Source organism: Chrysemys picta, chromosome 5 (genome assembly GCF_011386835.1).
Source record: "Chrysemys picta bellii isolate R12L10 chromosome 5, ASM1138683v2, whole genome shotgun sequence".
Taxonomy (NCBI): Eukaryota; Metazoa; Chordata; order Testudines; family Emydidae; genus Chrysemys; species Chrysemys picta.
Window position 1 is genome coordinate 35,127,185 of NC_088795.1, and position 72,089 is coordinate 35,199,273.

The 72,089-nt window shown below is 40.5% G+C and overlaps 1 protein-coding gene across 4 annotated transcripts; it reads right to left on the bottom strand.

Moving 5' to 3' along the window:
• Positions 1 to 8,545: 8,545 nt before the first annotated feature.
• On the bottom strand, positions 8,546 to 28,191 carry PITX2 (paired like homeodomain 2). Of its 4 annotated transcripts, none has more exons than XM_024106851.3 (5): positions 27,274 to 28,191; positions 23,523 to 23,578; positions 22,971 to 23,108; positions 11,998 to 12,203; positions 8,546 to 9,875 (listed from the first exon to the last, which is right to left on the bottom strand). In XM_024106851.3, the coding sequence occupies exons 2-5, from the start codon at positions 23,566 to 23,568 to the stop codon at positions 9,312 to 9,314; spliced, it is 954 nt and encodes a 317-aa protein (XP_023962619.1). In that variant the 5' UTR covers positions 23,569 to 23,578; positions 27,274 to 28,191; the 3' UTR covers positions 8,546 to 9,311. The 4 variants fall into 4 exon arrangements, with proteins under 4 accessions (XP_023962619.1, XP_023962618.1, XP_023962621.1 ...); XM_024106850.3 differs by having other exon boundaries at positions 22,971 to 23,111; XM_024106853.3 differs by lacking the exon at positions 22,971 to 23,108.
• Between the last annotated feature and the right edge of the window lie 43,898 nt (positions 28,192 to 72,089).

The following is a 72,089-nucleotide window of genomic DNA, read 5'->3' on the forward strand; positions in this document are numbered from 1 at the left end:
AGCTACACTGCTCCTGGAATCAAAAGCATGGTCTACAGCAGGCACCTTTTGCAATGATTTCCCTTTACTAACAATGATCCAGCTCCATCAGCCCTAGCAAGATTGGGAGTTCTAGCACAGAGAGGACCACCAAATTTTTTGGTCCCTTGTTGATTCCAATCAGTGCTTAAAACAGTGGCCAGTATACACTAGGGATCCCAAAAGTGATGCAACCAGTAATGCTGAACTTTAGCAAGGGTGAGTAGACAAGTCTCGGGAGAATAAGGCCATTGTGGAATTCCTAGAGAGGAACAACTGAAACAGAGGGAGGCAAAAACGGCTAGAAGGATTTCTTTTTTTTTTTTAAGGACAGAACACTTGAAGATGTTGGACACTATGAGTGAAATCTTCACCTCACTGAAATCATTGGGAGTATTGTCATAGCCTGTAATGGCGACAGTATTACACCCCTTAAGTCCTCAGGCAGTTTTCTGATGTACTCGTGTTGATGTCATGTGTCTATGCCATGGCAGCATGGGATAGAAGAAGCTTGAAAGGGTCTGGTTGCTTTTTTAAAACAAAAACAAGGGAGAGGGTCAAAATAAAAATCTTCTAACAGGAGTCTTGCTCCTTCCTTAGCTATGGAGAGACGCTGCCTCTCGGCAAAGAGTGTGGGTCACACGGGAGCGTGTTTTGCTTCTGATGATGTAACTCGGGTGTCTGCTAATGACTTATGTGTGGTTATCAGCCTGCGGCCTGGCTTATTGACCCGCCTAATAACCAACCGCGGGTGCAGCAAATGGGCCATACCTAGGTGTAGTGTGCATACAGAGAGAGTCAGCAGATTGCTACAAAGCACTGGGCGGGGGCTGCTCCCCCTGCCTGCGGCTCAGCAGCCCAGCATGGACCTGGAGGTGATAAATAAAGACACACGCTCCCGCTGCACCCTCCCCGTGAAAGGCAGGACCTTGCTTTTGCAGCACCCTGCTGCGCGCACCTCTGCTGGAAAAGCCGCATCCCGGGGAAGGTGCCCGTTTCGCCCAGGAACTTGGGCTCGGGCTCGGGCTCTGGCTGCCCGTGGAACAAGGAGCAGCAGTCGCCGGGCTCCCCTGGCCTTGCTTGAGTCACGCCCGGTGGTGGGAGGATCTGGCTGCGGGTAGTTGTCACTCAGGCCGCCGTTCTCCTGTGTGTCCGAACGGGTCGCGGCGCTCCGAAGGGGAAACGCAGCGATTACACAGCGGCGGTCAGGCCACGTGCGAGCGGCACGGAGCCCCGCGCAGCGTCCCGACGCCCCTTGGCAGCAGCGCCCTGCCCTCCGCAGCCCGCTGACCTCTCGGGTCCTGCGCGGTATCCCAGCCCCCGGGGCGGCGCTCTGCTCTGCTCCGCCACGAGTTGATGCGGGGCTCGCCGACAGAAACGCCTTCGGCGTCTTACAGCCCCGCGCACATTTGACAGCTCAACCCCTGTTCTCGGGGCGGCGATAGGAAAGGGCCCCTGGCATGGCCAGACACCGTTGCCAGTGAGCTTTGCGTGCATTTCCCGTGCAGGCACCAGAGCAGCGAGAAACCCCCTGGCTCCAGTCTCGCCCACCTGCGCCTCAAGGCAGAGTGGACTCGCTTTATTCTTCAGCTGGCACCCTAAGCAGGCAGCGTTTCCTTTCTCTTCCAGTCTCCCCTCTCTGCCTCTGTGCTCCGGGAATCCATATACTTTACCCTTCTCCTGCCTAAATATTCCCAAGTTTACACATGATATCTCCTGGGGCAGGGGTATTGAAACAATGTTTTATAATGGGGGTGCTGAAAACCATGTATTTGGTGTTTGTTATTACTGCTGCAAGCACCCCTAGTTCCAGCACCTCTGACTATGGGGAAAACCTTCCATCGAAGTCTTTTTTCTATCACGATCTGTTCTTTTGCTTTGGAGCTGAATGGAAGGCGCTCACCTCCTTGGAGTGAGATTATTTTAAAGCCCACCTTGGGGAAAACAAAGTTATTGTGGTATTTGGGGAAAAAATGACCTCCCATAGTCATTTAATAGCAGCAGGGGTTCTTGTTTTTCAGGAGGGGAACACAAATATTTTGTAGAAACAGAAGAAGTCAAGTCTAAAGGATTAAGTGCATACCAAGATTTATAGATTCACTTTACAGGACGTTTTACAAGAATCTGATAGATGATTCATTTTTATATGTTACATTTTACACCGCAATATAGCTGCAGTCTGTTAATGTTCAACAGGGTTGGGTTTGGGGAGTCTGTGTGTGAGACTTTGCATTAGACACAAACACACGGCTCAGGAAGTGATTAGATGTAGGTAGGACTAATTTTTATCCGTCTAAGCCTCTCTTTATTCGTTGCAGCTTTTCTGTGCAGTTTTATGATCGTCAGACAATAATGCAAAAGTTTATAAAAGGCCAGATCTAAACAGACTGTGCGGAGGAAAAAACCCGCACGGGTTACTTGCTTGCTGTCATGCCTCTACATTGTTTATTTGTTCACCACCCTGGGCTGTTGCAGGTTCCTTCCTGGAATCTGTGGGGAGGAGTGAAGAGGGCTCCGAGGGTGTATGTCTATGTGTGTGTGTGGGGGGGGGGTGAGGAGTGGAGGTATCTCTCTGGTTTCCCTGCAGAGCAGTGGAAGATGGCGAGGAAAGCAGTGCGCTGGCAATGAATGCCAGGACAGTAACCATAGAGCACAACACAGCAACTGGACTTCACGAGTGTATCCTACGGGTGTTCATTGCGCATAGCGCTTTGCAAGAGCTAAAAAATATAGGATGGAGAGAAAACATTATCTCTGTGCAATTACAGATGGAGTTTTGGTACTTTTTTCCCAAAATGGATATGCATATATAATATATATTTCTAGCTGTGCCTATAATATATATTTTATTTCTCTTTGTTTTATAGAATACATGATCTATATAGGGTATATCCTAGATATAATATTATGCATGCGCATAATTCTGATCTCAGTTACATCAATGTAAATCAGGAATAACTCCATTGACTTCCGTCTTCACAGCACTGGAGTCACTCCGGATTTACAGTGCTGTTATTAGCGCAGAACCTGGCCCATATATTTCGACCTTTCTGTCTATGGACACGGTAATAGTCCACATGTTCCACCTAGCTATGTCCCTGTGCTTTTTAAATACACCATTAGATAGTGCGGGTGGCAAGGAGGCCGCCGTCCGGTCATAAGGTTGAGGCTAAAGGAATATCTGCACTGAAGCAATAAGGTCTGTTTGGTGCCACCCCTCTGATGGAATTGATCAGGATTCTAATCCAGTGTTGTCAGGTAAACTGGCTGAGCTGTTGTGTACTTTAATGCACAGCATGTGGCGTTTCTTTCTTTTTTTCTCTCTCTTTCGGATAGGGGTCAGAAATGTCCATAATCCAATCTGCACGCCTTACACCTCAGCGAGCTCTAATATATGAAGAAAATCGACATCGCACCAGAAGCTCGGAGTGGCTAACAAGACACTGAACAGCAAAGCCAGCTCCGGCTGTAGCCAAATTCAGCTCAAACATTTCAGGGCGTTTATTTTGTAAAGACGCAGATAAACAGGACTCTTATCTGATAAAGCCCCTCAGCTGGCCTCTCATACTGTGGTTTTAGATCATGTTATTTTGTAAATGCACGTGATTTATTCCCGGTAGGTAACACGTCTCAATTAGATCACAGATCTCCTCTCCTCTCCTTCTCCCCCCCCCCCCCCATGTGATTTCAATAAATAAGATCGCAGCTTTATTTACATAAGATTGCTTTGTTCCTCAGGGCAGGCCCCCTCCAATCGCCTAAACCAGTCTTTGTTAGTGACTTGATTATATAAACCCGTCAATAGTTCTCATATTTTGTCAAATGTCTACAATAGTAAAGTGACCTGTACAAACGCTTGATATTTGCACACAAACGAGGACACCCAGAGTGAGAAAACGATCAAGCTACTCGGTCATTTTTATTTTAACACCGAGCGCTCAACTACTCCCACTCCAAAGTCCACAAGAACAGATCAGTTTAGGGGTAGAACTGAAAATAATAATTTTTAAAAATGAAAATGCAAAACTCAAAGTTACTGCTTCTTTTTGGTGTAATGAGGGTCCTATTCGCAGGGTGATTTACCAGTCGCGCAAAGGAGAAACTGCGATCATACAGAGAATTCGATTTGCGACATCAGATTTCCTACATAACAGAAGTACTCCAGGCAATACATATTGCGCAGTGAAAATGCAAGTTAGTGAGCCACACAAATTGGTAGTATTGCTGCGATTGTGTCATCAGTTGGCTGTTATTCAAGGGTTTGCGACTCGGCTAAGTATCCACAGTCATCTGGGGTGGAACTTGGTTCATCTGATACAAAATCTCAATCTTAAAGTCCTTTTCTTCGTTAAAAAAAAATGACCATGCCGCTATTAAATGATAGGGATGTGAAACAAATAAACAAATGAAAGAGAGTGGCGGTTGGAGATATTTGGAGAAATTCATTCAAAATGTTTTGATTTAGAAAACTAAGGTTTAGCAATCAATTAGTCCAGCATTTTATGGAGCTCTGAAGGCGTAAATCCTTCGTAGTTTATGGATTATTGACTGTTACGGTCTATTGGATGCGTAATATTCAGACCTACACATGCATAATATGCGTACCAAAGTAGGCATTTAGCAAGGTAAATTATATGCCCTTAAACTGCTTAGGTATTATTGAGAGTGTGATATGTAAAATCAGCCTGCACACTAGAGAACCGCAGAGATGCCTAGAAAAACACAGTGGGGAGGATTAAGGACAGTTTCAGTTTGAACTCTGAATGTTTTTGTTTTTGCTAGTTTGTCTGACACAAACACACTCACACACACGCGGATGAGTAGTTGCTTTGAATTATACACGCGAATTATATATACCACATTATTACAATTAATATACTTTAAAGTAATTTGGAGTGTATAGTCTTCATCACTAAAACATAACAATTTTATTGTTTTCCCCTTCCATTTATTTAAGGAAAGTTTGGGGTGAGTTTATGAATAAGTGTTTAAAATAAAGCAACATTGCTGTCCAAACACCGTAACGTACCCATTTTATATTCCCCCGTATAAAATTGCAAAGCTTCTCTTAGACATTCCTGTGCTGAGTAAATTTAAGATCAAATATCACCTATTTTCTAAAGAGTAATTTCCCCCCTGAAATACTGACGACGCTTTTAGTGGTGGTATCGCGTGTTTGTTTGTTTCTTATAATGAATAAATAACCAAATTGAGATTCAATTGTGTGGTTTTCCTTCTTTCTTATTTTATTTAACCCATTAAGCAATCCAAAATCAATTTTTAAATAAGATGCACAGCATACTCTGAATAAAAGAAGAGTGTAAATTATGTATGCAAAAGTAAAATAGACGCACATTTTATCCACTGAGTTACAAGGTAGTTACAAAGGTAGAAATGGGGGAAGGAGGGAGATCCTGTAATCATAAGACAAAGGGAAATAAAGCGCTGGCTATTTCTTAAAGAGACTTTGGATAAAAATGGATTGGTTCCCTTTTTTCTTGGTTTAAAAATATACATTTTTTTTAAATTAAGGTACTTTCATAAAAAGTGCCTCCAGCTAACCTGTTGTGGCATAAAATTGCATTTTGAATTACATTCACGTTTTGGGATTGGGTTCAGTTAAACTATCATCGCCAGACGCGTGGGACAAAGTTTCACAACATCTAAACCCATAACCACAGATAAATACTCGAAATCTTTCTCTTTTATTCAGGTATATTCCCACTCAGTGACTTTACTTACGTTGTGTGTTTAGATTAATGCGCCTTGCCATTTCTGAAGTCAATCAATAGCGAGTCTATATTCATAAATGTTTCAAAACACCAGATCTGATTACAGGCCACACTTCCCCCCCTCCTAATCCGCACACGAGAAGTGGAGTGAAAGGCTGGGTACACTGCAGAGTGAATCCCTGCTTTTGCGGGAAGTGGGGGAGGGATTAGGACTCCCATCCCATTGTGGATTGAGATGTGGATTGGGACCCAGACAGCATTGTTTGTTCACACTCAGAGTGCTTTGGGTCAGCCATTAGCGCTATAGTTTAGAGTCCTCAAAAGAGCAGCCACACAGCAGATAGTTACTTTATCATCTTTGGTTAAGAATTGGAATTTTAAGACTCTGGGTTCCCCCCCCCCCCCTTTCTCTCCGTTATTTTATTTTTTTTCATGTTCAAACTTCCGTCGCTAACAGGGAGAAGGAAAGCCAAAACATTTTGATTTACGACCTAATCAAAACATTATATCTTTGGTCAAGTGGCGCAGAGAAATGATGAGCCTCCGAGTTTCAACTGGGTGGGGAAAGAGGAGAAATTCAGAATACACTAGGGGTGATTTATGTTCTGTGTAAGTGGGCACGCTGATTTTTCATCGTTTTTAACAATTTAAGTAGCATAGTGAAAGCTCAGATCCAATATTTTGTGAGCGATTTTGTAAAAAGCAAAGGAATAATTGTAATAACTACAGCCACCGAAGGGAAATATTGGTAGGAAGAAGACAGAGAGGGGGTAAATATTTCAGCATTCTTCTCGGGGATTTCTAATAACATGCGACTGTCCTATGGAGCGAGCGTGGAAGAAAGTAAAGGCAGATAAGGATGGCTCTGAACTCGCCATGTTTTAGCACTTACATGGGAAACTATGAGCTCCAGTGCGACCCAGCTTTTTAAAAGGGTTGGGTTTCTAGCACTTTAACACGCAACTAGCCCCGAAATCATGAAGCGGGGAGCGGGGGGACACAACAACTCCCCCCTCGCACTCACCAGCATTTAAGTGTTGACATGGCGCAGCAAATCGATTGGAACCGGTTTGGCCTAGGGGGGAAAGTTGGGGTCCGGAGCGGCCCGTCTGTCTCTGGGCTCCAAAGAGGCGCCATCTGCTCCCCTCGCTCTGTCCCGGGAGCTGCCCTGGCCAGCCCCACGATGGTGGGAAACGGTCTCCTGCCCACCCCAGTCTCCCATGTTAGGAACCTTCGCCCGGGGACCAATTGATTCTGGCTTAATTAACACTAGGGCTAAACAGCTAGAAGTGGCCCCGCTCTTCCCCCCGCCCAACGCCCCCAAGACACACTAAGCGCCCTTATCCCGCTTGGGGGTGGGGGTCACTCTTAGCGGAATCCCATTCCCCCGGCTTCTTCCCCCCCAGCCGCTGGCACCAACTCCTCCCCAGGCCCGTTGAACTGTCAGGACGCTGCAGACTGAACAAATCCGTCTGGCTGCCCCTGCCTCTCACCCACCGCCAAGGAATACAAGGGGAAGGTGACCCGTTGTCCAAAGGGCTTTTTGTTTGCTCTCCCTCCGCCGCGTGATCCCTGCCTGCAGGTCTGGCCGCGACTCCTCCAAAAATAAAGAAAGAAAAGTTAATGTGCAGCGAGCGCCGATCATAAAGCAGGGGCATTATCTGAGATCTCTTTTTAAGTGGCAGCGATTCCGTGCAGAACAAAGGCGCAGTGTCTGCTCGGCCTATAGGTAAAGTTACAGCAGTTAAAACACACCCAGCTGCAAAGAAACTCACACACACACAGAGGTTCAGCTTCTCCAGGGACAGGCACTCGAGGACCTTCCAGTCTCAGGTCCGATCTAGCCTGTTTATCCCCCCTACACAGCAAACCGGCGATTTTTTTTCTGCAGTTTGTTCAGAGTTTTATATTTTAATTAATTCTTGATTTTTTTTTAACTCAAAAGCCCCATAAAAAAAGGTTCTCTCTCAACCTCCATCCCCCCCCCCTCCCTATTCCCCACAAGGCTCTTAACATTCGCACACATTCATTCCCAGTTCAGATCTCATCGGATGGGAGGGCCAAACTGTAATTCATCTTGATTTACTTCATTGTCCTGGAGATGGCAAACTATAATCCTGTATAATTTCACGAACAAGCAGGTTTAGAATTAATGGGTCAATATTATTTAAAACAAAACACAGAGAGCACGACCTTTTCTCTCAACTACATATTGCAGTACAAGGCTCAGGAAACTTCAGGCTAACCTCTCAACCTCTTGGGCTCTCAAAGGTTGCGGTTATTTGGAGTGGTCTTTGCTTCTGCTAATGTCTGAAAAGGAATTTGGAAATAGAAATGTAATATTACATGAAAGATCTCTCTACTTAAGAAAAAAGGGTGACTGTGGGATTTGAATAGGAGGTGTTTGTTTGTAAACTTTTTTTTAGTATTTAATAAAAGCTTCCTTCACAGCGGGAGCCATTCACTCTATACATGGATGCAGCAACTTTGTTTTTCGTTGGAAATGCTTGAGTCCACCAGTCTCAAATAATCCACGTTCTGCTGAGCTATTCATGGGAATAATGGAATCCTGTCTACTTTGCAGAAGTCAATCGTTCCAAGGCCAGAGTTTATTTAGCATGTAACTTTAGTGTAAGGATTTTTTGTGGGGAAATAACTGTAATTTATACGTATTACAGTAAAAATGACTGCACCGTGTTTCCAAAGAAGGGGATCCAGTGTCATCTATCAGTCAATCAGTGTGAAGTAGTTACCACTATGCAGTTAGTTCATAAAAAAAATTCCAGACAAAACTGTATGCTGTATATTTTACTCCCATGAAATAAAACACATTTTTCATGTTTGCTGAAAAGTAAAACAATAATATTGTACGAAATGTTATACACAGGGCATGTTTTACATTGCAATTTCAGAAACATCATTGCATCCACCAGAGATACTATTCTAAAACTGATATTCACACAATGTTTTTTAATAATAATATGTTAGAAACATACAGTGTCGCATTTAGTATATACATTCCCTTGCTCGCAAGCGAAAAATCCTAATCGCTTCTGTGTAACATGCTTTATTTTAAAGCCTAACCTTTAAAAACACTGTTGTGATATTACTAACAACTGCTTTTATAAAATTAATTTGACATTTCCATATATATACATCCTTTCAGTCATTTTTTATGTTAACAATGCTAAACTTAAAAAATAACAAGCTTATAGTAACATTAAAATGTCATATCATATCCAGTCAAACATTTGTCCATATATATATATATATGCATATGTAAATATATATATATATGTGTGTGTGTGTGTGTGTGTGTGTGTGTGTGTGTGTGTGTGTGTTCTTGTAACTGTTGGAAATACTCTTAGTGAAATATGTCAGAATCTGCAGGAGGTCCTTTGAAAACAAAGGGACTATCTTATTTCAGTGGTTTCATTTTCTCTTTGTTTTCTTTCTTTCTTTCGTTCTCTTTCTCTATAGTGCCCATTACTTTCTAGTATAATTTTCAGTCTTTGTGGGAAGGGGGAGGGATTCCCATTCAGTATTTTATACTTTAATATCTCACACGGGTCTGTCCACAGCGTATTGGCATGCGCTCAGGTTGGAAGCTGGGTTCTGAACACTGGCGTATCCAAAGCTGGAGTGCTGCTTGGCTTTAAGTCTCAGACTAGCCAAGCTAGAGTTACATGTGTCCCTATAAACATAAGGAGGTGTTGGAGGAGCATAAGGACAGGCTGGCGTTGGCACTGCAGAATTCAGAGAGGGATTGCTCAAGTTGTTCAAGTTATTCAGGCTGTTGAGGCTGGAACCAGGGACCCCAGTGACTGCAGAGGGCACCATGCTTGAAGACATACTCATGGATGAAATGGAATTTGGAGGGGAGAACATGCTCTGAGAAGACAGAGGGTTGACATTCATAGAGTTGAAGAAAGGAAAGCTTTTGGTGGAAAGGGAGGCAGAGGTCAGGCCTTTGGCTGCCCAGTTGTTGTAAGAATAGCCGGGGTACATATCATCGTAGGGCTGCATTAGACCGTTAAATTGTGGACCAAAGCCATTTTTGCAAAGCTCAGCCTGCTGGTTTCTTTCTCTCTTTCTCCATTTGGCTCTGCGGTTCTTGAACCAAACCTTTAAAATAAATAAATAAATAAATAAACAAACAAATAAAAGGTCAGGCGCGGTTTAATTATGCAAAAACTAAAATCACAGCACTTTGCTAACGGTGAAGGTAATACAAAAGATATCACGTGTTCCCCTGACAAGAGAATTGACCAGTGTAAAACGGGATTGCATTTTTCACTATTAGCAGACGTTTGTATTTAAAATGGTTATTCAAATCTACAACTCCCTGAAGTTCGCAAAATCGCAAAGAAACTCTCCGGGAACCGCAGTGCATACTTTAGCGATGTTTTGTTCTAGCACATTCAGACTGTGGTAGCTGCAGATCATCACATACAATATTTGTTTTAGAGCACATATTTTGCAAATTAGTTTTTCTTTTGTGATTCCGAAACACACATTCGCGCCACAAAAGACATCGCGTTTACAACATTTGCTCCCTGTCATTTTACAAACGGGAGATATTAAGTGGAAAAAAACCACACATCAAAACTGCAAATTGAATGCAAAACGCGTAGAAAACCTGCAGAATTTTGCCAGGGGAGAAAAATTATATTTCCGATTACAGATAGAGGGAAAATACTAATAAATCTCAGCAGCTCTTTTAAACTGCAAGCTCCCCATGTGCTAATCTTCAAGAACCCCCAAACTCTTATAAACAAACGTGTCTTTCTGCTTTTTGGCAAAGTTTGCCTTTTAACAACGTGCTAAATGAGATCTAAGGTCCCTCCCTCCAGACAATGGCTAAAACGTGTGCCTTTCTGCAAATCTTTCCAATCCACATCTTGGTGTCTGATTTGTCAGTCAGCCTCCTGCAAAGTTATTTTGTGTACTAGAGGCCTTCCCTGGCTCCTCTTTGTTTACACAAACGATGTTTTACATTACAAATCTCTAACTGTACAATTAATCCTTGACACTGCTTACACACAGCTATAAACCAATATCATGCCCCACTCACATTCACAAAATATTGTCAACTTAAAGCAGCAAATGTTTCTCCAGCTATCTTCACAAAACATCCATCAGTTATATTGCACTTCATGAATAAAAATATAGAGTGTGAAGTGGTTGGTAAAATTACCTTAACATTTTATAATCCGATATTTTACCCACGAGTCTACTAACCATAGACAAAGAAAGCAAAGTGACTGTTTTCAACAACAAACAGCCTAAATGAAGGAGACTACTTTTTAAAATAACAATGAGACCAGACAGATTCAAACAGTTTGCAATCCCGTTCTGCTTGAATTAATCAACAACACATATAGCCTGATTTTTTCCTCTCCCTTTTTTATATTTCTTAATTACTCACTGTATATTTCCACTTTTCAGTTTAGTCTGAAGTCTACAACTTGACTATTTTTAATTAAAATATATGTTTACTTCTAAATTTCTGTAGATTAAGTTAGTTCCTAATTTAAAACAGAGGCCTTTATTAATTTATTTAATAGGTCTAATCTAATTCTAAAGCATTTAAGACTAAATAGACTTTTCCCACAAATAAAACACGTTTTTCTGTTTACTGTATTTTTATAGAATCCTTGTACAAGTAGAGCAATAAATGAACCACGGGTATAGCAAGGATCTCTGGATTCATTTTTGGGGTCTATTTTGAGCGAAGGCCTCACAGTAATGGGATTGTATAGGATCAGGATTTGGCCCATAATCCTGATAAATCTTAGCACTGTGATAGTACCATAAATCTAAGGGGGGAAGGGTGGGGGAAGCGCTTGGGTAGTTATGAAACCAAAAGAAAGAGAAAATGCAAGGAAGGGCATGCCCCGAATGCCTATGAGGAAATAAAAGCCCTTGTGTACGTTGTGTCTTTTTCTCATTAGAGGCAGCACAGGTTGAAGCCTGTTTCAAGTTGCTTTCTTGGCTAATGTTTTCATTAGCATTTCGATCAAAAGGAAGAGAACACATTGCACAGTAAGGGCGAAACGTGCAATGCACCATATTCCAAGGAGGGAGATCATAATCTGTCTCGCTTTGACATAAATGTCTTGCTCCCTGATGCTTTTGTGCAAAGGCTCTGAAGTTTGGAACGCAAACTGAAATCGAAAGCAGCTGCAGTCGGTCTAACGCTTCCCCCACCGCCAGGCAGCATCGGGCTTTCGGCGTCTGTACCTACCCTGACTCTGGCTTCGGTGAGGTTGGTCCAGACGGCGATCTCTTCTCGGGTGGACATGTCCGGGTAGCGATTCCTCTGGAAAGTGGCCTCTAGTTCTTGCAGCTGCTGGCTGGTGAAATGAGTCCTCTGCCGTCGTTGCCTCTTTTTCTTGGAGGGATCGTCAACCCCGGCATCCTCATTTTTACTCTGCTGGTTTTTCTCTTTCTCTGTAAAAGAAGGGCACCCAGCGTTCAAAAGGCTGCTCCTTAATGCTACGAGAAAATGTGGCGATTATTTCCCTACAGAGAGAAGGCTCATTTGATTGAATTTTGTTAACCTTGTATTTACAGCTAAGATAATTAGGTGGGTATATACCCTCCCACACACACACACACACTCTACCGCATAGATCGATGTATCCGTTTCTATAGGTTATAGAGAGAGGCTATATCTGCAGATTATATAAATACAGATAGAAGATGTAGATATAATATGTATCTGTATGCACATAGTTCTGTATCCAGATAAATGGCGTTACTTGTCTGTACATATGTAGTTATAATAAACACGCACGTAGTATTTCATGGAGATAATATAGTTATAATCAGACCTTGATTCAAATACCCTTCCAAATACCAAAGGAAATGATAGTCCCTACATGTATTGTATCTCGCGCATTAAGGTTCACTGAGGCTCTGACTAAATAATTGTCCCGGTTGAATATCCTTGTTCTCGCCTTGTGGACCCTCTTTCCCCACAACTCCCCGGTTGAAGGGCGCCGAGGGGTCTCTCTCCCTTTCTCCGCAATGGGATGCTGGGGCAATCCGTAGCCAAATGGGAGCCGCAGTGAATCCCAATGCAAACCCGCCGGAGAGTCCCTGCAGAAGCAATTCATTATACGGGGGGAGGGTTTTCCCTATGCTCCCAATGAACACACAGACCGAAGGCAATCAGCCGGGCTCTGCTGCCACGAGAGACGCTCAGAGGAACCTCAGCGCGGTTTCAATTCACCTCCCTTCACTCAAGAGAAAATAAGAAGAGACTGCGGAGGAGGGGGGATCAGCAGCGAGACTGAGCTGGGGGACAGGGTGATGCAGAAGTTACCACGGGGGGTTTGTAAGCGGGGGGAGGCAGCAGGATGGGTGGGTGTAGCCGCAACCCGGGATGGACTCTCTCTTACCTGCGGCCTCGGGGCTGGAGGTGTCCGAGATGGTGTGCACCTCCAGCCGGTGTTTGGAGGAGTCCAGGGAAGAGCGAGACTGCCCCGGCGCTACAGCTGAAGCCATGACCAGTGCCGACTGGTGATGATGGCAAGAGGATGAAGAGGAGGAGGAGGAAGGTGAAGTAGAGCACAGCTTATTCCCGGCTCCCAGGCGCTCCAGGCTTAACGGATCTTTCATGAAGTTCATCGGCAAAAGAAAGCCAAATAGTTCTCTCTCTCTGTGTGTCTCTATGTATATATATATGTATAGCGATGTATATATAGATATATACACACTGCACCCCCTCTCCAAGGCGCAGCGTTGCAGAAGGCGCAGGCTCAACTCCCTGGTCCAGTGGGAGACAGAAAAGCAGCAGCGGTGGACGGCGTTCAAGAAGCAACTTGTTACCCTTTCTACTGAAAGAGTCCTAAGAAGTCTAATGTGCAAGTCCAGCCAGCCTTAGCTAAAGTCTCAAGGAAAATATACACAGAGGCGCACGGGGTTTTCTTTGTGGCGTGAAGGCAGCAGGAAGAGGGAAAAAAGACGATAAAAAAGGGAAAAAATCGACCCTATAATAATAATAATATTCCTAATAATAATGAATAACCATAGTAACCAAGTCTCCTGTCTGACACGCTAAGGCGATGGCAGTGTCAGTCAGTAAGTGTCAGAGTGACAGGGGCAGGTAGATGATATTATATCCAAGGCAGCAGCAGCAGCCCTCCCCAGCTCAGCCACTCTCTCTTGTGCACACATCTACACACAGCACCCAGGCGAGCAATGGACCCGATCAGCTCAGCCGCTTCCCTGTTTGCCCAACATCTTAAAACCAGAGGAGGCCTTCCCCGGGCAGTGATGTCACCCGACCCCTTCCCTCCCTCCTCCCCCGCCCGGGACCCGCTGCTCAGGGCAGGAATGATGTCGCTCCGGACCAATCAGGAAGCGCTAGGCGGAAGGCAGACTATAATAACCGCGACCTATCAGAGAAGCAGGGCTGGGCTAAGTAATTCACCCTGCGGGACTAGGGGCTTGTGAAACCTGCCGTGCCCAAATTGCAAGAGATTGGGTATTTAAAGGAGGTGATTCCAAACGGGGGTGAAGGCATATGTGTGTGTTGGGGAGTATGTCTATATATACCCACACATTTTTATAAATAACATTTATTAACGTTCCACAGTGATATAGGGAAACAACATACTTTGCTGGCTTCACACATTTCTACACTGAAAAACCGGCTGCTGAGGGAAAGAAGAAGAAACAAATAAAACCGAACTAATTTTAAAATTTCAACCCAAACTATCCTGGATATTACCCTAGTCTTAAAAAGCCTTTCTATAATTGCGAACAAGACAAATGGCGGGTTATAAATCCGATTTACAAACAAACAAAACCTAGATTGTCAAAGAGAAATCACTCTTTTACGCATGATCCTAGCAAGTGTTTAGTTACTATAGTCTCGTTTTACAGAATTGTTGAATAGAAACGACAACACCGAAAATACCACGCAAGTCTAAACGACCATTAATAAATCAAATAGATAATAAATTATACAGCTTTATACCAGTTTGACTAACCGATTTTTTTTGCCGAAAAATTGGTAGTTTTCGAATTATAGCAATCTTTTAAATTTTATTGGAAAGTAATAAACGAGATTCTCTCTAGCTGATCCTTACACTATATTTGTAAACCTTGACATTTCTCACTTTTCTTTTACTATCTGATTTATTTTCCTGTGATAATTTCAAAGAAAACAAAACCAAGAAAATCTCATTTTTATGCAATATATAACCATCCATCATTTCAAGGAGATTTCAAACAACTGATCACAGAGACATTTTCTAAATTCCTTTTATTTTTAGAGACCATTTTCTTTCCTGTCGTCTTGAACAAATTACTAAGTAAAACCAAAATTATCCAAAGGAAAGAGAACGGAGAAATATAGAGCAACAATGTGACTACGATGAATCAGACACCGCTAACGCCGAGATATTACGGTGATGGGCGGCAGTATAAAATCCTCCCATAGGCTGCGTCTCAGAGCGCCAACCAAGAGCTAATCTCCCTTCTACATTCTGATTTTGTTTCCGTGTCCTGCTATATTACTACAGTAGTTGTTGGTGTGAGATAGTAGAAATATGGGGAGTTCTTCAGCAAATCTCACATTGTGGAGATTGTGTGTCCTTCCATGTTGGCCACATGACTGGAAGGTTCTTCAATCAGAAGATGGGCTTGTCCCGCAGATAAAGCAAGAGGCAAATATATTTGAACCTATCCGTTTGTCTCCTTTGAATCTAGTTGCAAGAAAACACCTTATCCCAAATATTTGCAATAGGCTTGGGAGTGGGCCATAGCAGTGCCAGGGGGGTTTAAGTAGCACCCCATTGATTGGAAGAGTTCCGCTTAATGGCACGACCTAATCCAGACACCGAAGTTGTATGTGCAATTTACTAAGATTGTTCCTATACTTATAATTACTCTTCACAATTCTAGATGTCTGGGAGTTTCCCACAGATGTGACCTTTCTTAAGCCAACACAACTTCCAAGCTTCCCTTTCTTTTATTCATTTTTTGACAGGTCATTCTTATTAGCTGATGCTCTTTCTCTCAGTATTATCGCTTGCAGTCTTACTTATCGCTAAATTATACATATTACTTTAGCAGCCTGTTGGTAAAGAAGGTTAAATTAATTTACATTCTGCTCATTATCTGGTGTTTAAATGACGTGTTTTATCCCTGAGATTTGGCAAAGAATCTCTTTCCTCAGACCCCACAGCGTTTCGATGGAGACAATGCTCTTACATTTGTAGTGGATTTTAATCTGATAAGACTCTAATTTGCTTAAGTCTTTTAAATAGGGGGTTTTAAATGATTCTAGCCGTTTTCTTATTGAATTTCCTCTAATTCCCCCAAGATCATAAAGTATATGTGCAAAGTAAATATTTCCTCCCTTTGCACCGGCAGCAGATGACCTATAACTAAGTCAATATGAATCCAGCTCCATTCTGCACAATTTGTTTACTAATCATATTCCAGTTTCTTCTTAACCTCGCTGTACTACTGTGGTCCTGTACTCATAAATCCCCGAAGCCCTTGTTAATGAAAGGACTCCATTAGGACGAAACCAATGCCTCCCAGTGTCATTATTTTAAACGCAATGCTGGGACATTCCTGCGCGTTAGATTTGGAGGTTCAGAACTTCAGCAATGTAAGTTCTGTCTTTTAAAGGAAGTCCGGGAGGTGGGTGGATGGACAAAGCTAATATAACAATTGCTATTTTCTAATTCTGTATTTCAGGATTATATTGCAAATAACGGGGAAAATTAGAGAAGCACGAGACCCTTATTACCTTTACACAATTTGTAAAGGAATAAATCTCTCTCTGGTTAAAGAACAGAAGCGCTCTGGGAGAGGGGTTGGAGGAGAAAGATTACAAGGCTTCTATTTTTATCTAGGGCTTCCACTTTTATACGTGGAGTATGGGCAAAGTGTGTGTGTGTTGAGGGGGAAGAGCTATTCTTCATTTATATTTTTGAAGACGGGGCTTTTTAGTTTAGAATTGCAAACCTTTCCTTGAATCCTGGGATTTAACGAAAAGACATATGTATGGTTTGGAAACTGCAAGGCACTTATTATGCACTTTGTGGGTTCCTCTGTAATGGGATGCTATGTTGAATTCTAACTTGTTTGGTCATAAATCATTATGATTTTTTGCCTCTGTCATAAAGCTTAACGTTGGTCAATTTTGTACACAAGACTCCACATGCGCAAATGCGCGGTGTAACTCGTAGTCAGAAATGAGATTTAATGTTCTCTGATAAGAGATTGAATTCGGTTTCTTTTTCCCTCTTCCAGACAAATGGTTTGGAGGATTTTTTGGGTCTGACATAGAGCCATGCTGTTTTGTCACTGTATTAAGCAACCGATTATGCATTTTAGTCTTATTTAGTGCTAGATTTTACTGTTCAACCCTGTTTGGAAACGCCCTGCAACAGAATCCTAGGGATTGTTCTTTAGTTTAGCATGAAACGAAACGGTCAGTTCTCAACAGCTACTGTGCTATGGACTTTAACAATGGAAGAATATGAGGATGCGTGGCCAACCACGCTCCTTTTTAATGGGCATTTTTAAAAGATTATAAATTGGAAATTTTGTCTGTATGTCTGTCTCTTTAGTGTCTCTCTCCCTTCCCACAGTCTGGTCCAAATTTTTAATTAATCAAAGAACAAGAGCCCACCCCACCCTACCCTACCCTACCCTGCTTTGACGTCTTTATTGTCAGCTCTTTCCTGTTTCTATTAGTATGTCAAGAATAATTACACATGTAAGTGACTGCAAAACCATGCTTTTCTATATAGTGCACAGCACGCAGTTTTAGTGACTGTTGCGCATTTGAAATTCTGAGTTGAAGGATTAGGCGATTTATAGTTTGCAGACTCCCTTGGTTGTTAGAATATTAGGCGCTGATGGAAGAAAAAAACCTCAGCTCTGTCAAGATTCTTTTGACAAAACCCTGGACTCCCTTTGGGTTCCTTTGCTCTAGTGGCGCTAACTGGCTCTAACTCCTTCTCCTATCTGGGTTCCAGATAATAGATCAAATGGGTCCCCTTGTAAAAATCTGAATTGTGTTAAAGAATCACCAGAGATATTTTTTTATATAGAACCTTCCTAAAGAATTTGAATAGAATCATTGCTGGGTCCCAGTTATGAAGCATCTCCCGGAACCTAATGGGCTATCTTAGATCCATTTCTACCTGAACATGTGTGTAGTGGAGGGTTGGAGTGGGGGGAAGTAGGAATAGAGACATATTCAGGTATAGTCAGAAGGGAAGACTACAGTCACTTATTTACAGTACTGTGATTAAAACTCCACCATTGCTTCGCCCCCTGTCCTTTCCCCGCCCCAGCCATGAGGGTAGCTAACATTCGGCATTAGTTGTCATGGTGACCATAAATCAGATAAATCCAAAAATACCCACCTTTAATCTGAGATGAAGTTTTTATTTCCCTAGCGAAATAATATTTTAAAAGCTGTCAGCTGACCAAAAAAACCCTCAACCTAATTGTAGGAACCCAAGTAATACATTACTGCTAAAGGTTTAAATTAAAATGTCAGAAGTTGTTTATTTTTTAATTCTGGTAGAATCTTTGGTTCTCTTTAGATTCCGGATCCTCACAACCTCTGTGCAATGGGGATTTCGGAAAGGGTGAAACAAACAAACAAACAAACAAACAAACAAACAAAACAAAAACCCAGCACCTTTGATTGTGGGCAGATTTTCTTCTGCACGGTTTCTTGCACTTTCCACTGAAAGAGCTAGTGCTGGCCACTGTCAGGACAGGATACCAGAGTAGATATCAGACCAGTGGTTTGATCCATTATGGTAAATCCTATGTTTCCTGATCATTTGTAACCGTTAGGCGGGGGGGGGGGGGGGAGAAGGGGCTACAAATTCTGCACAGATTTAAATTGATCTCTGAATGAGAGAAAGAGAGAGGGAAAGAGAGAGCGAAATCTTGACACAGGAGCTCAGCTGACCTGCTTAGCTGGGTACTGCTGTGTTTGCAAGACATACTGCAGGTATTTATTTTCCCACTTTTGCCTTCATCTACTATAAGATCATTGTTTCTAGACGTAATACTCTCCTAAATGGATAAATTAGTTCTTATGTAGAGTCTCCAGCTAGTCCTGTTGTCTTTTACCTTTGGCTTGTTGTCTTTCGCCTATCTTGGATTACCGGGTATTCTCCTAGATGAAGAGCCATTAATTACCCATTCAGTCAATATTAGGAAGACGACAAAGCTTTTTACATAGGATTAAGAAGACATCAGATTGTTCCATTAGTATATTCCTCCTCACGAATAAGCTTTCGTTATACATTTAGTTTTCCCTGGGGTCAGTCTAACAACTGCTGCATCTATTATTGTCAGACGACGACGACGACGGGAAAAAAAAAATCAAAGGAACAATAAGTAACTTTTAATTCTGATTTTGCAGAGAATATTTGAAGGGAAACTTAAATTTGGGGTAGGGGCTGCTATAGTCGCATTGCCCCTGGAGAGAGACTCAGTCCCAATCAATTGCGGAAACACTGAAATGTAGTATATGACCAGAGTGTGTTGCTGATTTAGAAACTGGAAACCTCATTTCTCTTCCTTCAAAGGCTCCCACCTTCACTGTTCAGCTCCCAGTCTCTATCTTAGTCCTAGGCCTTCCTTTGCTCTTTTAGGACTCTCTTTCTTTCCCAGGCCAGATGCTTTTCTTTTATCTTACGCAGGTCTTTCTTCTTCAGGTTTCCCTCTTTCCTTCTTCTCAAGGTTATTTTCTCTGATTCCCTCTAACTGGCCAGGCTGCTGTTAGGAAGCCAAATGCCAATGGTTTCTCTACCCCTTTTTGGACACGGTTGCCATCCTAAATTACACTTTGGTACTGAAACTGTTCAAGCAGCACACTGTACTTCCTGGCATGCAGACTTAGCTACGGTGACATTTTGGTGGTCTCAGGTGGCTTTTCCACAATATCTGCACTGGCAGTGCCCCTGAAATATGTATCTCGCTGAACTAATAGGATACAGAGATTTTCAGTTAGGCTGGGATCCGGTTGAATATCCATCCATCTATCTATTAGCCATCCACTCACACACCTACATTAGGATAGCTGTTGATACTGGGTTCTTATAAGAAACTAGACTATGAGTGGAGGGGCGACAGAGGGCTCCCAAGTTTGCATAGTTAGCTTTAAACTTGTGTAAAAATAAGTGATAAATATCTTCTTTAAACAGTGGTGTACCTAACTTTGCAGGGGAATATGTACATAAAGATGAATGAGTGGGGGATTTTCTAAAAGTGATCTTAAATTATTGATTATTCAGCCGCAAATAATTAAACAAGTTTAACTAATCAATTTGCGATGTTGAGAGCGATGGAATAACGCAACATGTTATTTCAACATTATATATTATGAGCCTGCTATTCAATGACTGGGTTATTAATTACGTAACATGATTTCTAAAGTGGAATTTACTAAACGATAAATAATTATTGCATATACTCAGCATGCCCTATCAAAAACGCCAGGGCACCGCACAGAAATTAAAATAAAATAATAATAAACAGTACTTATAAAATGTAATGTTTGTGGCGGTGTGCGTCCCTCCTGACCCCCCCTCCCCTCGCACTACACAGTTTTAGTAGTTTTATGTGGTTTGTCACTAAGAAATACTTTTCCTATATTCCATGTTATGGCTAAATATAAGATTAGAATATTTGCATTTGAAATTATTTGTAGCAAGAATATTTTCATGACTGTGTACATTCCCATTTATTTTAATAAAGCCTTTATTTTCTGCTGAGCTATGAAAATGTTCAGCACTTGCAGAAACTCAACAATCATTTGTATTTTGTAGGCTTTCTTACTGTGATTTCCCCCTCTTACGTATCTTTTTTCTCCAAAGTCACAGTGACCTCAACAGTAATTGTACAAAAGAAACTATGGCAGGATATGCTCCTAAAGAATAATTGTTTCGTGTCTCTGACACCTGACTTGATTTGTTAAAAGTAAATGACATAAAAGATGAAGTTGCTGCATTTCCTTCTAACCAGGCGATACAAAAACAAGGTGGAATAAAAGATTTAAAACAGAAAACGAAAATAAAATAATTCAGCTAAATAAAGAAATATACGGTTTATATTACTTTCAAATAAATCATCCTAACAACTGAGGACATTTCGGGAGTTATAATTGTTCATTAGGTATTAATATAACGGTCTGTATTTATACATAGCTCCATGTAGAACAAATTCCATGAAATATTACCATTTAAAAATTCCAAAAAATTGCCAACAAACTCAAGGTTTTCAGCATTACTTCAACACATATTTTAATTAATGGTATTAAATATGTTTGGATAGCAATTTCCCCTTCAGTCTGAAGGGTAAAAAATAGACTTATCGATATTGCACTAGGCAGGAAATTTTACATGTAATACAATAATCCGGACTCATAATTAATGGCTAAGAAAATAACCATTTGTTTCTCAGCAAGGGAAGTAAAAGCTACCATGTCATAGAGCATATGTGGATATTATTTTTATAAATACTTAGAAGAATAAAACTGGCTTGTAAGGACTCATAAATTTATTGTAGCAGAAAGGTCCCCACTTTCCCATTAGCTCGTGCCATAGTCTTTGATTAAGACCACCTGTTCATTGAGGGGAAAAAAAAGGTGAAGGGTAAAAAGGCCTTTGTTATTCTCAAACCATATATAAACCAATGTCATCCTTCCTCTCCACATTATTTAATAGCTATTACGTGTGGATGAAAAAGTGCAAAACACTGATAAACCTTATTTGTGTACAATTTAATATCATGTATTTTTTCGGGATGACAAATTATTGGGTCATAATTCTTTAGGGTTTGGAATTGTCTCTAATCTTGGTGTTTAACTATCCTCTGGTCTAATAATTTATTTTTATAAGGAGCTCTCAAACAGTGATTAAAACTTCCAAACGGGGAATGGGGGAACGAACAATTGCAAATCACTGGATGTTATCTGAGAAATATTAAGCTATTTAGCCAAATAGGGTTAATACTATATTCTTACAAGTAAGTGTTTAACTACAAGACCAGGAATACTTACATTATTAGTTCAGTCCAGTTTCCTGTACTATTTATTCACTTTAATATACAGTATTTTATTTAAACAAAATTATTCTCCTCTTGGATTAAATAGGAACTTGAAATAGAGATCTTGTTTTCTTCTTTGTAATATGTTTGCATTGATGTTTTTCTTTACTACATTTTGTATTCACATATTAGAGCCACTAAAACTTGAATCAAAAAGGGGGTGGAGAGATCCTCCTACAGTGGAAGCTAAAAGGTTTCCTGTGCCCCCCCCTTTTTTTAAAGAAAAAAGCCATTTCCGATACTTAACGGAGATAGTTACCAAACATGTTTCTTATTTTGAACTTTTAGCAACAATTTTTATTGTGAACTTTAATTTAAAAAAATGCTGACGCAAACACTTCCGATTAGGTACACAAAGAGAACATTTTAAAGCACAGCAAAAATGTGCATTGAAAGGGTCGCATCAAAAGGAGGCCGATACAGCCCGACAGTCCACTCGACAGATCCTGCCTGCACTCCTTACTCAGGCAACCCCGCTCCCCTCCCCCTTTCGAACTCCGTGGGAAGTATTGCCTTAGCAAAAAAAAAAAAAAAAATAGCGCACGAGCTGGCCCTGAAAGTTGTTATTTACAACGTGCACTCTGCTCTTTGCACGGGGAAAATACCTCGCGAAGAATATCCATTTTTAATTGCGTTGCACGCCCCACAGCAAAAAACCTGGACCCAGTTAACTTTCAAGGAAGGGGGCTGCATTGTCCAGTTTCCCCCATTTGTTACTTCTCTGTGCAGTGGCGCAGATGTACAGCAGCAGAGGTCGCTGTTGGACCACGTTTTAGCTCAGGACCGGCCTACCTTCCCAAACAAGAGCTCGAGAGAGAGAGAGAGTGTGGAGGATGTGAAAGGAGTCTGGGAAACTTCCTCTGCATGTCCCCTATCCAAATAACAACCAAGACACTTTTCACTAGAATCCAACCAGGACAGGTCACTGCACACCTGAGACAAGCCCTTTGGCTTTTAGTTAAAAAAAAAAAAGGAATGAACAAAGAGGGAACAATTAAGCATCCAACCTGTTGGAGTCTCTCTTCCCCTTCTCTCACTCACATGTGATAGGGTGAGTGATAAGAAGGTGACTGGGACTGAAGGGAGGCGGCCTGGGGGGCTCTCGCTTACCGTTGGCGCTGGGATGCTGCCTCCCGAAAAGCTTGCTGCTGGTTGCCTCTTTCCTGCCCTCTGGAGAGTCACTGAATTCCCCCTTTTTAATATCAGAGTCTTTGGAGAAAAGACATTCAACTGTAGAAGGTTGCACCCCTACTAGAGAGAGGACGAGAGGGAGAGAAACAGAGAGGAGAGGTTGTCAAACGTAGAACTCTGCCAAAGCACCATCACTGTGAACATTACAGTCCGCGTGAATTTCACCGCAGTACAAATAATTTAAAAGTCCAGAAAATATTTATCTTCAATTTTGTTGACTATTATAGTATCAGCTCTCTGCATAGAGAGAAAATAATATTTGATCAATCTGCACATCAGTATTTGTAAATTTAATATGTGATTATAAAAATATACGCGCATATTTTGCTCTCTCTCTCTCTCTCTCTCTCTCTCTCTCTCTCTCTCTCTCTCTCATACGGATAATACACAAACATTTACATTCGAATAAACCACTCTTCTGCCTACATAAATAATATGTCCATATGAATCGATCGGAAATATTGTCCTTACCTAATTGAACACAAGCCGATACTAGCTTACGACAGTTGGACTCCATCACCCGTTATCTGTAAAACATAAAATTTATTGGATTTTATTTTAAAAATGCTTACTTAAGAAAAATCAAACCTCAAAGGAGCAGTGCTGTAGTCAGTGTGAAGCATGTTGCTAACATATTTTCGTAACGATTTTTAAAAAATACATTAAAAAAATCAGAATCAAGTTCACCTATTTTTCACTCCGAAAGGGACACACTGGTATTAAAGGGCAGTCATAATGATCACAATGATCAAGGCGATCAAACATTTCTGCCTTTACTCCCTTTAAAGAGTCGCGGAATTTATTTGTGAATGGCGAACGGACTTTTGTAAACACTTATCTACTATTTTAAAACTTTGCAACCAAACTTTTCCTTAGCACATTTTAACCCGGTTGTTTGTTGATTCATAATTTGCTCAGAGGATAGAATACCTGGCATGTACAAACTGAATTTAAATTAGACGGTAACATTTGATGCAGCAGATTTAGCTTTCCTATAAGTAGCACAAAAGGGGCTTCACACTTTCAAATAATCATCTACTTTAAAATAATGTAAGGTTACTAGGGGGTATTACAACCCTGCGCTAGGCTCAATTTCATTCCATTGTATCTTTCTCTGTAGTACGTTCTAAAGGCTACCACGGCCCCCTTTGGTCTAGGAAACCCTCATACCCCATTGTGCTCTGCTCTCTGTTCAGCGAGGTTCAAACAGTAAACCAAGCACCAATGGAGTAGTTGTAGTTAAGAGCAGGTAAAACAGAAGCACGAGCAGACTGCAGAAGTGTATCCTAGAGAGAAAATCATTTGTATTCATTAAGGATACGCCGCTGATTACACGTGCTGCCTCCCTGTCCTGGGGAAACCTGACAATGCGAGCCATGAGCGTCCTCTTTCTAATCTAGCTGGCCAGGCAGTGGGAACCCGGTCTGTGACAGTTTAGGATCCCCAGCCTGAGAGCACTTGCTGGTCGCGGCAGGAGGTGCGCCTTCGCTATCCCTGTGCCAAAGAGCAGCAGTTTGGCTGCTCCAGATTTAGTGATTCTGCAGTAAAATCACAGGATTAGTGCCTGATTGAGATGTCTGTTCGTGAGATATTACAAAATTCATTATCACAGCTCTCTACTAACTCGATATGAAGTAACACAGATGGGATTTTATTAGTCCAGGCTTCAAATGTTTACTTATGATAATTTCTGGGGAAATTTGCATGTCATCATCATTTCGGTAATCTTTTCTTTCGTTCCTTCTTCTTCTTCTTCTTTTTTTTTATTGTCTGAACTGGGTGAATTATTAGCTAGTGCCTAAAATGCCGCAGAATGGCGTTTACAAACATTTTTGATTACATAAATAATAATAAAATAACAAAATAATAATAATAATTAATAATCTACATGAGTATGGCTGAACCAACCAACATTCACATTTTCCAACGCAGTTTGCAGCTCTGTAAATAACACGGATTTTCTCCTAGGAAGTGAGAATTAAAAAATAAAAAATAAAAAAAAATGGTCAAGGTATGTTTCTCAGGACATTTCTGAGTCTTATTATTACGCAGGAATTGATATTCAAAGCCAAAGAAGGATTTAGGAAGAACTCTGATCTGTATTACATGCTCCTTCCAATCGCTGGGCCTAGTATATGTGCTGTGGCTAAATTTTTGGAGAAGGCAATTAAGAAAACCTTAATTCCTCTCTGATGGTCCTTAAACCGGCTCTGTCAAGACAAGCCTTGCATGACAAATTCAGTTGCCTTGCCTCTTCGCTTTCCTTGATGGCTAATTTATCTAACAAATTGAGATGCACAACTTTTTTTTTTTCGAATGGGAAGTTTTTCTCTCCCCTCAAATGCTGCTGTCCTGGGATGAATCTATTTTGTTAGACAGGATTATTACTCTCCTGGCTTCAGCCGCTCAAATCCCAATCACACCGCTGATTTTAATTTTCTCTCTTTTAATTTTTATAAGAAATCTCAACAGGGAAATGGCATAAAAGAAGAGGCAATTTTCCGTTGACTACAGAAATGACAACGCTGAATCATTTAGTAGTGGCTTTGCTCTCCCCTTTGGTTTTTATTTTAATTTCTCCTATCCACTTTGTCACTTTCAAACTATTTAATTATTTTTATAAATGAAAACAAATAGCAAACTCATGGACGGTTGAAGTATTTTCTTTTTCTTGGATTGCTGGGGAAATTCAGTTAATTAACTTAATTTAAGTGCTCCGAGCACTTAAACTATAGCTGACCTGGATTAATAATAAGCAATATCAGGTGAGTTTTACACATTGGTGTTATTTTAGAAACAAATTAATCTGAGGCCCTGGCAAATATCTTGCAAATCATATGCAAATAGGGTGACCAGATGTCCCGATTTTATAGGGACAGTCCCGATTTTGGGGTCTTTTTCTTATATAGGCTCCTATTACCCCCCACCCCGTCCTGATTTTTCACACTTGCTGTCTGGTCACCCTATATGCAAAACATTTTAATATCACAGAACTACCGGTCATAATTTGGAGTTAGTAATTTTTGTAATATGGTAGGTGTTATTGTAGGTGGTTCATAAACGAAATCGGTGCTTAATTTAAGGCCTAATCCTGTAATCTTTATTCACTCGAATAATCCGTAGTGAGTCCCAGTGACTGCTCTCGTGAGTAAGGGTTACTTGAATAAATAAAGAATATTTCCTTATACTGGAAATACAAACAAGCCTTGCTATTTACAGTCTAGTAAACACAACGATTTAGATTATTTCTATTGTATTAATATTTCTTGAAGGTTATATGTAAGGCTATTCATTTATCGGCACACACATTACACTTTTTCATGTAAAGCATATGCAATTCCTTTGTGCATAACACTCTTTTACTTCCCAGATATGCAATTGTCTGAAACTAGGTAAAAATCTTAAAGCTTTAGGTGACTTCTTTCCCTAACTTGATGTAAGTTTCCTTATAGTAAATGATGTCCTTAATTTAAAAAAATAATGTTCTGGAATGCTGCGTCTAGGAAAGAAATTAAGGTACGCATAGTTAGAGAGGAAGCGATCCACAACATTTTCATTTTATTTTGGAGGGGGAGAGGGAAAAAAAGCACGGTGAGGAATGTAATCGAGGCAATATTTTCCCTCCACAAACAACGTACAGTTAATAATCTAACTAATTAACAGTAAAATAAATTAAAATAAACAGTAAAAACGCACTAATTTAAAAGCAGTTTTAAAAGACACAATTTTTAAATCGTGACCAATCTGAGCTGATCTAAATAATTAAACTCTCTTCTGCAAAAGGGCCTGTCTCGCAGGTAGTATTCTCAAGGCCTCATTTAATAGCTGGATTTTTTCCCCTAGGCAAAACATTAGAAGCCTTTAAAAAAAAACCACCCCACCCTTAGTGACTTGACTCTTTTTATCTCTTGAACGTCCCTCCAGATGTATTAACGTGAAGTAGGTAGAGGAAGGTTCAGTGAGATGCACCGTTTTCCCAGACAACTCACGATCTTCTCTATTGCCATTGAACTGCCCTCATCGATCATTATTGCCATGACTGAAAAACAGTGTAAAGTCCCCAGAACGGCTCGACTCACGTCTGTCTGGAACGGCCCTAGCTCGCGAAAAGAGACATCAGAGAGTCCCACAAATCACCGATCGGGGAGGATCCCCGCACAGTGGAACCAATTCTCAGACTCGCATTATCTCACATCCCAGGGAAGGATGGGCCTCCACTTACCGGCTACCAGTTGAGCTTTCCACCCCGTTATTCTTCCTTCTCCTCCTCGAGATCGAGCAAATCCTGCGGGCTGGCTTGACTGCAGCGCCAGCGACGCGGGGGCAGAAGTAATAAAGGATCCAAACGAGAGCGCAGGGTTCCGTGGAGGGGGGCGGCGGAGGGCTAGTGTATTCGCTGTGGGATCGGAGATCTTCCTGTGTCTGACTCGCTCTTTCTTTTACTCTCCGGCTCCCTCTCTCTCGCCCCCTCTCTGCACTGGGAGCGACGTGACGTCAGCAGAGATTCCACCAAACTCACTCCACCGAGGAGCGGAGCCGAGGGGGAGTGCAGGGGGCAGTGGAGCTGGGGAAGGGGAGGCAGAGGCAGCGATACACAGAGGGGAGCTGCGCGGGGAAGGGGGGGGGGCGGGATACAGAAAGAGCCAGGCAGAGGGACACATAGACAAGAGAAGCGGGAAGAAGGGAGATAATAAAATAGAGTCAGGCTGTAGAAGAGAGACAGACACCGAATAAGAAACCGGAGTGAAGGCAGGGCAATTAAGAGCAGGATCTACATTACCTCTATGCTATATTAGCATTTGTATGTTTGACACACACGCGCGAAAATCGAAATGATGAGGCAGGAAAGGATGAAGAGTAACAGAAATTCAGAGAAAAAAAACCTGAAAGTCTGTGTGTGTATGTGTTTGGGGGAGTGGGAAAAAGAAAAAAAACAGGAAAGGGGAAGAAGAAACAAGCAAAGGAAGAATAGTTAGAGCTAAAGAAGAAAACCGAGGTGTGTGTGTGTGTGAGAGAGAGAGGGGTCTGTGTGTGCTTGCTCGAGAGAAAGAGAGAGAGAGAGAGAGAGAGAGAGAGATGGGGTGGGAAACGCAGCGCTGGAGAAGTCTGTGCAAAGGTCCAGGTCATTTTGCTCTCGCTCAGGACTGTTCCACTAGTTCAAAGTCAACTCGGACCAGACTGAAAAACACATTGCGGCTCCCAGTGTGCAGCTGGGAAGGGGAGGCACTGGCCAGTTTTAATGAAGGGATTGCGATGTACAAGACTCCGAAGCTCATTTAAGTCTAGAATTTCCTTTGCTGTAGATGCACCCAACAAGTTCACATAAGGTCGCTGATATCTCATTTTTTAAAATGACGAGGTTAAGGGTTCTGCAAGAACGGTATTACCCCCGCAATATTGTGCTTATCTAGATATTTACATTTGCTTCTGAAAATGTGTGCTACTGTAGGAAGCTATAGATAGAGGGCAAGAACAACTGCCTGGCTATTTAAATGTAATGTTTTGTTTGTCATTAGGAAAGAACATAGGTATTTGTAAACTTTATTTGTATAGGCTCGCTAGTAAAGTGCTATAAAAATCGGACATATGTACTACTCGGTGTGAAAGGTGATTACAAACAAACATTGTGTGCGATATTTTTTATATCCTTAGGTTTTTTGCACACACACACACGTATATATATACTTATGAGAAACAACTGTAGTTATTTGAAATTCCCGTTTAACGTTTGATATTCGTAATACATCGTTTAAGGAAACAATATAATATCCAAAACATTAAGCTGAGTTTGTATCACCATCCATTGAAATTCGATTTTATTGAATTCTCTGTATTTTTTAAAAAAGTACGACGCGGAAAGTATATATTTAAACCAGACAAATGATTTACTTTCCTGCTGAATATTTTTAGTGACTTCCCGTATATAGCTGCACTACTTGAAAAAATACATATTTGTTTTCATTACTTCTGACGATGCATATAATACGTTTGTGTGAATTTTCTTGAAGTATTTCATGTTTTGAATTAGTTTTAGTTAGTACTAAATGTGGTAGTAATTTTTGAGGATGAAAGCAAATTACTCTAAAAATGGCTAAGAGCTGACAAAGTAATTTTATGGAAAGGGTTATCCTCTTTCGCTACTAAAGAAACTGAACTGCATTCTAACATCATCAAGAATTTATGACGCGGGTAGAAAATCTATTTAAACGCTAAGTGTTGTCCATTTAAACACGCCGCAAACAAATTGATTTACTTGAAAGAAATCAAAATGCATGTGTATGAGTTCTCTTTACAAAAAAAAAAAAAAATCTGTTCTTGGTACTCTGGATTTCTGTCCTTGGGACTGGTATGCTAATTTAATACAAGTTTCTCAACCAATCTGAAGAAGAAACAGAAGAGAGGAAAATCCACTAGAGTTCACCTAAAATTGTGCTGTCGATGAAAAATATTCGGATCGGTCCTCACAACCTTCAGTCGTATTTTTCGGTGAAATAAATGCGTATTTGTGTGTCTTAATTCATATAGGTACTGGATATAATAACGAAGGTAAATAAATACCCAGTGTTGTGACTGGGTTTGCTTTGAAGCCTCCGAAGAATGCGCGAGAGAACTCTGTACAGAGAGACATACACAGCTGTGCTTGCGCAAGTCCCCCCACTTTCCTGATTCGGAGGTTTTAAAGCAGCAGCCGCTTGCTGAAACTGTCCCGTTTCTGTCTGGGCTCTCGCCTGGCCGTGTGCTGTTGCTACCCCCATGTCGGGGCTGCAGCGGGATCAGGAGTTGAGCTGGGCACTTATACTGGCCCAGAATCGGTACAGCTGAAGTGAGCAGCTGGTGGGAAATGCAAATGGCTCCTAGAGAAACATAAGATACAGGGTGATTTTCATTCCCTCCTCGAGTGTGTGGAAGGAGCTGGACATACGTTTCACGCTCCTAATCCTTCTTTTACATTTTTAGTCATACTCCTATTAAACAACTAATTAATGCCCAGAATCACCAGGGAATACATTAGACATGCTGCTCTGGAATAGGGGTTCCAGGGTGTCTGGAAACTGTGGAGCTGACTTAATACATGCATTTCCATTTTTTCCCCTTTCTGCCAAGGCAGTAAATGTAATATTAGAATTCCGGACTAGGTAAAGGCCGTGGTGATTGTATTTGTATTCCAATTTGACTCAGACAATGTCAACAACTTAAAGAAACAATCGGACGAACGGTAGCTATGAGCAACATTTCACCATCCGCGGGACCGGTTTTGAATACTTGGGCTACTGCAGTTTTGTAGCAGGAGTCTGACATGATCCTAATTCTGCATTTCAAGACTGGCACAGTTTTACATAAACACCTTTGGCTCGGATTACTCCATAATTCCGGACCGATAACGCCTCTAACCTCACAACAATCCCACAGACATACATTTTCCCTTTGCAATGATTTGAAAACGCCTAAATTTAAACATCTTCCAACATGCAGAAAAAGCCGTTTTAATACATTATTATTAATAGGATCCCTTTCCAGTCACCTGGCATAGCGAGGAGTGAGGGCATGTTGGTTAAAAAGTGCTCGAGGATTCATAGTGGTAGTATTTTAATTCTTGAAGTCAGCTGTTGGACAAACCAAAACTGGAATTAAGATGCTTTGGTACTGTCAAACTAATAGAGCTTCTCCCACGGACAGGGAAAACCAACCCAAACCAACCCATGATCAAATAGGGAGCAATACCCAAGGCAAACGTTCTGTGCCCTGCGCCAATCCCCACCAGTGTGGGACTTGAGAGAGGTTCAGTATTATTATTTTAGGAAGTGTGGTGATAGGGCTCTTCACTACCATCTACTTTCTTCTCTCTTGGATTATGATCTCAACCCTCGCAAGCAACCACCCCCTCCCAGCGCGCCCCCCCCCGCCCCGGCTCCCTATCTGACAACAAGCGAGTATGTAAATACCAATGGCTAGCTGTGTTTAACAGCCTCAAACATTATTGATTTGTTGGCTGCTCGAAATTTTCTTTCCTATCCAGATCTTGTTTCCAAATTGTTCATTCAGGCCGTTGATCCCGATGCTACAATACAATAATTGTTAAAAAAGTAAGCATTTCAAATGGACCAATTGATTTGCATATAAATTAAAATGACTATGCCTTGCATATTCCAGTGGTTTATAATCATTGCGAAATTAATGCTTAACCACTTGAGCTAAAAGAATATATAAATGTCTGTATTGACTCGCTAATGAATTACCTAATTAAAACGTCCTGAGGATGTTGGTCGTTAGAAAGATTGCTAAATCAGGGCACATTAGGGGTAAGGATGACAGTGTGAATCAATGCAGAGCAATCTCTGTTAACACAAAGTAATCTAAGCTTCACACAATGATTCCTGTATTTATTTTTCTATGCTTTGAGCTCTTACCCCTCTTCTATTAATTCTTGGGGAAAAAAAAGAAGAAAAGAAGAGGAAGTGCAAATATTGCCCAGTTTGTTCTAGAATTTCTAATATCCAGAGCGATCTATCTGTAGTTTTCACTGGAGAAAGTACAGCAGCAGCTCTTTAACCAGGATGCCCTTAGCATAGACTGCGTTATACTTTCACCTTCCTAGAAAGAAAGCCCAAGCCACAGCCAGGAGCAGGGAAGCAAAGCAAAGCATGTGGAGACCATAATGTAATAGATATGCTAACTGAGCACTTACCTTCGCATGAGAATAGGAATAAAAGGTCTCTCTTCTTATGAGAGACAGTGCAAAGGAATGCTAGAAGTTCAGAAACAGGCTGGCGGTGTGAAAATCTGTAGCCTCGGGGGCTGGCCAACAACCCCTTTCATTTCAAGCACTTATTGATTTGCTGTTGTCATCTTTGGCGACGCAGAAGGACACTTGAAAGAATTTCTGATAGGGCTCTGATCTCAGGAACGAGGTGACCTGACCGGCTCTCACCAAATTCTTAATTACCACATCAACTGCTTGGGGGGAAAAAACACTTTGACAGCAACAGAGTTTGCGTATTCTGAACTTTTTTAATTATTCAGAAACTCTTTTGTCTCTCGCTCCCATTACTGTATGCGCAATTTCATATTAAATTTTCTCTCTCCACTAGTAGGCCTGTTTATCGATCAGCCTGATCTTTGGCGTGTATATCACTAACCTTCTGACACCTTTAGATCTTGTGACACTTCTAATAAAATAAAAACAAGCCAGAATTTCTGCAAAGGACAGTAAATGTGAAAACATATTTTAACCTAGTGAAAATAAAGCTTCTTTCTTTCTTTCTTTCTTTCTTTCTTTCTTTCTTTCTTTCTTTCTTTCTCCCACTGTAATGGAATCTCTGATGATTGCTAGCGCTCTGCACTCTCTCTGGATTTCAGAATACATGAGTGGAAATGCACATTTAAACATTTCAAACAAACACATTAGATGTCAAATTGTAAATAAGGAGGGGGAGGGGAGAGAACAGAGGGAGCTGTGTGTTACACTGTATCAGAACTTCAAACCTGCCACTTCAACTGACAGCTTTGTTTGAATATCATCAAAATTAGATATATACAGTTTGAACAGAGACAAAAAGGAAAATTCGTACAGAAAAATCAACATGGAAAATCTATTATCAAAGCCAGCACACTAGAATGCAAATGATATCTCTTTTACATCAGTTTCAGTACACTGAAGGAGACAAAATTGAAAAATGGCAGCATCACTTTTGACTAAAGGGAAACAATATACCTTTGTCTCACTTGGTAGATTAAAACACACACAAAAACCTGGATCTTCCTTTTATGAGTATTTTTTTTCAATCTTGGTAGTGTGGATAAATAACCATCATCTAATCGCTCTCTTTTAACTGTAAAGCAAAATATTCTCAGATCTAGGTCTTGTTCCTTTGACCCTGAGAGGGTAGTATTTATTTTGGTGTCAGCACAGCAGTTCAGCCGAGTATGAAGAGAAACTGGGTTGGTACCTACCTCTCATGAGCCTGTGTAGTTAGTGGGCCTGCCAGACACTACATTTTGTAGTTTGAGTCTCTCCATTCTCTTGTTAGCTGTAGCTGTGCAGAATCTGGGTGGTAAGCTTGCTTTTGCTCAGCATTTCAACATCCCTTTTTAGCATCTTAGAAACTTTGCCAGGCCTCTCTTACCAATGCTGATTCATCAATTCATGGCTTCATTGTAAACAGGCTGGGCAATTTCCCTGCTGTCCATAACTGTCTTTCCCTATGAATGTATTTTACACATTTCTGCAGAGCCAAACCCTATCAGCCAGACTCATGGCTATGACTTCTCTGAACTGTCTGATCACACCTCATCTGCATTACACTCTGTATTGACTTCCAGTTCTCCAACATTTTGTTTTTAAAACAGTGATACTTCTCTATAAAGCACTGATGAACTTGCAGTATTTTTCAGCCCTCTTTGCATCACTGTAGTTAATTATCTCAAGTTTTCCAGCTCTAGGTTGTGTGAGGGTCTGTGGGTCCCCAGCCTGCAGACACCACCTGGCAGCTTTCTGGTACCAACAAAGAGGTTCGCCAATACGACCCTAGCTCACCAGAGGCATGACCCAGAAAGCTCCTAATTGGAGGAGACCTCTGATTTCTGTGATTGGCTCAGACTCACTATTTAAGACAGAAGGTGCCTCAGGAAGTTTTATGAGCAGTTAAGTTTTTTCTAGGTCTTTGCTGACCTACTCTCCGCTGCTGCCATTGGGAAGGCTGGATCTGGCTGGGTAACAAGTTTTAGCTACTGCCTTCACAGTATTCCTTGTGGTGGCAAATCTCTCTCCTTTCTGCCTCTTAGACCATCTGAATTCTGAAGACCTTAAAGTTCCCACTAGTTTATGGCTGTTGTGAACAATGATTCAGGGTAAGGAAAATTCTTTCCATCTCCTGACTCAATTCTCCACTCGGTTTCATAAGTGCAACTCCCATAGAAAGTGGAGTTGAACCCTTGCAAATGAGGGGAAAATAGGGTCCTCTATAAGGAATACATTTATTAAATGGGAGATACTTTTTCCTGACTCTAAAAAAAAAAAATCCCAGTGTGAGTCTTTATGAAATATTCTACAGTAGTTTACAGTGATCACCCAGATCACTGCAATAACAAAGCTGCCTTTTGAACCATTACTGTAAAATACAGTGGGAGCTTTTTGTTATCAACAGAAACTAACCATCCCCCTACCAATTTACGGAGAATCTGTAGAAAAGTTCATGCCTAAAGCTACTTTAATTTTGGGGGGGAATCCCTCCTGTGATGAGGAGATGGGGCGCTAAGAATGTTAGCAGGTGTGAAGAGTGTCCATTGAATCCATGTTTCCAAGGTGCTGGGGTTGGGGAGTCAGTGCAGAAGTACAGAGCTTGCATGCAGATGGGCTTTGTGTCTCTGGTGGAGCTCTTGAGATCCTGTGCATTCAGTAGATCTGTGAATTCCAGGTCCTCACTTCCCACTCATGGGTGTGTGTGCGTGGGGATACACAACCCCTTTGAAGGAAACATTTGAGGAGAATCTCACAAACTTTTCTTGCCCCAGTTCTCCCCCCCCCCTTTTTTTTAAATGGAAGGGGACAATCTGACCATTGCTCAGTTGTGCCATACACTGACATGGAGGGAAAAATTCCTTTTCAACCATTGCGGCTGATTAGCTTACTCACTGCTGCATGAGGTTGTTTCCCTTGTGTCTTTTTTGTATTAGATCAAATAGATGGAAATGTTATTAATGTTAATAAAATCCCCTAATCCTTTAAAATATCTTGATAAATTACATGTCTCAATCCATATTTTTTAAAAGAATTGATGAACATTGTGAACTCTGTTCATAGATATGGAAACACAACACATGTGAGGAATATAAAAGGGGAATTAGAAGCTAAAATTCAAAATATAATTTTAAGGACAATTCTTTCCTGTTCATGATTTAGTGTGGTAAATAATCTACCTACTCTCTAGACCATAAGAGAAATTGGATAAACAACTGATTTCTGGAAATCTTGTTTCTGACAAGATGAGAGAGCACTTACCTGACTTTCTGTGAACAACTGTCCCAGGGAAGGATTATAAATGGTCTGAATAGGAAAGAGTGAAAGGAGCCTGTCTGCAGAAAAGCAAGGCTCCTGGTGTCTTAAGAATGGGTTGAATTGAAGGGTGAAGATATCTACTAGCTTAAAAATGGAATGGCTGTTTAATTCTGGACACCTGTCACTATGAAAACAAGTCCTTTACTGTGTATGAGATTCCTAAAGTCCTCAATTGATTCTAAAGGAGTTAATGACCCACTTCTAACATCTCGGATACACTCTCTTGATTCAGAGAAGTGATTTAACTATGGTTACAATAGATGGTGAGATTTTATTAAAGGACCAACTGCTAATTTTATTAATTATTATTGTTATTATTTGTACTACCAAATCATCTAGAACTCTAGGATCCCACTGTGCTCATTTGGCAAGATTCTCAGTATGGCAATGAGTAAAAATAAGAGTTTTCCAACTCCTTCATGGTAGTCCCACATAATTACAAAGGGTGTGATCCACAAAGCTACTTAGGCCCCTAAGTCCTGTTTTTAGGCACCACTGGGAGCCAGAAAACTCCCACTCAGCTTCTACCTAACCCTGTAGGTGCCTACGTTTTTGCCTCTGGGCATGCATGCTGTAGCCTCATTGTAGGCAGCTGGATGCCTATCTCTTGCCTAAGCTTGAGAGTGATTCACAAACTAGGGAAGACAGGCGTTTGACTACCTTAGAGTTGCATGCTGGGGCCTGATCTGGTAGGTGTGCTCAAGGGCCACCAATTGGACCCTCAGACAAGTTCATACAAAGCAGCTAAGAGGTGAGTGGGGAAAAAGGAAGCTCTCCCCTGTAATTTTAGCCCAGTGGATAGAGTACTCCCTCAGAATGCCAGTCACCACTCCTAGTTCAAGTCCCCCATCCTCCTGAGGGGGAGAAAAAATTGAGCAAGTGTCAGCCACCTGTCAGGTTAGTGCCCCAGTTAACCTATAGAGTCATTCTACTACTTTCTCTAGCCCAGTTAATATTCAATTACTTAATTAAAGTAGAACAACTTTAATAGGAGAGTTTGAGGGAAACCCACTTCAGGATATCCCAGTGCTCAGGGTACTCACCTGAGAAGTGGCAGATTCCTGTTAAAATCCCCTTTTTCCCCTTAGGAGGAGGAGGGACTTGAAGTGGGGAGTTTTACACCATGGGCAAGTATCCTAAACACTAGGCTAAAGGTTATCCTCCTCCAGCTGTTTTGTGAGTTAGGTGGCTTCTGAGCACACCTACCAAATTGGGCCCCACATGCAAGTTAGGGTGGCTGAATGTCTATCTTCCCCCAGTTTGTGGACTGCAAGTAGAGATAAGTGCTTCTCTGCAGCTCAGGCTCCTATCTCTGTGAGTGGGGCAGGGCTTAGCACACACCCCTTTGGTTGGTGTCTCTCATTGGCTACCTTTAGTGGCTCCTCACCTGGCATGCTGGCTTTGTGGATTGAGGGACCTGTCTCTCCCATGCAGTCTCTATGCTAACTCAGGCTTTGGGGATTGCAGTGTTGTTCCTGTGATTTTCTTAGCACTTAAAAAGTTAGGTGCTGCAACTACTCAGCATCACAATGCTTCTGTCTCTTTGTGGGTCTGGGTCAAAAGGACATATCTTGTTCAACTTATTGATATCAACAGTGTAACCGATTGAATTCTGCTTGCCTTAATGTGAGTATTCTGTTGAATTCTATGGGACTACTTGTTTGACTGAAGTGAGCAGAATTTGGACCAAGCTATGTAGATTATTTTTAAAACTGATGACACTGAACTGAGAAGATGGGGGTGCCAGTGCTGTAATTTCCTCCTCCCTTGCCCAGCTCTTTTAAAGGTACTTTGAAAAGGTTAAAACATTAAGTGACAATTTGGGAGAGCACTCATTTGAGGGAAAATTCAATAGCATCCAATAGTTTGTTCTTTGTCTGGGAGCTTAGCCAAGCTCTCTTACTTACTATAATATACCATGTCAAAGAGCTGGCTTTCTATTATACAGTGTTTTTAAAAAGTGTGTTTCACTTGGAACCCTAATGGTAAATTTACTTCACCAGTTGAATACTGCTTTGCACATTTTGCTACTTTTACATGAATCAGTTTTGGCATCATGCATCAGAGAAAATACTAAATGCCTTTAGAAAATATTTATTCTGACTGAATTTATGATGTGATCTGCTGTTCATATTTATGACAGGTTTAATGTAATATGCTAGATAAAACAGCTCTCAATGACATAGTGGCAATCTGATAAAGCAGAATTTTTGGCTTGCTTGGACTATCTATTATAAAGCATTTAAAAATTGAATGTGGTGTAATAAAATACAGTATCAAGTTGAAATGATTAATGGGTTAGAAAAAGTGTGTGTGGGGGGTGAAAATCCTACCAAAATGAGATGAAACTTAAAACACAAACACACTGTAGTAGGAATGGATGTTGAGAAGACCTTAATTTCCATGGGCATAAGAGATACAGGCCTAAGGTCAAACCTAAGGTAGAGGTTCTACTCTTGGAGTTCTCAGTGCATGCTTCAACTAGGGAATAGAGTCTCATGGAAATCCTGGAGAAGGCAGGGTTTGATACCTCTAAGGATCACGGGGGAATGAAAGCTTCAACCCCATAAGAGGGATTCTCTTCTACAGTGCTTTTGATTACTCACTTCTTTCTGAGAAGCAGGGTTCCCAAAAGAACTATACTGCTATTAATCATGCTAATTTTATACTCTTTCTCCGGGTGGGAATTTGTGCCACTCAGAGCATAATTAACTCCTTATTGACAACAGCTTGTGAGACTACCATGCCAAATAAAGCAATTGTTGCTTCTCCAATCACCCATCCCTGAGCCATACATTCCCTGATGAAACAGTTTACTCTAGGCTATGGTGGAGAATGTATCTATTTGTCTACTGAATCAGCTTTTATACTGCACTCATCAGTATAATAGCTGAACTAATTTTACATTGGCTATGACCCTTATTCCTTCCCCCTTCTAATGCTTTTGTGGCTTTTCTCACTATGAGTCATAGTGACAACACACCTAAAGACATCCTCCCCCGACTGTGTTGAGGCTACTGACCACCTCCTCCTGGTGTTCCCTTCTTAAAGAAACATTTTTCCCAACATACCTTTTAGGGGAAGGGAGCCTGGCCTTTTACATTTGGCAGAAAGCTAAAGTGGCCATTTTGCAACTGGTGGCTATGTCTCTCTCTGCTAGCTGGTAAGTATTGCTGATTATGGTTATGTTTTTCCCCTTTCTGGTTCCTGAGAATGAATATACTCACATACCCCATTTTACTTTCTTCTCTGTCTCACAGCAGGAGAAATATAGGAGTGTGATGGACTAGACCTACATACTATTGTAATAATCTTTGTACAGAGCATGCCTTTAAGGTATCATTTGAAAACTTATACTTTGCTGGGCAGTATTGTCCTAGTAAAATATGTATGTCAATGTTGTACGTGAAGTTATAAGATTCCCTTCTATGATGTTATTAAGACATGTTCCAAATCCTGCAGTCTTGCCCAGGCAGAAGTCAGGTTTGTCCTAAACAAAGGAAGGAATGTGTGCTCTGCTTAATTTGCATTTAAGCAGTAATCAGAATAATCAAGCAGGAAGGGAAGAAAAAGGAAATTCAAACAGGTGTAAAAACCCAGCAGGGAATGTCCTTTCACATAGACTCTTAGGGCTTGTCTACATTGGCACTTTACAGTGCTGCAACATTCTTGCTCAGGGATGTGCATAAACACCTGCCTGAGCACTGCAAGTTTCAGTGCTGTAATGTGCGAGTGTAGACAGTGCACCAGCACTGGGAGCTATTCCCCTCATGGAGGTGCCGCGACTACACAAGCCACGTTAAAGTGCTGCCGCTGCAGCGCTTTAACGTTGCCAGTGAGGACGTCCCCTTTGTCTCTTAGGTCTCAGCTGGAAATGTTTTTCAAAAGGGGGACTGAAACTATAAAAGGAGGGACAAACACTCCAAGGCACCCTCTCTCTCTCCCATTGCATTTACTGCACCCGAAGAGAGAAAGAAAGCAACTGTTGGACTATGGGGGAGGAGTCCTGACCTAAAGAGTTTGGTCAGTAAGATTGCTGAAAGCATGTGGTGAGGAAATTTTGCTTTGAATCTAATGTAGTTTAAGTTAGGCACCACTAAGCATTTTACTTTTATTTTTGTCGTAACCATTTGTGACTTTTATGTCTCATTATTAATACTCGCTTATTAACTACAGAGAGAGATTTTTAAAGTTTTTATTGTTTTATCTAATCCAGTGTGTTCAAGTTATCTAGCTCCATTTGGAGTTGTGTGCATATTATTCCCGTAAAGAAATAACTGATTTAATATATTCTTACTGTCTGGGAGAAGGCTGGGCTGTACAGGACATACATTTCTGGGAAAAATCTGGGACTGGGAGTGTGGTGGAGTCACCCTGTAGTAGTCTTCAAGGCTTGTAAGAGCCAAGGTGTAGCTTGCTGGCTGCTGCACACACAAAGTTGGGAATAATTTACATGCAGACGTCAATTTGTGAGCAGTTCAGGTTGGAAGCTACAGCAGCAAAGTGTTGCAAAGGGCACTCCACAGAGCAGGGGTGACACAGCTACTCATTAGTCTGGATTGTATCCTGATATGTCACAAGGGGCCATGGATATTTGGGCTAGATACCCAAGGTAGGCTTGGGTGATGCCTAACTTTTAAGCACCTACCTACCCAGTGGAATTCACCACCCTGAATTAGGCACCCAGGCTTCCTATACAATGCATGGGATAAGTTAGCCACCTAAAAGAGGAATTTACAGAAGCTGGCATGCTAAGTGAGGAGCTGCCTCTGGCAGCCAGCTGGAAATGCCAAGGAAAGGAGTGGGTTTAAGTCCCACCCCTCAAGTTAGGCCCCTAACTTGGGCAGAGAGCAGCATCTATCTCCACTTGGGATTCACAGCCAGGAACCCTCTTGCAAAAAGCTAAAGCAAGGAGGAAGAGTTTCTGCTCTTTTATCCAATAGTGCAGTGGTGAGAGCACTCATACAGGAAGTGTGAAACCAGGATTCAAATTCTTCCTTTTCCAACAGAACGTGAACCCAGGTCTCTCACCTTCTAGAGGAGTCCCTAGCCACTGACCTATAGTCAATCTGGCACTCTCTCTGGCCCAATGAATATTGAAGCATTTCATAAAAAGTGGAACAGCTTCAACAGGAAAGACTGAGACACCCACCTCAGACTACCCCATCCAGTGATACCCACATATTGCACTCATGTGCCTACGTGCCCCTGGTGAATTTAGACTTTTGTGACCACTGGATTGTCAAGTTATGAAGTAACTACTGAAGCCTGTGTGAAAATAGCTGATATCAGGCATCATGCTTTATCAGCATTCACAAAGTTACTGCTCTACTTCAGTGAAAATTTAAAACCATTTTAACACACCTCTGATTACAAGTAGTGAGTTTTATGTCCATGGCTGTTAGTGGTTTACATAGCACAACCATTTGTTTTGTGTTGGAAATACACCACAGAAGGCTTTTGATCTACAGTGAAAAAGATATATATTTGCTCAGTCTTCATGTCTCTCACCCGTCTTTGCTCCAATGGAATGTTGCAGGATCAGGCCATACATATTGATTTTTGAGAACAAAACAAAGTAAAAATAAAAAAAAGAATCCTGTCCTGCAATACAATTGCTTCTGGTGTTAAAAGATAATTCAGATGGGCATGGCAATATTCTGCTTTAAAAATGACCTGCTATGTTTTGAAAGGGCACTCCTAGTCTATCAGATACTTAATGCAGGATTTTCTTTTTTGACTCTAATTACTTAATTGTCTAATAGGCTAGAATGGTTATGAAGGACTTATTCTAGTGCTGTAGGTTTTTGGGTACTTGCTAATGTGTCCCATAGTTAGGACTGAAAAATAATTTCAATTATAAGCCTCTTTTTTTCACATGCTAATAACTTTTTGAAAGACTATAATCTGGGGCTGTAGTTTTCCCATGCTCAGTTTCTGTTCATAATAATTCTCTTTCTCAAAGTGAGACCCTTAAAGTCCTTTTGAGGCTTATAACTAGGCCAAGTTTAGGTGAATTTTCACAGGGAATAAAAAAGGCACATCCCTGATGCCCGGGTGACCCCAATACCATGTTTCAAGTCTCTGTTCTAAAGCATGGAGGCACTAGAGCTTCTCAGTGAAATAGTTAAAACAATTTTTTAGCATGGGCAAAACAAATGTTACCTTTACCTCATTCTGAGAAATAGCTCAATTGTTTCAGCTGAAGCTTTCCAGAAAAATTTAACCCGTGGTTGGCATGTGGCATTGAAAATCGTAGTCTAAATGGTGAAAGTGTGGCAAAGTCATAAGCATCTGAAAATAAGGTCTCCATTGCTCAGCTGTTAGTCTCCTGTCTCTTGTAGTGTGATCATTTCATAGATCTCCAGTTGCCACAGGGTCTTCAAGGGAAGACAAACCTGAACTTACAATGTGGATTTATTTAAAAAACAAAACAAAAAACCCTTCAGTATCCACCATAAAAATAACCAAGTAGAGTACAGCTGAATAATCTTTTTGTATCTTTACCGTGAGGGGCCCTAAAATTGTAAAAACTAAGTGCAAAGTGGCTGCAAAATGCTACCATTCTGATTTAATGTCATTTACACCTAGGCAAATGCTTACACAGTATACAAAGTGGTGGTGGATCAGGGCCTAGGTTTATGACAAAAGCAAGGAGCTGGAAATTTAATGTGGTATGTCATCCTCATAAATTCATATTATACCCTTCTCTTAAATACCTTAGTTAAGTTCCTCCCATATCTCTTCTTCCTTTGAGGCTAAAGCATTTTTGTTTTTGCACTAATGTGAGGAAATATTGTTTCTATGCAACGTAAATCTCAATTTTGGCATATAATTGAATTTTAAGTTATAATACTAGGATAGCATTTAGATTTTTTTTTAAATCTTCCCTTTAGCTAGGAATTTTAAATAATTGCTCTCTAATATTTATTAGAGGTATACTTTTGATTCAATTTTAAGTATTTTACAAATGTTTTTGAGGCTAAAGCATGTCTGCATATTCTTGCTGGAATAAAAGAAACTGATTGTGCTAATTTAACACATATGGTTGAAAATCTTGTTTGAAGTGTGGGCTAGAATATCAATTGGGTATCTGAAGGCTGCTGCATCTTTGAGGTAGGTTTGTTAAGATCACCTGTTATGCAGAGATTGAAATATATTCTTCTTCTCCAGTTCTATATGTAACCTGTGACATGACAGGAAGGCATTAAAAGTTGCAGTAAGGCTATCTTTTAGTCTTCCACATGAAATGCTGTGCAAAATAGAAATTATAGCCAAAATTTTCAAATGTAGGTGCCTAACTTTTAGCAATTAAATCCATATTTTGGCACCTAAATAAGTGGTGTTTTTTTTTTTTCTTCAAAGATGCTGAGCGCTCATAGCTGCTATTGACTTCAATAACATCAAAAACATGGAGGAGAGGGACTAATAAATTATACCACCTATACATTAAAATCAGATGATTGATAACTATCTTGCTTTCCTCTCCAATTCTACATTTTCTTTCCATTCCAGCATGATTTTTAACAGCCAATATTCTCAATATGAATTGCTAAAATTAGAGATTAATGCTCTGTACTATTTGCCAGGTAGAATTACAAGCTTTTGGTAGAACACAGCACTGGTTCTAAAGTTTTTATATGAAGGCCACTACAATCAGACTGAATTTGAAGTAATTGAGAGAGGAAAGCAAGAGGGTAATCAGAATGATGTGATTCCCTCCCACACTTCCCCTGGTTTTACAGATGACCTGACCAAGACTAGAAAGAACTATTGTACAGGGATTTCCAGGCTTCCAACATGTACAGTGTTAGTCTTTATCCTGTATGTTTCCTGATACATTGCCTTTAAAATAATCTCAATGGTCTCTTGGGTCACTCAAAAACTGCAGGCTATACCAGCAAGTGTAACCAGGAGGCTTTCAGCTTCCTGGTTCTGTCTCTTTTTTTGCATTTCTTTTCTATTAAGAAACTTTACTGCTGTTCTGCAAAATTATTACTGCTAATAAACATTGAATAACCTCTCTTTATTATGTGGCTTTAGTGAGTTTCACAGGAGTAAATGTGGAGGACGTGGCCCAATGACATTGTTCTGAACTTTACCTCACACAATGCAAAGCAAATCCACGAGGTACTAATTAAGGCTTCAGAGGTGGTGCATTGTAGCTGTGGTTCTGAAGCTTTTTGTGAATTGAGAGATGAAAGCAGGAGGTTAGCAGGGTGATTTCAACATCAGAAAATATCCTTTCCTCAGAAGTGAAATTCTCTTATGATTGCCAAATTGTGGACATGTCCGCCAAGAACTTCAAAAACGGCTAGTAATTTTAGGTGCACAACTTGAGACATCTTGAAAGGGACCTGGTTTTTGGAAAGTGCAGAGTGCTCAGTCTTTGGAAATCAGGCCTCTTTGTGGTGTTTGAAGTTGGACACCTAAAATTGCTAATTGATTTTGAAAATCTTGGCTTTCTTGTGGAGTCCTTATAGTCAGCCCCCATGAGTGCTACACTCCTGCTGGACAGCAGTCCGAGGTCATTTTGTAAGTATGTATTTAATTTAAACATGGATTAGAAGACAGTTATTTAGTATTGAAATGCTAATGGTTTTGTTTCTTGGCAAACCCACAGGTTTATTTCTTTGTATTATTAATTTGATGTCATCACAGAAGGTAGGCTAATTTTATTTCGAGACTGGTTTATTTTCTCTTGACATCTTGGGATGAATAACTCAGCATAACAAATTATTCTATATGCTTCAGTTTCAAGCTTTTAGTGTGGAATCCAAGTTTTAGCATCAGGATCCACTTAAATGATAGTTCAATCTAACTGAAAAATTAATGGTCCAGAAGAGAAACCATGTAACATTTTTTTGAAGTTATTATTTGCAGCATTCCTGTTTTAAATAAAAAACCTGGATGCTGCCCAGTAACATATAAAGTTGCATGTTCTTTCGTTAGTTGAACACTGAGCCACACCCAAACATGAAAAGTACATGATTGTTTAGTTATCTGTTCAGCGGTATAGGTGTTTGTTAGCTTTCGTGGACTTAACTTTTTGGCTACAAGTGGCACCGTAGTGTGGTGTTATGAAAAGTTTATATTGCCACTGTTTGCAGGAAATGTGATTTGTACTTTGTAAATCATTATTCTATAATTATGTCATCCTCAATGACTGCTAGAACAGTCAACCTCTATTTATATATGAATCAGACATATTGATTTTTCATTTTAATGATAAACAGATTGGCATGTAATAAACTAGATGTTGAATACATCTGTTTAAAATGTGTTTGTGCTCTGAGAATAATGGTTTGCAATTATGTTAGTGTAGGGTCCAGATTTGAATATAAAATGGGTGCTGCATGATGCACCTTATACCAAAATGCAGTGCAATCAGTACCTTTTTAATCTGGCTACAAATCAAACATATCAGTAATCACTTTCCTGTTGTTCTTGCATTCAGTCTTTTAGCCAAAAAGATTTCATGGCCATGAGTACTGGGAATATTTTTCTAATTAAATTACTGTAGCTTTACTGGAAAATCTCTTTATGTTTGCAGAAGTTAAATTTGTTCTCAGCACCCAGCAATCTTACTGCAATTTAGAAAGGAAATTTTGGCCTGACTTTGCAGTTTAATCTCTTGTTACTCTCAATCTTCATCTTAGTTTGGTTTATTCTTGGCATTATTTTATAGAGTGGTGTATATGCCCTTAATGTAACACAGTGATATAGGTAAACTAAATTACATACCAGTTGTAGAAGGGCTGTGTGTGTGTGGGGAGGGAGTGCGGGGAGTGGGGGATCTTTAAACTAAACTATTTTGAACCTCTTCTTACTTGACTAAGGATGAACACTTCTGAGAGATAATATCCAAGCTTATTTACTGTAAATAAGTAGGTAAATATTTCTATAAAATTTTATATATTATAATATACAATAATATAAATAAATATAATTTACAGTAATAAAATTATTGTAAATTACTATAAGTAGGTATATTTTTATTTTAAAATGATACAGGGGCTAAATGGACACTGTTAAACGTTTTGGGAGAGATCTTTCAAAAGTGCCTCAGGGAGTTAGGCACCCAACTCCCTAAGGCTTTCAATAGGAGCGGGGCACCTGACTTAGGTGCTTTTGATAACCCCCCACCTTTTAATCCTAAAAACAAAATTGAGGTTTAGCATTAGTAGACCTGCTTTATGCAAACGCCTGTCAAAGCATGAAATATTTTTTATTCTCTATTTTGAGGTTTTGTGGTAGGTACAAGGCCTGTACAAAATGAAGGACAACTGATGTTACAGTCCATAACAAATGTATGTTTTTGATATATTGCTAAACCACAAAAGCACTGAACCAATTCCCAGACAATTTTTAAGCTAAAGTTATTGATACACTGACAATTTAAGGGAAAATATTAAAATACTGGAGTTTTTACTTAAAATAAAACCCAACTCCCCTCCCCACTCAAAAAACAAACAAAAAAACCATCCAGACCAAAAAACAAAACAATCCCTTCTCCCCCCCCCCAACCTCCCCCCCAAAACCATTTAAATGAATGTTTTTCAGTTAGTAGAGTGTGGGGAATGCACAATTAAGGTACCCCAAACAATCTTAACTCTACCCCATTGCACTACCCTGTGTACAGCCAGAAACACTGTTAGGGGATAGCGTTATCCAAATGGATAGTGTTATAAATCCGTACATATGTCACCCATTGCTCTTCAGTAAGAATATCTTACTCTTAGACACTGATTGTGAAGGCTACTGCTTTCCCTAAAATTATTTTTATGCAGTTCCTAGAGACAACTGGGTCTGAGCCCCATTGTAAATTCTGTACAAACATATGATAAATGACAATTGGCTACCAATTAATGAACTGAAAGATGGTATAACAAAGACAATCATTCTACCTGCTCACTGTAGGCCAAGTCCTGAACTCCCTACTCACTTATTCCTCACTCAGATCAGCTCCCATTGGCGGAAATGAGTTAACTTTTAAAAAAAAATTATTTTAGTAAAATAAATCTCTCAAGAGTTGCAACCAAAAGCTGCCTATTCTGCAGGTCATTAGACTCAGAGCTGGCATACCAGCCTCCAAGGCAGATACTATAAAATTGTATAGTTTCAATATTTTTAAGACCTCTATCTTCCTGGTATCTATATGTGAATATCTTATTTATCATTTCTCATATCCTCATTTGTTCTCATCTCCTTCTCTTTCCTCAATTTTTTTCTCCTCTTTTCGATCTTCTTCTCCCTCTTTTTCCTTCCTTTTTTCTTCTCTTCTATTTTGTCATCCCCATAGGATGTTAACGTCACTTCACTTGAATTGGTGTTTGCACGATTAGATTAATAGCATTTAAGGCCAGAAGGGATAATTAGATCATCAAGTCTGACCTCCTCCAAATCAGAGGTCATAGAATTTCACCCAGTGACTCTTGTATTGAGATTGGGAACCCTAGTGTAGACAGTCTACCATTTCCCAAAACCATTTAAAGCACTATATTGATTAGACATGTTCTGAACAGACTAGGCCTAAAGACACTTATCATGGTTTCCTTTTATAATTGAAAGGCAGTGACAACCTTTAACTATGGAAAAGCTACCGCCTCTTCATAAAGTCAGGGGTCTCAGATTCAATTCTTTGCTTTTTTGAATATAACTGAAAAACAGTGTGCCAGCCCTAAATAAAGAAGTGCCGGAACATGCTTCTGGGGTACTTCAGGTGAGTGATAGTACCAGAACACTGTTTTAGCTCCCAAAAGAAGTGCCAGAATGGCACTCCAGAACGTTCCAGCATGACTCTCTAGTTCTGCTTAAGACTGTCTGTATCCTTACTTCACCCTACTGTCCTTTAGCACAGCAGCATACACGGGACCCAAACTTTTGTCCTTATTTGGGCAAAACTCCCATTGAAGTCAATGGAGCACACGCTGTATAGAATTGCATGTTTAGCCATTGCTATACAAAAGTTAACGTATGAAGTTTCCTAACTGATGTTCCTTATGTTCATGAGTTTTAAGTCAGAAGCATTATGGGCACTATTGTGAAACTGTTGCTCCTAACGAGTAGCACTTATTTGTGTGAGACAATGGGACTACTTGCTTGACTAAGTCATTGCGAGGTGAGAGTTGCACAATCCAGCCCTGTCTGAATATGTATTTCCTCTTTCCTTCCACCCCAGTATTATATACTGTATTATGCTATTTAAAAAAAACAAACAAAACCCTCCACACCTTGTATCATGGTTGCAACATCCACTGACATCAATAAAAGTTCTGTGCTCAGAATAAGTGCTGAATCAGAATGGAGAATTTAGCCTTATGATTAGACACATTAGACTGCTATGATTAATCATATAAATATACAGATGTAGATGCTCTGTAAAGTCTGCATTATTTTCCTACTGAAAACAGGTCCATTACATTTCAACCTGTAAATATGATTACAGAATTTCCAAACAATTCCATATTTGGCATCCTCTTTATGAACCCTTTAAAATACTCTGTATGGATTAAATACCCTTTATCCTTTGTCTTATAGATTGTAAGCTTACAATCTGTTTATACAGATAGTCCCTGCCCCAGAGAGCTTACAGTTTCTTACTATCTATCTAATGCATAGAATGTTGACACTCTGATCCCTGCTGAGATCTCTAAGTGTTATTGTTATACTAATGGTTTTCTCTAGCTGATAAGAACACCCTATAGCGTCTCTGTAAGTGTATCTTATAATTCTAGGTCTTTGATTTATTAGATGACAATGGCTTCAGAAACCCTTTATTACTAGATTTTAATGAGACTGTAATATAGATAAAATGTGAATATGCATTCATATTCACAATTACAATATGTGATTAAAACATATCCTTTAAACGTATGGATCCTTCACTCCCAAGATCACCTGGGAGGTTAACTGACACTATCTCGCAATGTATCATCACAACATTCAGTGTGAAGGTATTATAATTTTAAAAACATTGTACAAAATATCAGAAATGTAGACTATCAATTCATCTTATATTTTTAAAGCAACTAATAATTAACATGAAATTTAGGTGATGCTACGGAGGTCTTGGCCATTTCTCTCTCTCTGCAACATGAGAAATGACATTAAGTAAGCAATATAAATAACATAACGAATAAAGGAATTTAAAAAAGCAACGGCATGAAGGGGAAAAACCCGAAAGGAAAATTAGAGGAAACCAATGCATTAATTATCAGGTTACAATCTGGTGCTAAGTACAAGTGAGTTTTTTAAAGAACAAAATCAGACTTGGTTCTTTGACTGACTTTAAACAATCCCCAAGCCACCCATCATCTGGGTTTGGTTTGGATCTGCCAAAATCTGTACTGACCTGTTAAAATATTGATCCCCTCCTCCCTTTGATAACTTGTTTGACAGAAACCCAAATTCGGAAAGGGATTAAGAATTCCTGACTCGGTAGGTGCCTGTCTATTGTTATGAACAAGGTAGAGATTCAAATGTCAGAGGTGAGTGGCAGAGAGTCTGTACATTTTATTAAAATGCCTTTGCAAGTCACAAAGAGTAGGACATGAGCCAAATGGCAGTGTCCCCAGTACACCTCAGTGTATGGAAGACTCCCAACAGGCACAGCAGGGGAGGAAGAATAGCATCACATCTGATTGCTTGGGGGAAATGTTGCTGACAAGGGCATGGCCCTGAAAACAATGGAAAGAATATCTTGCTAGTGACTTGCATTTGGCACATAGAAAAGAATTTTGATCAGTGTTTCTCTCCCCATCAAACCACTTTTTCCCTCCTTCCCCCAAACAAAACCCATGAAAATAATAGAAATGGGTTCTTAAAAATACAGAAATTGGTGGGGATCTAAAAAAGAACACAAAAATGTGGCAGAAGTTAAATAGAAACGAGCAGTTTTCTGGCAACAAAGACTGTTGATTATTTTAATATGGTTTGACTGTTCAAGTTGTGCAGCCCATCATGCTGTGCCTGTGTAATCTTATGACTATTACCCTTGTCCTGCCTCCTTTCCTCCTACTGGACTTTACACTTATTTGTTGCCTCTTGTCTCTTTAAATTAGACTGTAAGTGACAGACAGTGTTTGTATAGAACCTAAGCACAATGGCGATGGTAACTTTTTGCAATACAAAAACTCTAGCTGGCAACTTGTACTGTGTTTCACAGACATCAGAAGAGACCAGAAACTTGAATTCATCTGAAACCAGCTCTCTAGATAGCAGGCTCTATCACAGGGGTCGGCAACCTTTCAGAAGTGGTGTGCCGAGTCTTCATTTATTCACTCTAATTTAAGGTTTCATGTGCCAGTAATACATTTTAACGTTTTTAGAAGGTCTCTTTCTAGAAGTCTATAATATATAACTAAACTATTGTTGTATCTAAAGTAAATAAGGTTTTTAAAACGTTTAAGAAGCTTCATTTAAAATTAAATTAAAATGCAGAGCCCCCCCAGACCCGTGGTCAGGACCCAGGCAGTGTGAGTGCTACTGAAAATCAGCTCGCGTGCCACAGGTTGCCTACCCCTGCTCTATCACATCCCATACATATCTCTCCCAGTGAACTTACAGAGAGCGTGGCAGCCTTCATCAATGCCTATTGGCAACCAAGTTAAAGGCTGCCATGCTGGAAAGGTGTCGCACCACTAAGAAGGGCTATTTTATTGATTGATTGCTGAGGCTGGGAGCAGTGAAAGCAGAGATGCGCCTAAACCAAAATCCTGAATTTGACTACAGCTGAGTTTTGAGGTGTTTGAAATTTGAATCGAGTGGCTGCAGCTTGTACCCTTTACTTTAAAGATGCCTGCCCATTTGTCTGCCTGTTCCCTCTGCCCACTGCCTACTTCAGCAGCTGTGAGCTGCAAGCAGTAGCACACATGTACGGTTGGCTAAAATAACAATCCAGCCCTGTCCCTTGGCTCTTGCCAGAGTCACATGGCATTCAGTAGAGTTCTAGGATCAGATCTGGCAATGCAACAATTTACCATATTCCTTTGCCTGAGAGCAGCATGAAGCCCTCACAAGGGTGGCTGCTCATCAATTAACCCTCCCTTGGGAGCAACAGAGCAGCAGAGACCCTGATAAGGCTATGAACTTTCCATCTTTAGTTCTTGAAACTGTCTACTCCTTTCAGATCGTTGCAACTTTTACTTGCTATTGACACCTGGGCTGCAGGGGAGAGAGTGGTGAAAAGATCTATATATCTTTATTGATCTCCCAAGCCATCCACCTCCCATATTGGATTTTAATTTTTAAAATCATTTTTTTAATTAGAAGAACCTAGTAAAGTGTTCAAACCATTGTTCTTATTTTTACCTTAAAATAACTCTCGCTCTCTGAAATTTTAGTTGAATAAATCTTCAGAAAGGTTGACCCTCTTTTGAGGGTGCTGATTTTTCCATTGTAAAAATAATAATAATTGGTGACTGCATTTTTCTGCCACCAGTTAAATTGAAGACAAAAATCTAAATGGGTACACCCCTAACTATTTGACTTGGACTTGCAAATCAGGTAGCTAAAGGTGCAACTGATCAGATTTTCATGTGCAATTCAGTTTACTAGTGTAAAAATACAAGTGCAAATTCTGTGGGTGAAACTTGCACCCACAAACCGGAGGCTGAGCCTCATCCCAGCTGAAAATATACTCATCTCTATAGGCACAGTTTATAGATATATTTCAGACTGAAGTTTTTACACCAAGATTCATACTGAATCAAATTTTTATGGCTGAGTTATAAACCCATGAAAAACTGGATTTATAATGGAAATGTTGAAAGACCCTCAACTTTAGGACAAAGCACAGCTATAATTTTACAGGCATTAGACATCGAAAATAACTTTGTATAAAAATTATACTGGGATTTGTCCTCAGTTTTGTAGAAAATACTTAACGTTGAACTGTATTTTATGCACACAAAAAGATTTACTTCAAAAGACAAGAAGCTGAGAGATTTACATTCCAATATTCAACAACACTATTACTAAAATGCTCTTTTTACTCTTACAATAGAGTTGTCATAAACTATATATTTTAAAATATCTCTCAAACTAAATTTTTATATAAAAATGGTATGTGGAATAACAATTCTAAATATTTAAGATGGAAAGTATTCAAGCCATGCATTTGGGACAGCTTAAAACTGAGTCTTGTAACAAGGATCATAACAACCTGGACCCTCTTACAGGCAGATTTGGATCAACTAGAGGCATTCCATATGCACTGTCAGCACCAATCCTGAGCATTAAGTGGTTTGACTATGTATGGAATATCATAATCTCAGAGACCTGGCCTTCCTTCAATTGCTCATTATATTCAAAAGTTGCATTGCATGCCTAGTGTGATACAACCAACCATGGTCACTCTGGCTACCACAATGGTCCTCAGTAGCCTATATGTGTTTAAAGTAATAAAGAAAAAAGGTTTTTCATTTTCTATTAGCTGCAGCAAAATGTAATCAATTATCTTGAATTGTACTTTCATACGTATGTGGTATCTCTTTAAATAGCCTTATGGACTAAACCCTGCATGCTGGTGCATATGGAGAAAAGGACATAGGAAATATCCTTCCACACGATCAGCCAGGAAGAACACCCTCACAGTACTAGAGTTTAGTGGGAGATGCTCACCTGCCATGGTGGAATGTCTACAAAACCCCAAGTGAGGCTCTCTTCCAGTGGAAGAGGAGTACATCCAACTCCTTGGCCAGCTGGTCTGTATGTTCCGTCTGAAGTTAGTGATAGCAGTTAGTTAAGGGATGAACATTCCATCTGATGAGGAATAATAACGTCTCCTCCTATGTGTTGTGCTGGCTTCTAGTGTTCCAATCTATGTTGCTAGGATGTCTTGTAGTGATAAAGGTCCTCTCTGCTAGGGCAACAAAAGAACATAAGGTTTTTCAATAGGATTCATGAATGTGGACAAGGTGTAGTGCTGTGCTTGCTGTTCTTCAGTGACATGCGGGTCCCTCTGCATTGTGTGCTACCTGCTGTGCACCAAAGGTAGTGACACATTGCCATCGGCCTGCTCGTAATGTTGGAGTAGTTCTCTGCAGATGAATGTATGATCCCACTTGAATGATGCCTACATCATCATGACTCTCCACCTGAGTTGCATCCTCAGAGGGCAATAAGATGACAAAGACTGCCCATCAGATAGAACTTTGCAGTACCACATGCTGCTAGATGGCAGCCACCCTAAGACACATGGATTTTACTCTCCTTTATATGTTCTTATGCTTATGCCATCAGCATAGTGTCTGAGTGCCTTCCAATAGGGCATTAAGCTACATGGCTAACATCTGTCACTGGATATAGCTTAGCTTGCTGTGCACTGATAATACAGATGTTCCTATACATGAACAATGGCATTACCACCTTGTGTTTCAGCTGCACTGAATATTCAACAATACAGCTTTGGAATGTGTGTCTGCGGTAGATACTTCATATCCAAGAAGAGTAGTATTCAGAAGGCTGAGTGATCAAGAGAGTAATGGGCCTTAATTGTAAGGAGTTTCATGATAGTAGAGTCTCACAGCATCAAAAAATAACTGCTAAAATGTGTAATGTTAAAAGTACCACATGCTAAGAGTAGTGCTTTGCTGGATAGCCAGTCATAGTGGCCTCAGCGAGTTTGGAAAGGCCACTGGTACAGTAAGTAGGATATTTTGGGGGTGGGGAACACTCATTAGCTGTTTATTTAAGAGAAGCACGAGTTGAACCACACATGACTTTAGCAGTATAAAATGTGTAAAATATGGCAGTGATAACATAATCTCCTGAAAAGACAGCATTACCATCGTTCTCACTAGCAATTAATCATTTGCCAAATTAGGAAGCAGATTGCAACAAGTGTGGTTAGATCACCACTTTAACAGCAGAGCAGATAAGCAAAGACTGAAGGAGTAATCTTCCTTTTGTAAAAGGTTAGCTTGGGAGTATAAGGAAGGGAGGAAATCAGTGACTCTTAATAGGCTGTGTAATTTCTTCTCCGCAGTTAGAGAAGAAAGGAATGACAGACCACCTAGCCCCTCCTTCTTTTGCTTTGCCTTTCTCTGCACTTTTGCTCTTTCATTAAACATAACATGTTGTAAGGGGGTGGTTAGAGTAAATTCATCAGTAAATAAAAATCGTCCACTTAATATTGACTGCGTGTGTGTGTGTGTGTGTGTATGTATGTATATATAATATTTTGAATTGACAAATGTGGTGTGTTTCGTGTGATGTATGTTCTCAATTACTCTTTGTAAATGATTAGATCTAAACTCCTTAGTCAATAAATCACAGCAGCCTAACTTTTTTCTAAGAATGACTGTGTGGGAGAGACAGTAGAAAGCTGGACACTTTCTTAAAATTCTTGCTCAGCCTCTGTCTCAGAGCTCCACTGATTTCCTCAAACTCTCCTCCTATGGACATCATCCTGCAAACAGTTGGGGTAAAGTGTTGGTCCCACTGAAGTCAATGGCAAAATGCTCTCATTGACCAGTGGGGCCAGAATTTCACCCTGATTTTACTTGAAGAATGTTCAAGTGAGTAAAATACACACATTCTTATGTTTGCAGGATCAGTCCCTATTAGAGATACACTAATCCTATATTTGAGTAGAAAAGATACCAGGTGATGTATGTGACCAATCAGAACTATTGATCTATGGCTCCCATCACTGTATTATCTGAGTGCCTCACAAACTGCTGATTTATGATCCTAACATCCCAATTTTATAGATAATAAAGGCAAACCAATTAAATGATTTGTCTAAGATCTCAAAGGAAGTCTCTGTGACAGGAATTGAATCCAAATTTATTGAGTCCTAATTTAGTTCCTTAGCCACAAAACCATCTTTCTTCCCACTGCAGTGCCGTTTAGATTTTGGATATTGTCCAAATTCCACCTGTTTGTAACATCCATTTTGGGGGTGTAGAAAGTTGTTAAATTTCAGAATAATTTGATCTGCAAGTGTCAAAGAAAAAAGCTGCACCTGAGGATTACTTACAGGTAGATGGGGACAAGATCAAGTCTACAACTGGAAATATAAGTGGATATGTGCAGGTAGTTACTCACATGATATTCAAGTAGTTATGTAGATTTAAAGTACTAAGTTGTTAATATACAGAACACATTTGGAATATATGGAGATATACCTATCTCTTAGAACTGGAAGGGACCTTGAAAGGTCATCAAGTCCAGCCCCCTGCCTTCACTAGCAGGACCAAGTACTGATTTTTGCCCCAGATCTCTAAGTGGCCTCCTCAAGGATTGAACTCACAACCCTGGGTTTAACAGGCCAATGCTCAAACCACTGAGCTAGCCCTCCCCCACAATAGCTAGGCCAAGTGGTACAGAATTACCATCATTGCAAAGTTGTTAATTATCAGTTGATAAACAAAGAGTGGGTTGTGTTAGTACAGGAAAGCTACCTATCAAGAGTATGGAATGTAATTTTCATCTATGAGTGGGTCCTGTGAAGGTTGTGGTTGAATTGTGAAGATGATTTAGTTCATGGCCTAAGTTATTTGTCCACTGTTTTCTCAAGTAGTGAGTAATAGGTATGCTAGAGCCCACCAGCTGTCCTTGAAGTAATCCTACAACTGTCTGATTCTAGCTATGTTTGTTTAATTTCCTGACTGATACAAATTGATGATTTCTTGCAATTTATTTAGGTATGCCATCTATGCAGGAAATTATTTTGCAAGCCATAATATTGTGATGCAAGGTCTAGTAGCAGCTGCAACATTTTGAATAAGTGTCATTCTCTGGTGTCCCAAAGGTTTTGATGGATATCTCCCAGAATACAAAAATTTGGCACTAATTAAGCTGAATATGAAGGTTTTTTCTAAGATACTAAGTATGGGTGGGTAAAATATTTGGATCTAAGGCAGAAAATATTTGTAGGGAGGTCAATCTGCTCACATTCTCTCCAGCTGAGACTGCAGGTTCTTGAGTAAATTTCATTGTGATAACTCATGAAGAAAAACGGTGATAATTCTGTACTGGAATTCTCGCCATAATGATACTGAGCTGAGAATCAGTCGATCTCAAATGTTAATTTGCATCTCTCATGTTAATTTGGGAACTAAATCTATTGATCCAGACTTGTACTTGTTTGAGCAAAATGCTCATTATATTTGTGTACATATTTGTTTGTTTCATTGTGTTTAAAAAGAAAAATCACTATCCTAAGAAAACTGAAGATATGCTTTGGATCCATTATATATTTTTTTATTTTTTATTTTTTAACAATATGTGATGTTCCAATCAAAGTGCGATGGTAATATGTAATATTTACTAGTCTGTCTGAATTTCACATTCAGAGCTATTAGTCTATTGGATAAACATAAATGCATTAAGAATGCTTTAATTTTTTTCTTTATGCCATATATGGCATATTGTGTCAATTCTGATTAGTTTAAAATATATTGTCAATCAGTTTATATAAAACTGTGATTTATGGGAAATCTTGTTGTTCTACTCTATTGTGGGAAACCAGAGTGCAAATATCTAATTTTTTAAAGTCCATAATTCCATTGCAAAAATTTTTTAAATTGAACAAAATATTTTGTCCATTGTTTACAGTAGTTGTACAATAATGCACCATTTCAGTTGCCATAATGTATAATTATCATATATATCTGAGATCAGTGTAAAATGACCAACATTGGAAAAAAAGGGTGTCTAAAATAGGTTCTTAAATCCAAATGTAGACACCAAAATAGCAGATTTTCAAAATGCTGTGTACAAACAGCTCCCATTGAAGTCAGATCCAATGAGCATCACTCTTATTGCTTAAGATCCAACGGCTATCCTTTTCCAGTCCAGAAAGAGCATGTAGTGATTGTTAAATGCCTGAAGTAAAGCCAGCAAATCTCTGTGCAGCAGCAGGGATGCAGGAGAAATCCTAAATCCTCCTGCACCTGTCATATGTGTCCAGTGACTGCAGATCTGGCTGTGAAAAGCTTGTAGGATACCTGTGGGAGGGCTAGGCAGATTTGCACTCCTGCTGCAAGAAGTTATATCTGTGTCAACATATCATATCTGTGGTTAGATTTGCTGTAGCATGTGTTGCTGATAAAAACATACCATGTTTTGGTGGGTTGAAAAGCCTCATATTTATTATTTTCGGTATGTAGGGCACTTTAGAAGGTTAATAGAGAGACAAGGAGACAGATGGCCCACTGTGGCAACTTTGTGCTGCTCCTGTAGCACGAAATAGCTGTAATGTTGGCTTAACTCACTGGTGGAGGATTCCTCCTTTCTGACTGAATCTCCAGGTGGCATAAGGCCACCAGAATAGCTCCTAAACTATCTAAATGCGCACACTACTTCCCATCCAGTGTGGAGGACATTCCCTGAGTGAAGGGGGCTTGGTCAGAGCATGCTGATGCCCTGGTTACTCTGGCTGCCAGAATGGTCCCTTGGGTCCATACACAGCTGGGTATAAATTACTATGCCAGGAACCAGCCCAATTCTCAGCCAGCCAAGAACTGAGGGAAGGAGGGTGTTTTTTATGCCATATTTACAATCTTTCCCCCGTCCTCTAGCATGCACACCATGAGTCAGCCTAGAAGTGGGGCCAGAGTGCCTACACCAAGTAGCTTGCCAGCTAACTTTAGACACCGTGAGATGAGTGGGGATAACCATGAGATACCATAGGGAGTGGCTAGGACAAAGAATGATGTTTACAGCAACAAGATTATGGGACTAGTTGAGGCATGTGCACAGCGACTATAGTGGTTGAATTAAAAACAGTGTTTATGGTAATTGTTGTCTCCTTTGTGCTCTATACATTCTCTTCCTCTCTGAGTCTAGACAGATTATCACCCTACCTGGCACAAAGGGCACACTTCACTTGCATACCATTACAAGAAATGGTCTGATACACGGGGCATGATAGATTATCTCAGTAGATAGACTAAAGCAGATGCCAAAACATGCACACATTGTAACAGTGCAGGACTACCCAGTTCTGGATCACTGCAACAAGCATTCCTGGTTCGCTTTAAGAACTAGTCCTTAGTGTATGAAGCTAACAGCGGAATAACAATAAAAGGGCAACACGTGGCCCAAATCTTATAATTAGAGCAGGGCAAGTTATTCCACGCATATAACTCATTAAATTTGCCTATTTTTTATTTAATTTTTATTCAAATGCAAACAAAATATTTCACTATTAGGATGGTTGTAATGACTCAGGAAGCCACTCCCAGTCAAAAACATTTTCTTGTACAATGTGACAAACCTGTCTGGAGGAGAGAGGCTCCCCCCAAGCCACAGGGTTTTATAGATTAAGCATGTGGTGGGGTTTCATATTCTCTCTATTTAAACTCCAGAGATTTAAATGATTCTCACTTTTGGTCACTCGGTATTGGAATCATATGCAGGACACAGGTCAGAGGGCCAATGCTAAATCCACTAGATCACATACCTCCCAGGCAAATTGCCCTTTTTGCTTTAAGCCTCTGTCTCGGAATTAATAAAATGGGTATTATTACAATAATAACCTACCTACCTGTTGGTGCAGGCCTCTTAGATCCTGTAAAGCTCCAAATCACAGTTGAAAAAACAAAACAATCCTGCCTTTGCCCAAGAAACAGAAAGGTTAAGGCACTGTGGTAGGATTATTAGGCATCGGCCTGTGAGCTTGATAATATGATTTCTAATTGCCTTTTTGACACTGATTTGCTTAGTCACATAGGGCAAGGCACTTGGTGAAACTGAGTCAGAGTGAAACAAAGCAGATCTGTGACTAGGCTATGGGATTTCAGATCAGGTAGGGACTAAGCTATGGGATTTCCTGGCTGCATACCCCATGGTTTATCCCCAAAGGGACACAACCAAAGCTGCTTCCTCTGGCAGGACTTTTCGAGAGACATGTGCAAGGTTTGACCACAGTAATTGCCCTGGAACTTCTATGCAAATTCGAAGTAGTCTCCTAGTAAAACAATCTGAGGAAGAAATGGCTTTTGAAACTGTGTGTAAGATAGATCACTCCTCAGAGTTCTTTCTGCAACTGTTTTCAGTAGGTCCTTGTCCAGTTGATGGGAAGAAAATGGGTTGCTGCTTCTTTAAGGGCTTCCTCTGCCATTGATGCCAGATGGGGAGGAAGAGGGACCATTTACCTGGACAAAGCCGGGAGGAGAAGGAAGCGGCTAGTCCAGGTGTGGTCATGGTGGGGTACTGTCCTTCCAGTTGACTAGAGGAGGGGTATTTGTGTTCTGCAGCGTTCTGGAGAAACCCTCTCTCACTGGGATTAAATTGGCAACTCCCACCCTTGAACACATGGAATTGGAACAGGATTGGGTTTCTTCATGATCTGATCTGGGTATTAGGCTACTTGCCTCTTTTCCTTGGGGGCTGGGAAGGAATTATTCCCTTGCCACCTAATTGGCTGAGGAAGTTTTTTTTTTTTTTTTTTTCTGCCTTCCCCAGAGCAGGTTTGTGGGGTTAGGATAGAATGATGCAATTTTGTAAGTTTAAAAAAAAAAAAAGGGTCAGAGGTCCAATGGAGGTGCTTGTTATGAAAGGGATATGGTTATTGGATAAAATGGATTGGAAGGGGACTTAAAGGGTGGGGAGGGAAGGTGTTCAGGGCTTCTAACGTCTGGTAAAGCAGGGAGCTGACACTTCTCCTTCCTTTTCTAGTTTGCTTAACCCTGGATGATGGCAGGGTCCCTGCAACAGGCTGGCTGGGACCAGGTTGGGAAGTGGGGGACTGATGGAAATGATTAAGGGAATAATGATGCCCTGCATGGTACAATTTATTGCCAGGTATTCCCAGATATTATAAATGAATGAAGTTACTACCTAATTAAACCACATCCATTGTTTCCTGTCTGTCTTCTGGTGTGGCCAGGATACTTGCAAATGATGCAAAATGAACAGGACAAAAAAATGTTTACAAAATTCTAGTGGATCGTCAGCAATTTTGACCAGTCCTTCTAATAAGCAAAGTAATAATGTTTAATAATCAGTAACATCAAGCCTGGGGCAAAGAACAAACTTTTAACTCCATATGCATAATGGATGATCTGCTCCACTCATGTCACTTGACAGAATGCAGCAGGAATGGCTCATACTCTTTTGGTCATAGAATTATAGAACTGGAAGGGACCTCGAGAGTCCAGTCCCCTGCACTCGTGGCAGGGCTAAGTATTATCTAGACAATCCCTGACAGGTGTTTGTCTAACCTGCTCTTAAAAATCTCCAATGATGGAGACTCCACAACCTCCCTAGGCAACTTATTCCAGTGCTTAACCACCCTGACAATTAGGAAGTTTTTGATGTCTGACAGTGCTTAGGGTTCCATCATACTTGGTGTTTGACTATCATTCAGTTGTTTACAGACCAATGTCCCCTTCATCTCCTTTCTGAGATGTTAACATTGGCTATAACATTTGTCTTCATGCTGAGACATTTGAGTGCTGGTTTGAGGAGCAAGGATACTTTTTCCTGCAGTATCAGAGATGCACACAAACTGGTTTAAATTTTTAACAAGCTATCAATTTAGTTCCTTGCTTTTTAGGATAATTTATCCACCAGAGAGTTTCCCTAGTAAACTTCATATTCTTGGTTGGTAAGACAAACAATCCAAGGAATGTCTGATCAAATAAATGAAGGTATAAGGACAAAGAAAATATATTGTCCAGGAAGCCTACTCCACTTTAGAGACATTCATTTGTTTGTTCCATTTATTTTTAGAAAGAACTAAGGGTCCAATCCTACTCCCATTGAAATCAAGGGGAATCTTTCTAATATCCAACACGGGTCCGATTAGGCCCTAAATCTGGAAGGATGGGGCCCTATCTAATCTCAAATAGAGAAAACGGAAGAGCTACTCAGCCTGGCACAAACTTTTTCTCCAGGAATCCTAAACTAGGCAGCCAAAAGGAAGGATCATGTGTTTCGGGGGCTAGAATCTGAGGATGGTAGAGAAGTTAGAATTGCAGAAGCCATCAGTAGCTTTGCAAGTGTGGAGAGACAGAGGGAAATCAGTGTTGTATATAGTCTCTATAGCTATAGAAAAATTCCAGTTTATAACATTGTTACAATTATTGTTAAAATTTTAGTTCTGTAAAAGTGAATATTGCTTTGGTCAACCCGTGTTTCTCAGACATTAAAATTGGATAAGCATTGCCCATCCTGACAATCTGTCACTGTATGAGAGTTCAATGGGCAAATAGGAGGGGATGCCAGCTTTTTATGCAAATCTACAGGGATTTTCTGCCAGAGTTCAAAGCTCTGGCAAAAAGCTGTCTACAATAGTAATTAAAATCTAGCGTGCATTTTTTTTTAAAAAAGAAACTCAAATATCCAGTGCACATTAGATAAAAATATCACACAAGCACATTGTTTATGCATCTGGAATTCAACATTTTAGCATTTAAAATTAGAAAAATGTATTAGCCTTGTAAAATTAGGTATATTAATGCAGTTGAAAGAATACACATTTCTGCACTGGAAACTGATATTTATTTAATATGTTTTACATGTGTTTGTTGAAGGATACAATGCACTTGTGTTATTACGCCAATTTCATTCTTGGATGATTTCCCCTTTGGCATACTTGTGGCAATTTTTATTAGTTATTCATTCACAATATTGATTAGCACCTGCTGGACCAATTTATTAATCCCTTTTGAACCCATTTTGAGTATCAAGGTTTTCTAATGGAGAAATATCTCTTACTGAATACTAACATCACATACATTTGTAAAACTAATTCACTTATTATTAGTTTATTGTGCCACAGAGCAAAACAGAATTCATGAAATACTGTACATGTTCTTCTGTTTCAAATCTTCTTGTTCAGTTTACCTGTCTACAGAGGATAGTAACTTTACCAAATTCTAAGAAAACAGAAATCCTAAATGCATCTAGTCCTACTGCCACCAGACTTGACACAACTCCCATCAATTCTAGAAGTATGTGATTCTTGTACAATGCAAACTGAAACCATGTAACTAAACCTGGCACGCCTGAAGTCATTGACTTTCCCTCTGCCCACACTGGCATGGACCGTGCCCTTTTCAGCACTGTTTGTGGAGAAGAATTTCAATTCTCTTAATCTTGACTGGAGACTCAGAGTGTAGGGTGACCAGACGTCCCAATAAAATCGGGACTGTCCCAATTTTTAGCTGTTTGTCCCGTGTCCCGACCGATCTCTGGTCGGGATGCAATTTGTCATGATATTTTGCTCCGCCGGCAGCACTTGGCTTTTTTTTTTTTTTTTTGCCCCTCCCCCCCAATATTTTCTTCATCTCATCTGGTCACCCTATCAGAGTGTTACTGTTTACTCCCTATCGAGGCTTCAGTTTCCTTTTCTCAAAGGCAAGTCAGCAGCCTGTGATCCTAATTTAAGTCACCACATCCAGTTTCATTATCTCTAATAAAAGCAAAGTTTGTTGGTACAGGAGAGAAAATAAAGAGAAACACAAACTAAGTGATGCATGTAAACAAATACATTAACTGGATAGTGGGGCTAAAATAATACAAAAGGGTATATAGGGCCCAATCCAGTGCCCACTGGAATCAATGAGTGTCCTTTTATTGACTCCAGTGGGTGGTGGATTGCCTCCATAACTTGTATTGAAGTATCACCTGCAGTATAAATGAACAGGGTTTTCTCTTTCAGCCCAAAGACTCTCCTGGGCTGCCTTCTTAGAATTTTAGTATAGTTCTGGGGCAAGGAGCCTTCTCCGACTTGCATTTTGCACAAAGGATGGGGGACAATCACACTCCCTGCATTCAGGGAACCACAGGAACTTTTTCCTCTGTCCCGTTCAAGTGGTCTGCAGAATTGGCTGAGCAGAGAGGGGAGCAAATGGTTAGTACAGCCAAGGAACGTCTGCGGCACAATCTCCAGAACTTTTCCTAGGGCATTGCAGCTTTGCACTGTCCCAGTTCCTGGCCTATGCTTTTAAAGGCACTGTCTGGTCTGGCAATATGGGGTGCTTTGTTGCAGGAGTATGATCTTCCTATTGCACTTCGATAGTGAGCTCTCTCTAAGACTTTTGCAACTACATTAACACGTGTGTGAATTGTCAACCTGGTCTGCTATGTAAGCGTTACAAACTTACTAACAATGGCCAAAAATTCTGTGAACTGCTGAACTCCCACTACTCCTGATTGACTTGGGGGTCATGGCTGCCCACCATGTCTGAAGACTGATTTGGCCCATGTTTACTAGTAACTGGCAATCCTGTTCTCAGTATCAACACAGGTTGTGCCTATACTAACTCTTTTCACTTAACATTTTCCATCTTTGCTACTGCCAATGACTGGCACACTAATGTAGACCACCAGGTTGTCACACCCTGCTCAGAATAGGTCTAGATGACATGGTGCTGAAAACATCGGTGGCTACAGGTGCCTTTTTGGAAGGAAGTGGTATAGAAAGTCAGAAAGTTGGTGGGAGATTGGTCGATCTTCCTAGCCTTGGGTTGATCCCTCCAGGTGGGGTGATGGAGTAGTAGTAGAAGCTTGCCCAGCAGTCATCCTTGTTGTTCCTGTTTCGCAAATAGAGAAATCCATTGCTGAGGGCCATTGGTCTGCCACCTTTCCCAGGAACTAAAACATATTCCTCAAATTTGTTATCAAATTATTATTGGTAAATACTTATAGTTTGGTTGTGCCCCTGAACTGCATTTGGATTGAAGCCCATTGTGCTGGATGCTGTACAAACCCAGAAAAGATACAATTCCTGCCCTGAAGGCCTTAGGGTCTAAAACCATATCTACACTACAGACTTCTGCTGGTCAGGAGTGTGAAAAGATGTGATCCCTGACTGATGTAGCTGTGCTGGCAAAAGTCCTAGTGTCAACACAAGTCAAGCCATACTTACCTGGCTATATTTACAATGCTAATCTTAAGGAGACCGAGGTGGAGTGTAGCGCTGTTCACTTTGCAAGGAAAGGCCCTTCTCCTAATGGACATTCCCTAATCTTTGTGGGTGGAAGGAAATGTCTGGAGGAGCTCAGTACTGTCTCTTCCTGTCCTAGACCCCACAGACACCTCTCTGGGAAGTCTGACATCCATGACCATGGAGGAGGAGGGCTGGATTAAAAAACATCCCGAGACTGTACAAAGAATCCTAAATTAATCCTATCTGTCACTTTCTGTGGTTCTGTCTGTGCTCAGAAACCATATTTCGACATGGGTTCAAACGACACCTCACGGGAAGGTGGAGTAGAGCTGCTCCAATGGAGTAACGCTGACTGGGTTCCACGGCAGGGAGCAAGAAGCCCAAAGTTGGTATGGAGGCATAGGGCTTCCATATAGATTTCCTGGAGGACTGGGCATTGGATCTGTGAATTTGTTTGTTCCCTGGGGAATGGCAAATCCCACTTCTCCTTTCTGGGCAGTGTACAGAGTGTTCCTCCTCCCAGAGTGCATCCACCATGGCTGGGGCCGGGGGTTGGTGTGGAGAGGGGCTGGGCCTACACACTGACTTAGTTCATGTCATATTTTCTACAGAAGTTGTTGGAAAGAACCTTTTACTTTCTTAAGGTTCTGATTCCTATTCTGTACTTCAATGAATTTTGCCTTGGTAAGGGAATAAAGGCTCCAGGGTTTTAGCAGGCAAATTACAATTAAATTACAAATATATATCCCTTTTATTTGGATTTAATAGGGTAAACTAATTCTGTCATGTGAACATGTAAACCCATTCTGAATCACAGAGGATCTCAAATCTACCAATCTGAACCCCAATTCAGGACAACACATAAGTAGCTCTCCTGAATAGGAATACACGTAAGTACACGCTTATCTGCCAGGGGGCTCTAGTGAATAGCGTGGATAAATGGGAGATTTTAAAAATCCTTGTTTGAATACCAATATTAGTTGTGACAAAATTGCCTGCCAACTAAGTGCCTAATCCTGTACACACTCGGTAGTGAGTGTATCTCTCTCATTTCCATGTAGTAGTTCTGACTTCAGTGGGTACATAAGAAGATGCTTTAATTATTTGCAGGATCAAGCACTAAGCCATTGGAAGTCTTCAAACCTGACTGGTAGAAGGGTAAACTGTAAACCCCAGTTATTTTGAGCATGATCTAACCGGAGTTCACATGGAAACAATATCCACTGGAAACAATATCATAAGGGCTGGATCCAAATCCCATTAAAATCAATGGGTACTGGATTGGGCTATAAAGCATTAATAGCTTGTATGTCACTATTAACATTTTTATACAGTCTGATACCCAGATGATAGTTTAAGACTGTATCTAATAAATGGCAGTGCAGCGGGCATGGGTCTGGAAGTAGATTCTGGGAGACTGTTGTCATTTTTTCAGGTGCAGTTCTGCGTTAATAATGTAGGAGAAGTGTGGCCTTCCTTCTCATAGCACTAAAAGTGAGATAATCCCTGTGTAAGAAATCAGTAAGTATGGTCTGCTTAATCTAGTCCCAGTGTGAAACTGTTGACATTTGTTCTTTTTTTCTATCATTATGTGACTGGGCCTGTTTTGTGCTGGATTAAGCACAAATCTCCTATGCAGCACATTTGGCATGTTACTAGTAGTTTAACTTCATTAATAATGTATGAAGAAAATGTAATCCATGACAAGGAAGGAAAGAAAAGTATTTTTACAGCTACCAAATCCTCCAGAATGGTTAATTATTCAACATTTTATGTTTGTTATATTTTACCACTGAACTCCCTCTGTAGAAGTAAAAATTGTCATACAAAATTATAACACATTAGGAAAAAAGAGTCTCTCGCAATTGTAAGTTAGATGTACTGATTGCCAGAACTTGCCAAATGCTATGAGAAATGTAAATCTCCTCCGCTTTCCTAATGAGAACAAACTCAGCAAGTGAAACTGTTGATTCTGCTGCAGGTAAATACCAAAAATGGGTACAAAATTAGGTTGACATTGTAGGGAAAGGGAAACAAATAGTTGTATATGTGCTCCTAATGTAATAATGTATGTCTAATTAAAAATATTCATCTGAGCTTTCTGACTTGTTACAAAACTACTTTTTATTCATAAGAGATGGTAAAACTTTATCTAATATGCCCTCCTCCCTCTCCCACCCATAACTCTGTTAAACAGAATTGATATTTGTGGTAACTGAAAGTCACAAAATGGCCTAGGGAAACTAAGCTAGCCCCAAAGCATTGGTCACTTACAAGTACTTTTGTGCTCTGCACTCCTGTCACATTTGTGCTATCAGAGCAACAGCTGGGGAGACTTTTTCAACAAAGATGAGTGTCAGATAATCCTGATGAGATTCCACATCCAACATCTTTTGTAATTATGTCACATTCAGCTGTAATGGAATAATTCAAGCTGAAAGGACAAGCTTTGATCCTTTCTTAAACCTTTCCCTGTGGACTGGCTATCTAGAAGATTTAAAGATATTTCTGTTACAAGATCTAGTGTTTCCTCAGAAGTCATGCTTCTGAAGCGGTGTGATCTACAAGAGCAATATCATTTGCCAAACACATTTCTCAGAGCATTTTTATATTAAATAAAGATGTCAATAAAACAATGTCCTTCAATTTCCAACAGGGCAGTTGGAATTAATTTTGATATTCTGCAACCCAATGGGGCACACAGAAAATGCATTTAAATACCTGAGAACATACCTTGATGTATTTATATATAAATATTGGTGTGTAGATACATTCATTTGCACTTGCTTAGAAGTGAATATATGTATTGTTGAAGAACAAGCATATTAGGAACATCTATTTAGTGAAATAAATGTTCCTGGAGGTCCATAATTTATAAATAGTTAGCTTAGGATGGGATTTTCAAAGATTTAGGTGCCAAAATTCCACTGAATTTCAATAGGATTTGGGTGCCTATTTCCCTTGGGCACCTTTGAAAAGCCCACCCTTACTCTATGAAGAGAGAGAAAGGCCTTAGCCTTGCATTTATAAATAGTCTTATTTCTTTGCAAGTATTTGTTCATTTAATTTTTAATGTCTTAGAATATGAACTATTTCAAACATTTACATATACATGTTCAAATAATTTTATTTAAAATACATTTTCAAATAATTTGAATTAAAATACATTCCCAGATTCTTGTGTGGGGTCTCACACCAGTATGAAGGTAGAATTTGGACTTCTGATTCTCTTCCTACCTCAGCTTCACACCAGTGTAACTCCAGTGACTTCAGTGGAGTAAGCCATTACTTTCCTGGGTGTAAGTGGAAGGAGAATCAGGCCTTAGATTTTTTTTTTCACTGAGACTGTGTCAAGAGTTCTGATTCTTTAATTCACATTCAGGCAATAGGCCCATTGGCTTTGCTGTTAGACTGGAGTCTATGGAAGTGGTGACTACGTTGGGAACCAGGACTGGGCCTAAGATTAGTGAGCCCCAAATTTCCCCATCTATTCTTTCAGTGTGACCTTTTTTTTTTTTTTTTTTTTTTTTTTTTTTCTGAAAGTCTATAATTCTGTCTGTGTGTGTGTGTGTGTGTGTGTGTGTGTGTTGTAAAGGATGAGAGTAAGGAAAAAGGAGTAAACTTATTAATAGGAAACATGAAGGGGGAAAAAGGAGAAACTGGAGAAACGTGAGATTGAGGAGGAACAGGAAGCTGCTAAATGAGGTGGGAGGAAGTTATTTTCTAGGGAACCATAAAATTTTGGTCACAATTGACTCAAAATGTTGGTGGATTCAGGCTCAGGTTTGTTTCAATCTGCTGCTAAAAGGGTAGTTATAAAGTCTTATTTTTAAGAGGACTTGAGATCATTTTGTCTTTGCAATGTCCCATATTATACCCCTCAAATATAAAATCAAGGGGTGATTAACGCTGTTGACAATGCTTAGTTGCTCCCATAGCCCATATGTGCATTACGCAGCGTGCACACCATTGGCAGGGGCAGGGCTACCCGAGGAGGAGCATTTGCCCCAGGTCCCACATTTGAGAGGGCCCCCAAACTGAGTGGTGGTGTGACTTGGAGCACTAGGTCATAATGCCACTCAATGAAATTTGGACTGGTGGCCCCTCTGTCACGATGGAGGGGCTTGGCAGGCCAAACCTGAGTGGTGCCATACTTAAAGTGAGAGCAGTTCAGTTGTGTGTACCATGTGATAGATTTCTGGGGGTGCCTATGACAATGCTAACTTTCCTTGGTCATTACAATCCTAAACTGTAAGGACTAGGATGGTGTATGCACCTTTATAGGGGTCAGCCAAGGGAGAAGGCTCCTTTCACAGCCATGGAGTGCCAGCCATGCCCTGGCCATGTGTTCATATTTTAATTGTATGATCTAAACCTGTGCTTTTCAAAGCTGGTCCGCCGCTTGTTCAGGGAACGCCCCCTGGCAGTCCGGGCCAGTTTGTTTACCTGCCGCGTCTGCAGGTTCGGCTGATCGCGGCTCCCACTGTCTGCAGTTCACTGCTCCACACCAATGGGAGCCGCGAGAAGAGCGGACGGCACGTCCCTCGGCCTGCGCCGCTTCCCGCAGCCCCCATTGGCCTGGGACGGTGAACCGCGGCCAGTGGGAGCCGCGATCGGCCGAACCTGCAGATGTGGCAGGTAAACAAACCAGCCCAGCCCAGCCCACCAGGGGCTTTCCCTGAACAAGCGGCGGCCCGACTTTGAGAAGCACTGATAACTATACAATACAACAAAGGTAATATAGAATGGTTATAAAATAGTGCATAATCATACTTAGATGGGAAAATGAATATGAAACAAACCATGAATCTAGACCGCCTTGATTTCCTTTTTTGCTATAATAAACTTTGTTCTTGTAAGAGTTTCGACACAGGTAGGAAAGTTATTTGAAAGTGTATTCAGAGATGCTGTATATTCATATAATTACAGAGAACAACACTGGTAAGAATTTCATGTATAAAACTAACTTTTTTTCAAATACAAACACTAATGGAAAAAGTGAAATCCCAAACATTAAATGGCCCAGTCACACAATCAGCCCTCAAATATACCAACATAAAACTGACGTGATAGTTCATATAAATGTGATTTTAAAGATTTGAATATCTTAACTGCATATATTGATGTTTATTTTTATGACCTCTGTCCACTTGCATGTTATAAAGACTCCCAAGTTTCTGCTGCACATACGTAGAAAGTCATTATTAAAAATTAAACTAAAGCAAAACCCAAAACAATGAATAGCATTTATAACAGGGGTCCTGGGAGAGTGCTTACCTTCTGTCCTAGTGTTTATTTCAGTTTATCTATGAGTAGGATATTACTGAGGCAGTGATGAATGTGGGCAAAACTCAGACTGAAATAAACAAGCCAAAGCATGGGTATTTGTCCTAGCTATCTGAACTAGGTGTGCCCCCTTGAGTGAACAAATTGGGCTGGAAATATTGTGAGAGGCTTTTCTGATCAAGTTTCTTCCTGCATCCAATTTGGTCCCAGGCACCTTTTCCCCCGCACTGTGTTTCATCTGCTCTGAGAGTGGGGAGTGAAGAAGTATGTGAGATGGATAAATTGTTTAAAAATTAACAGTAGTACTTTCTCAGAAATAATATAGAGCTTTGGTTAAGGTTAATTTAAAATGTTATGTGAAAGTTTGGCTTAATTATTTTATCTGTACCAATCCACCCATTCCTAGAAGCAGTGGAAGTTTTGTTTTCTCTTCCTTCCTCCCCCACCCCCAGCTTTACTCCCCATTGGCAAGCAATGAAGGCAAATATCCATAGGTCATTAGTCAGCACCTCTCTCTTGCCCTCCATGAAGAATGGCAGGGTGGGGGGAGAGGGGCTGCCTCTGCAATCCTCCTAGCCTCCAGAGTTCACAGAGAGTGTTTTGCAGGGTCAAAGAATTGCACGTTGGGATGGGAAAGCTGAGGGACAAGTGTTCTATGCACATCACCTTCCACCAAGCCTGCAGGAAACTTAGCCTTCTACACAATTACCACTACTATGGCACCTGTTTAATTACCAACTGACTTCTGAACAGAAATGTTAGTATCTTTTCTTCACCTTTCAAGATCTTGTTTTAAACTTGCTGCCCATTAATTTCATTTGGTGGCCCCTAGTTCTTATATTATGGGAACAAGTAAATAACTTTTCCTTATTCATTTTCTCCACACCACTCATGATTTTATATACCTCTATCATATCCCCCCTTAGTTGCCTCTTTTCCAAGCTGAAAAGTCCTAGCCTTTTTAATCTCTCCTCATATGGGACCCATTCCAAATCCCTAATCATTTTAGTTGCCCTTCTCTGAACCTTTTCTAGTGCCACTAGATCTTGTTTGATATGAGGAGACCACATCTGTATGCAGTATTTAAGATGAGGGCGTACCATGGATTTATATAAGGGCAATAAAATATTCTCCATCTTATTCTCTATCCCTTTTTAAATGATTCCTAACATCCTGTTTGCCTTTTTGACTGTTGCTGCACAGTGTGTGGACATCTTCAGAGAATTATCCACGATGACTGCAAGATCTCTTTCCTGATTAGTTGTAGCTAAATTAGCCCTCATCATATTGTATGTATAGTTGGGGTTATTTTTTCCAATGTGCATTACTTTACATTCATCCACATTAAATGTCACTTGCCATTTTGTTGCCCAATCACTTAGTTTTGTGAGATATTTTTGAAGTTCTTCACCGTCTTCTTTGGTCTTAACTATCTTGAGCAGTTTGGTATCATCTGCAAACTTTGCCACCTCACTTTTTACCCCTTTCCCCAGATCATTTATGAATAAGTTGAATAGAACTGGTCCTAGAACTGACCTTTGGGGAACACCACTAGTTATCCCTCTCCATTCTGAAAATTTACCATTTATTCCTACTCTTTGTTCCCTATCTTTTAACCAGTGACCAATCCATGAAAGAATCTTCCCTCTTATCCCATGACAACTTAATTTATGTAAGAGCCTTTGGTGAGGGACCTTGTCAAAGGTTTTCTGGAAATATAAGTACACTATGTCCACTGGATCCCCCTTGTCCACATGTTTGTTGACCCCTTCAAAGAACTCTAATAGATTAGTAAGACACGATTTCCCTTTACAGAAACCATGTTGACTTTTGCTCAACAATTTATGTTTTTATGTGTCTGACAATTTTATTCTTTACCATTGTTTCAACTAACTTGCCCGGTACTGACGTTAGACTTACCAGTCTGTAATTGCCGGGATCACCTCTAGAGCCCTTTTTAAATATTGACTCTTGGTGCTAATTCTTAACCAATGTTCTAGAACAGTGCTTCTCCAAGCCGGTCCGCTGCTATTTCAGGGAAAGTCGCTGGCGGGCTGGGCCGGTTTGTTTACCTGCTACGTCCTCAGGTTTGGCCAATCGTGGCTCCCACTGGCCGCGGTTCGCCGCTCTAGGCCAATGGGGGCTGTGGGAAGCGGCACGGGCTGAGGGATGTGCTGGCCGCCCTTCCCGCAGCTCCCATTAGCCTGGAGCGGCGAACTGCGGCCAGTGGGAGCCACAATTGGCCAAACCTGCAGACGTGGCAGGTAAACAAACCGGCCCAGCCCCTCAGGGGCTTTCCCTGAACAAGTGGCAGACCGGCTTTGAGAACCACTGCTCTAGAGGACGTGTTCCTGAAGAGATGAGGCTAGCTGTGCAGTGCCAGCTGCTTGTGTAAACCTGTGGTTGTTTTTTGACATGTTGGCCCACACATGGCTTTAACAAAAGTCCTCAATACTGTCAGGGACTGGAAGATGGGTGGTCTGAATGTTTTAGCCTTTTAATCAATTTGGGTGCAAAATGCACAAGTCATTAATAGCAGATTCTTTTACTCAGGCAGCTATGTACATTTATTATAAGAGATGAGATTAATGAATCACATGTAGAAATATGAACACTTTATTTAAGACTCAAATGCAAGCAAATATAATTGCAATAATAGAAAAATCAGTATAAGAATAAGACAAGTAGAGTAAGAGTTTCCTGCATTGTGCATACTTTACAACCTTCTGGAGACCACCAGAAAGGAAAGTGAAAAACAGTAAGTGAAGGAAACCCCGTAAGTGGGCACAATGATCCAGGCTTCTGCTATCCCAGTGTCCCCACTAGGGATTGGTCTCCCCATCTGTTTATGCCCTTTTTTTCGTACTTTGCCCATGCATCTGGGACCATTTTTGATTTAGGGCTCAGCCCCAGCCCATGTTTTTTATTCTGGGGGACCATAATAAAGGGTTCCAACTGCTACATTTCACAGTGGTTTGGATACGTAAATGTGGTTTGGCTTCCTGGTTTCATGTACCCCAAATCCCTTAGAAATCCATTATTTTAAGCTCAAACTTTTCTTTTATGGTTTATTACGAGATACATATTGCTAGACGTTATTACCCTACATCAAGCTCTTCAGGCTAATGATCTAGATCTCGTACTTTTGCAAAGCCTGTAACAAAAATTATCTTTATTTCCCCTACTTTCATCATTACAGCGTTAATCGTTTTGATGTATTACTTTCTAAAACAGTTTAGCATTCCTTAGCACATGAGATACGGTTTAATTTTGCATAACCTTCCCTAAGATCAGGTCAGGGGTCACAAGTCAACACCTAGTCCTTACAGCCAGGAAGAGGAACCAGGAGTCAGAGCCAGAAGCTGGAGAAGCGAGCAGGTCTGGAGTAAACTGGAGTGGGACAGGAACAGGTCTGGAGCAAGGCTGGGAATGAGGCTGGAGCAGGACAGATGGCAGCTGCTGCTAAATTTAATTGTAGACCTGTTGGCTCCAATCAGGTGATTTTTGCTGCAGTCCAGCTGGGCTCATTAACTGGCTTGAGGGCTGAGCCAGCTAGCCCCAGGCTCAGCTGAGGGAACTCAAGCCTATAAGTCCTAATAAATATAGCTTAGGCTTCAGTATCTTCTCAAAGGAAAAAGTCAAAATACAGCAAAATAGAAAGTTGAATATAATAACTGAAATTAAATCTTCAAGACAGGAGGGCAGGATGTAATCGCAGACAAGAATCATACTGCAATGAGTTTAACACATTGAGAGAACCATGTAAATTGGGCCCTGATCCTGGAAAGACTTATGCATATGGATAACTATATGCATGTGAGTAGTTTCAAAGGGACTACCCATGTGT

Excerpts from the sequence above, each read along its gene's own strand:
- PITX2 (XM_005287930.4), bottom strand. The coding sequence starts at position 13,385 with ATGAACTTCATGAAAGATCCGTTAAGCCTGGAGCGCCTGGGAGCCGGG. Across the intron at positions 12,204-13,156 it reads CTCCAGCCCCGAGGCCGCAG|AGAAAGAGAAAAACCAGCAG; the intron begins GTAAGAGAGAGT and ends CTTCTTTTACAG. Across the intron at positions 9,876-11,997 it reads TCACCGAAGCCAGAGTCAGG|GTTTGGTTCAAGAACCGCAG; the intron begins GTAGGTACAGAC and ends TTTATTTTAAAG.